This window comes from Nicotiana tabacum, chromosome 21 (genome assembly GCF_000715075.1).
Source record: "Nicotiana tabacum cultivar K326 chromosome 21, ASM71507v2, whole genome shotgun sequence".
NCBI lineage: Eukaryota > Viridiplantae > Streptophyta > Magnoliopsida > Solanales > Solanaceae > Nicotiana > Nicotiana tabacum.
This window is the reverse complement of record NC_134100.1, coordinates 86,953,336-87,025,424: the sequence shown is the minus strand read 5'-3', so window position 1 is coordinate 87,025,424 and position 72,089 is coordinate 86,953,336. Positions and strand designations below refer to the sequence as shown.

At 37.0% G+C, this 72,089-nt stretch overlaps 5 protein-coding genes across 7 annotated transcripts in view; 3 read left to right on the top strand and 2 right to left on the bottom strand.

Moving 5' to 3' along the window:
* Nucleotides 1-10,585, top strand: part of LOC107802972 (3-hydroxyisobutyryl-CoA hydrolase-like protein 5) — a gene marked incomplete at its 5' end in the record, with an annotated part of 22,230 nt that extends 11,645 nt beyond the window's left edge. The window contains 2 exons of the mRNA XM_075241929.1: nt 9,928-10,034; nt 10,139-10,585. Of these exons, the coding sequence (XP_075098030.1) occupies nt 9,928-10,034; nt 10,139-10,184 (153 nt within the window). The remainder of the gene's footprint in view (nt 1-9,927; nt 10,035-10,138) is intronic.
* Nucleotides 10,586-11,642: 1,057 nt separating this feature from the next.
* On the top strand, nt 11,643-19,208 carry LOC107793762 (DEAD-box ATP-dependent RNA helicase 53, mitochondrial-like). The gene is made up of 8 exons (XM_075242394.1): nt 11,643-12,117; nt 13,579-13,706; nt 14,390-14,801; nt 14,904-15,002; nt 15,155-15,379; nt 16,877-17,038; nt 17,749-18,188; nt 18,803-19,208. Exons 1-8 carry the CDS (start codon nt 11,719-11,721, stop codon nt 18,837-18,839), a joined length of 1,902 nt encoding a protein of 633 aa, XP_075098495.1. The 5' UTR covers nt 11,643-11,718; the 3' UTR covers nt 18,840-19,208.
* Nucleotides 19,209-19,500: 292 nt separating this feature from the next.
* LOC107806491 (uncharacterized) lies at nt 19,501-34,732 on the bottom strand. Of its 2 annotated transcripts, XM_016630650.2 has the most exons (12): nt 34,576-34,732; nt 34,156-34,287; nt 31,921-32,003; nt 31,754-31,829; nt 31,566-31,633; nt 24,721-24,805; nt 24,258-24,376; nt 24,005-24,088; nt 23,227-23,373; nt 20,896-21,004; nt 20,694-20,813; nt 19,501-19,968 (listed from the first exon to the last, which is right to left on the bottom strand). In XM_016630650.2, exons 2-12 carry the CDS (start codon nt 34,241-34,243, stop codon nt 19,895-19,897), a joined length of 1,053 nt encoding a protein of 350 aa, XP_016486136.1. In that variant the 5' UTR covers nt 34,244-34,287; nt 34,576-34,732; the 3' UTR covers nt 19,501-19,894. The 2 variants fall into 2 exon arrangements, with proteins under 2 accessions (XP_016486136.1, XP_075098345.1); XM_075242244.1 differs by lacking the exon at nt 34,576-34,732 and having other exon boundaries at nt 34,156-34,531.
* A 1,941-nt stretch (nt 34,733-36,673) lies between these two features.
* LOC107806490 (WD repeat-containing protein 26 homolog) lies at nt 36,674-46,681 on the top strand. Of its 2 annotated transcripts, none has more exons than XM_016630649.2 (5): nt 36,674-36,795; nt 39,729-40,612; nt 43,464-43,565; nt 44,986-45,615; nt 46,327-46,681. In XM_016630649.2, the coding sequence occupies exons 2-5, from the start codon at nt 39,827-39,829 to the stop codon at nt 46,546-46,548; spliced, it is 1,740 nt and encodes a 579-aa protein (XP_016486135.2). In that variant the 5' UTR covers nt 36,674-36,795; nt 39,729-39,826; the 3' UTR covers nt 46,549-46,681. The 2 variants fall into 2 exon arrangements, with proteins under 2 accessions (XP_016486135.2, XP_016486134.2); XM_016630648.2 differs by having other exon boundaries at nt 36,692-37,046.
* Nucleotides 46,682-60,414: 13,733 nt separating this feature from the next.
* LOC107798313 (polygalacturonase) lies at nt 60,415-64,713 on the bottom strand. The gene is given in 4 exon segments (NM_001329734.1): nt 60,415-60,973; nt 62,375-62,890; nt 63,603-63,902; nt 64,509-64,713. Coding segments are annotated over 4 exon segments (1,191 nt in total). The 5' UTR covers nt 64,635-64,713; the 3' UTR covers nt 60,415-60,724.
* Between the last annotated feature and the right edge of the window lie 7,376 nt (nt 64,714-72,089).

Below are 72,089 nucleotides of genomic sequence, written 5' to 3'. Positions count from 1 at the left end.
GCTACTTCAAATCCTTCTGGCTTCTCCATATAGATCCCCTCTTCCAAATCTCCGTGAAGAAATGCAGTTTTAACGTTCAACTACTCCACTTCAAGATCTAGGCTAGCTGCTAAGCTCAAGATTGTTCGAATAGAAGTCATTTTGACAACGTGTGAAAACATTTAGTCAAAATCAATACATTTCTTCTGTTCGAAGCCTTTTACCACCAATCGAGCTTTGTATCTGACCAGCTTGCCATTTCCATCTTTCTTGTGTTTAAAGACCCACTTGCATTTGAGTGGTCTTTTACCCTTTGGAAGTTCAACCAGCTTTATACGTGCCATTTTTCTGCAGAGATTTCATCTCTTCTTGTATGGCTTTCATCCACTAGTTCTTTTCTGGATGAGACAACACCTCCTTAAGACTTTTTGGCTCCCCCTCATCACTGATGAGGACATACTCTGTGGAAGGGTACCTGCATGACTCTACCATTGGCCTTTCTGATCTCCTCAGAGATTGAGGTTGTTCATCTTCCTGAGTGGGGTACTCCACTTGCTCGACATCGTCATCAAGTTTATCCCCCTGATCAATAAACTTACCAGGTTGCTCTCCCTGCTCAATAACCTCACCAGGTTGCTCCCCCTGCTCGGCAACCTTGTCGGTCCTACTTTCTACACTTGTGGGATTGTTAGAAGTAGAAGGAATAGTAACAAGGTTAGTGATCATACCGTTCTTGGCCTTCTTTGATTGATCATCTACTGCCCCAACTTCACTTTCAAATAAGATTAAATCTCTGATTCTAATGAACTTCTTCTTTATATGATCACATAATTTGTACCAGAACTCTTCATATCCATATCCAATGAATATACAGGGAACGAATTTATCATCCAGCTTTGTTCTCTGCTCCTTTGGTATATGTGCAAAAGCTCTGTAACTGAACACTTTCATATGTGAGTAGGATACCTCCTTGTTGGTCCAAATTCTCTCTGGGATGTCAAACTCCAATGGAACTGATGGACTCCTATTGATCAGGTAACAGGTTGTCTGAACTGCTTCACCCCATAATGACTTAGGCAGTTTAGCCATTCTGAGCATGCTTCTCACCTTCTCGACAATGGTGCGGTTCATTTTCTCAGCTACACTATTGTGTTGTGAGGTTCCAGGAGCTGTCTTTTCATGTCTGATCCCATGGATCGAATAATACTCTTCAAATTCCCTTGAAGTGTACTCACCTCCAATATCACTTCGAAGACGCTTTGGCTTTTGGCTTGTCTCCCTTTCCACCAAAGCATGAAACTTCTGGAAAACTTGAAACACCTGATCTTTGGTTTTCAAAATATAAACCCACAATTTTCGTGAAGCATCATCAATAAAAGTAACAAAATATTTTTTGCCACCCATCGATTCAATTTTCATTGGACCACAAACATCAGAATATACCAAATCAAATATATTCAATTTTCTTTCAGACGATGTCTGAAATTAGACTCTATGTTGCTTACCAAATAAACAGTAGTCACAAGGTTTTACCATTGTACCTTTGGCATAAGAAATGAGTGATTTCCTGGCAAGAATCTGCAATCCCTTCTCGCTCATATGACCCATTCTTTTGTGCTACAAATATGCAGAAATCTCATATTGCACCGCGTTCAATTCACCTTGGCATATTTCTGCATTTGTCTTGTAGAACATGCTACAATCAACTCCCTTTGCAATCACCAATGATCCCTTGGTAAGTCTCCACTTTTGATTTGAAAAATAGTTCTTGTATCCATCTCGGTCTAAATCAATTCCCGAGATCAAGTTCATTCGCAAATCAGGTACATGTCGCATGTCCTTTAGAACCAATATGCATCTAATATTTGTCTTGGTACAAATGTGTCATGTCCCGAACCTGGGCCTGGACGTAACACGGCACCCGGTGCCTGACTACATGCAATCGAGTGAACCAAGTGGCTGGCTAAATCAATATGTGACATCATAGCATACTGAATGCGGAAGATAAACTACACATGCCGATATAATGAAAGTCTGAATGATATAAATCAAGTGCGGAATACAATTCTAAAACATATTTGTAGCTAACATAGCTTAACATGAAAAGTATGTGACTCTATCTAACTGTTACTCTAGTCTATGAAGCCTCTAATGAAGTACTAAAAACACTGACTATCTGTAATTAGTGAAAGACTATTAAGTAATGATATTTCCCCGAAAGAATTGAGGCTCACCAAATAGCTGGTACGAGCATCCTAGCGCTCTGAATCGTCAACCTATAAATCATTACCTGTATCGTGAGATGCAGGCCCCGGGAAAAAGGGACGTCAGTACATTTGAATTACACTGGTATGCAAAGCAACTGAAAGAAAGAATAATAAATAGTGAAACTAAGCTGATAATTGAGAATTGATGATTGATAACTGAAATGATAACTATTGAAACTGAAACTGAAATTACAACTGATAACTAAAATGATAACTAATAACTGAACAGAACAAAGGAAATAAGGATATGAATACTCCATCTTCTGAATGATGAACAACTTGTTTATCTGAACAAACTACAGCCTCTGGCCCAATATATATATGTGCACAAGCTATGACCTCATTCCCAAGTATACGTATACATAACTACGGCCTCGGGCCCAAAAATGCATAAAGCATAAACTAGGGCCTCAGGCCCAAACATGCATAAAACATAAACTACGGCCTCACGCCCAAGTATGCATAAAGCATATAAACTACGGCCTCAGGCACAAATATGCATAAAGCATATAAACTACGGCCTTAGGCCCAATTACAGGTGTTCAACATTCAAGAATTTAAAATAAGGAACTGAGAATCATACTGCAATACATGATGCTGAAATATTGAATCATATTGAGTTACATGATACTGGAATTATGAATAGGACTAGACTAAGACAAGTATTCATGAACTGATTATGAGAACTAAAGCTTCAACTATTTATAACATGTTGAGTAATCTAGATTGAGACTCATGAGAATCAATCACAAGTCTATATTGATTATGCACTGAGCTCACAACGTTCAGAATGAAAGTCATGAACGAATTATGAAGCTAGAGAATAGAAGTTCTGCAACTATTCAAGGAACTAGGCTTAACTATATTTGTGAGGCAATTAGTAACGTCGTAAAAGAAACGTAGTGTAGGGAGAATTATTAACACTCCCAAACATAGAGAGTTAGCCTCACAAACCTTAACTTCCTGCTCTTGAGCGTAATACAACATTCGCCAACCCTTTCAACTTTAATATATATCAATACAAGTCAAAGGGATTCCATACTAGCAATAATACTCATGTTTTGGTCACTTAGGCATTTTCTCAAACACTTGGTGGGCATAAAGTTTCATAGCCCTTATAAATGGTATTTCTACACCCAACAACCTATTCTCTTGCTCATAGATAAATTCTAAAATCTCAATTTACTATAATCAATACCATTCTTCATCAATCATAAGATAAACAACACACTTAATAAATAATCAACAATCAACAACCCAAACTTATAATTGTTCATGTTTTTCTATCAAAACCATCAACCTATATCTCATGAACTTGTAGTCTATAATCATTAATCCAATGTTATAATCAATTAGAGGGTGAAGATATTACCTTCTTGACGTTCAATCTTCTTGAATTCGAGTTCTAGGGTTTTGTCTCTCAAAACTAATGTCCCAATCGAATATCTAATGATTTGGAGGGTTTACCTATGTTAATAAAGTGTTGGAAAATTGAGATTAACTTAGAATCACCATTGAAACTTAGCTTGGATGGTGGAGGGACCTTTGAGGACTTAGGTTCTTGAGAGCTTCCCTTTCTAGAGCAAGTTTTTATGTTTTGGGGTGTGGGGGATGAATTGGGGCTTTAAAATGACCCCTCGGGTGTGCTCCCGTGCACCTGGACGTGCATCAGGGTAGTAGCATTGCCACAAGTGCGCGGCCGTGCACGGGACCATCTGGGCACGCATTTTGCGCATTGTCCAGTACAATGCACCTAACATTTTTCTCAGAAATTCGTTCGAGTTCCATAATATATCGTTGGAAGATATTTCAAAGGGCTACAACTTTCATGTTTTAAGTTTTCCCAAATTCCTTACATAGTTTCACGATATCCCGCTAGAAGACAGACTTTTCGTAAACTTAGTCGATTTTATCGGATCTTATGCTCCTCACTCTCCGTATTGATTATAAAACAACTATTTCCACTCATACTCATCCCGATAGGACTTCACATGTCTAAAATATCAAATTAATACTCATTTAACATATCCACACCTAGTCCGAATGTACGTGGTTTACATTATCTTTCCCTTGGGATCATTCGCCCTCGAATGATTGTCCTGACTATAACTTCGGATAACTTTGGACCTTAAATGGGTTTAGTGGAAACATGAACTTTCATGAATACTTGCATACTAAACTGAATGAATACATGATTACTGAACTGCTAAGATACTGAACTGAAAGATTACTGCCTTGACTGAATACTGAGCTGATTGAATACTGAAGGACGTGGAGATTATAATATAAGGTATGAAATGAAAAGGTTAGTTACCTTCAACATTTCTCCAAAACACCTACCAGTTATCATAGTATAACACAAGCCTTACAGTGCATCATAATGCGCATAACATGAAATATATACGTGAATACTGGTCTGCCATGGATATGTGAATACTGAACTAACATGGATATATGAAGATTGAACTGGCACGAATATTTGTATGCTGAACTGACATGAATATATGAGTACTAAGCTAGCATGAATATCTGAGTACTGGACTAATATCTATCTGAGTATTGAACTGACATGAGTATCTGAGTACTGAACTGACATGAGTATCTGAGCATTGGAACTTGAATGATAACATGATACGTGAGATATTGGTTGTAAAACCGCTATTCTAGTGGCAACTCCAACTCATAAGCTATTTGTTAGATCCTTTATAGGATCATATACGGCCTGATGTATCTGGGACTGAGCTTTCCTTCCTTCCCAAATGTTATAACACCTTGCATAGGCAAAACTTTTAGAAACACTCAATCATCGACTTGAAACTCTAGGTCTCTATATCGCATGTCTGAATGGGACTTTTTGCGGCTCTGAGCCGTCTTCAAATGCTCTTGAATCAACTTGACTTTCTCCATAGTCTAATAGACCAAATTTGGTCCCAACAACTCTATTTCACCAACTTTTAACCAACCAATTGGTGATCTACACCTTCGCCCATACAGAGTCTCGCACGGTGCCATCTTGATACTAGAATGGTAGTGTTATTATTAGCAAACTCAATGAGAGGTATGTGATCATCCCAGTTACTTTTAACATCAAGGACATATCCTCAAGTGTCTGAGTAATGCGCTCTGCCTGGCCATCTTTATGAGGATGAAAAACTTGTGCCTGAAAGAACTTCTAAAAGTTCATTTTAAACTAAGCACCACAGTCTGAAATGACGGACAACGGGGTCCGATGCAATAAGACGATTTCCTGAATATACAAATTGGCATAATCTTCTGCTGAATCTATAGTCTTTATTAGCAAGAAGTGTGCTGGCTTGATAAGTTAATTTACAATCACCCAATCAAATCATGCGTTTAAAATGAGCAAGATAATCCTGTTATAAATTCCATATTTACCATCTCCATTCAAAAATATATGTATTCTATGGTAAAACAATGGGCTTTCTGTCGCTCGACTTTCACTTTCTGACAATTGGGACACTTGGCCATAAAGTTTGCGATGTTCTTTTTCATGTCGCTCCATAAATAAATCTCCTTAAGATCATGATACATATTTGTGGAACCTAAGTAAATAGAATACTTGAAATTCTGGGCTTCAGGCATAATCCGCTCTTTAAGCCCATCTATGTTTGGAACGCATAATCTGCCTTGGTACCTCAAAGTACCATCATCTCCCCCTTGTTCAAAAGTCATCATCTTATACTTGTGAATCCTCTCTTTAAGCTGTAACCAGTAGAGATCATCAATCTATTTCTCTTTGACTTCAGCTACTAAGAAGGAACAAGTCCCTTTCTGGACAACAACTCCACCATCTTCAGTGTCCGAAAGTCGAACTTCTAGCTTGGCTAAGCAGTGAACTTCTTTCACTATAGATCTATTGCCTGCCTCAATCATGAGTTGTACTTCCCATACATGATTATATTTTTAAGATACTTCTTGAAAACACTTATAGAATCATTGTGAGCTAAGTTTATACTCCGAAGATTAGAGTCTCGTGCAATGGCACTACCCTCGTGATACATAACTGTGCATGATTTTATAGTTTTTTTATATCCCATGATAATTATGCGGGTTTCAAATCTCTGACTCGACTTAGTGATGATTTTCACATCTCCCCATTAGACCAAAGGTTAAGGTCTTGTACATGCGGATCCTTCTCTTTTGTTGGGATCCTAACAACTTTTCTTATCTTCTATAATTTTTTGCACTTTACTTCAATAAAGACTCACCTTCCGGCTTACTTCTGAGCAATCCTTCTTACTAAGAAAAACTATATTACCTACATAAATGCAAAGCTAATGTATTCACAACTATCATACACATTCTTAATGATTTAACTCTACTCACACTGTCAATCTTGGGGAGACCCCTTTTCGATAATTCTTAAAGGCTATTCTTCTGTAGTTGGCTCTCTTACTACCTAGCTGATTTTTTTTTCTCAATATCACTGTACTTCGGGTTTAACTTAAACTCTTTGGGTTCTAACACGTATTCAAAATTTCAAACGGTCATCTACTCACTAGAGTTAACTTGGTTAAGTGAATCAAATCTTACCTCTACTAGCTCTGTTGAAATTGTTAATTCACTGTATCTACTCAAAACTTACTTAAGGACTTAGAATCACCATTAAAACTTATCTTGGATGGTGGAGGGACCTTTGAGGACTTAGGTTTTTGAGAGTTTCCCTTTCTAGGGTAAATTTTTGTGTTTTGGAGTGTGGGGGACGAAGTAGGGCTTTAAAAATGACCCCCGGGGGCGCTCCCACGCACCTGAACGCGCATCGGGGCAGTAGCACTATCACAAGTGTGCGGCCGTGCACGGGACTATCTGGGCGGACACCTGGGCACGCATTTTGCGCATTGTCCAGTAAAATGCACATAACCTTTTGCTCAGAAATTCGTTCGAGGTACATAATATATCGTTGGAAAGATATTTCAAAGGGATACAACTTTAATGTTTTAAGTTTTCCCAAATTCCTTACATAGTTTCACGAGATCCTGTTGGAAGACAGATTTTTCGTAAACTTAGTTGATTTTATCGGATCTTATGCTCCTTACTCTGTATCTTGATTCTAAAACAACTATTTCCACCCATACTCATCCCAATAGGACTTCATATGTCTGAAATATCAAATTAATACCCATTTAACATATCCACACCTAGTCTGAGTATTCAGGGTGTTACAAAATGTCACCGATCCCCGCAATCTTTGAGTAACTCGTGTTACCTATTCTCACAGTGCCAAAATCACTTGCTACATATCTGCAAAAAATTTCTCTTACCGGTGAGGCATAGTAAGATGTTGTATCAACCACCCATTCCGACTCTGGACCTGCCAAGTGCATGCATTCCTCTTTCTCATTTACGAAGAGAAGAGCATTATCATTGTTTTTCACCATGGCGATTGTGTTGTCGACATTCTTTTGGCCACTTCTTTCACCTTTGCCCTTTCTTATATTTGGGCAATCTCCTTTGAAGTGACCCGGTTGATCGCAATTGTAGCAATTTCTAGCTTTTGATTTGGATCGGTTTTTGGACTTCCTACGACCTCCAGATCTACCATAGTTGCTTGAACTCCTTTGGTAACTCCTGCCTCTACCTTCTGTGATAAGAGCATGTCCTTGATTTTCAGGCTTCATTCTCATATTCTCAATGAGTAGAAGAGTCGATGTGACGTCCTTCAACTCAATAGTGGTTTTACCGTGCAGGATGGTTGTTACCAAATTATCGTACGAAGATGGAAATGAGTTCAAGAGCAAGATGGCTTTATCCTCTTCCTCGATCTTTACTCCGAGGTTGGAAAGTTGCGTGATTAATCCATTAAATACATTTAAATGTGACAAAAAAATTGTAACTTCACCCATATGTAGGGCATATAACTACTTCTTCGGGTACAATTTATTTGTCAACGTTTTAGACATATATAGGCTTTCTAACCTTGTCCAAATGCCACATGACGTATCTTCATCAATGATGTTATTTACCATATTATCTAATAAATGCAACCTGATTGCACTAACAACCTTTTCATCCAAGTCAACTCAATCCTCAGCTTTCATGGTATCAGGCTTCTTGGCATCATTGTCTAATACTTTGTGTAATTCTTGTTGGATGAGCAAATCCCTCATCCTTCTTTGCCATGTTGAAAAACCGTTATCTCAGTTGAATTTTACTACCTCGTGCTTTACTCCGGATATTTTCTTCACTGAGTATAGTACTGCCGACCGTGAATATTATTTCTATGAACGAGCAGAACCTGTTGTTATGAATTACCCCTCCCCCTTCCCCACCACACAAAAATAATATTTACGATAATAACAACGGAATAATAACGTAGTAACGAGATACGGTAATCAACAAAAGAACAACAAGAACACAATGATTTAAACGTGGAAAATCCTTTTGAATAAGGAAAAAAACCACGGGCCCAATGAGAGCAAAGTAATCTACTATAATGAGGAATTTTATACACCGTATCCCCGAGTAAAGTACTCCAGGGACCACTACACACTCAAAAGAATAACCCTCTTTTGAGATTCTCACCTCACTACAATATCGCTCACACTCTCTATTTTTCCTCACAAACTACACCGCCTATGAATACCTCACACTTCTCTATATGCTCTCAGATATATTTCTCTATGAGATTGGTGTGTTCAAATGAGAAGCTGAAGGCTTCCATTTATAGGAAGAAGTGTCGTAACTCTTAACCAATCAGAAGTTGGTTTCCTGCAACTTGCGATTTGCAAATCGAGAACCAAAACCAATTTTGACCAATATTGGTTGTGACATATGTTTCCTCCTTTTTGTTTTCTTGATGGGGATGGACCCCACATGTTTCTCTTTCTCTTGAGGGGAGCCTTAGAGCGACAGTAAATTTATTTTCGTATGACATGTAGATCATGAGTTAGAATCGTTGAAGCAACCACTGATGCTTGTTTTAGGGTGGGTGTCTATATCACACCCCTTTGGGGAGTGGCCCTTCTCCGAACCCTGTGTGAATGCGGAATATTTTGTGCACCGCGCTCCCTGTCTACATCACACATCACACATCCATGCTTGTTATTATCACCAACCCAATTTAAATATATTATGCTACATCCAGTCCGCATTATCTGTATTATAAGGTTATTGCATACACTTAAGAAAGATATATAATAGCCTTAATTATAATAGTATATGAACCAGACCACCTTTTGTCTCTCTCTTAAACGTTTCACTTAATTAACACTCGTTAATTGGACCAGTAACGGGAATCCAAAAAAGAAAAATAACAAATACTTATTTTTCTAAGTCGTCAGATATTTTGAAACAAAATCAATTTGTCAAAAACAACTAATGATTGCGTGACTGGAGGAAGTATTGAGTCGTGCAGCGATTTACGAAAATAAGAAAGAACAACAAACAAATCTGGTGCAATCTCATAAGTGGGGTTTGGGGGAGGGGAGGGGGAGATTGTGTGCACGCAGACTTTACCCATACCTTGAGAAGGTAGAAATGTTGTTTCCGATAGGCTCACGGCTCAAGAAAAAATGAGAAAGAAATGACAGAAATATGCAAACTATGGTTTGATGAATTATTTACTATAGAAGTGCATTAGAATGGATTTTGTCCAATCTTTTATTTAAACCATTACAGAAGAACCTTAAACTAACTTATGTTACTACTTCACTGTTCTCAGTGGTACCCTCCAACTCTTGAGAAGGTGAAAGATGAGCAACTAAACTTGATTTTCAAGCCACTTGAAGAACATTTGGAGCTCCAAATTCCAGACAAGCAAGAGTTTAGGTTTGTAAGCATTCAAAATTGTTCTTTTACTTCTTTGCTTAAAAAATCTCTTATTTACCTTACATTATATGATTGTGTAATAATTCATATAATATGATTAACAGGTGGGATGGAAAATATGAAAATTCAGTATATTATCAGCTTAATTAACCAAGAGAAGAATCAAAAAGGAATATCTCAATCAATTGCTCTTGGAACTGGTCATATACAATCTGCATTGTGAGAGGCTTTTATTTTATTCGTACAAATATACGTTAGAAATCAATGGCAAATTAAAGACGATTTGGCAGGGGTGTCATATGATATTGCTTCGAAAAAGTTTCTTTTGTGTTTGTGTGTAAATAATATTTTTCCCAAGAAACAGTTTGCTTATATGTACAATACGTCTAATTAAGATGATAAACGTTTGTAATTGTGAAGGGAAATGGAAAGTGCCTTATTGTGGATCTACCATGTAGACACAATTGTGGCATTATATTGCTCGGTATAGTAGAGACTAGTATTTTCGTTTTAGCTAACAACTTGGTTGGATGGTTGTTACCTATCGTATTGTATCGTATTGTTATTGTAAATATAATATTTGTTTTGATTGTTACTTTAATTTTATTTTATCGTATCGTTAAATTCATCGTTATGTAATGACGAAAAATGTCACTTTATGAAATGACATATTTGGTGTGGTGTCGTCGTTTCTTTGCTTTTTTCTCCCATCTTGTCATTCTTTATTATTAAATAATCATATTTTATTCTTCCTATTTTTTTATATAATAATTCTACTTCGTATCCTATTTTTTCTTAATAATGTTGCAAGTTTATTCTTCATATTGTTAGTGCGTGACATCATGAAATGACGTCAAATGATACAATCTATCTAAATATTGTATTCATTAAACAATACAATACAATACAATATGATACATTATGAAACAATATTTAACAACAATCCAAACAAGCTGTAATGTAGTTAGGCCATACGTTATTAGACTGAACTGGCCGAAACGGACCAATATTAACTAGTCAAACAAAGAAGAAACTAGAACCCTGGAAGAACAGCTTAAGCAACAATTAATAACTTAGTTGATCGTCCAAAGAACGATCAAATAGAATCCAAGATATAAAGAAGTAAGAAGAAGATTACCTTTGAGAATATCAATTCTTCAAAACACTTAATTTGTGAGTCAAATTCAAACAAAGAGGTCCAATTCTCCAAAATAAATTTTCTAATATCTCAAAGAAATAACATAAGAATTCTAAAAAAGGTAGTAGTTTTGAAAAGGGAAGAAGTTGATGGTGGTTTACGGCCGAGAATGGTGGTAACACTAGCGATAAGTGGTGAAAGTATAAGATTCGCATAAGAGTTCAATCTAACACGTGATTTATTATGTCAGCACGAGGTATTCACAAGACACAATATTTTTAATTAGAAGTGTCTATTTGATCACTAACTAAATGAAAATGTCTAACCGAAAAATCGTGTCAAGTTTAAGGGGCTATTTAAGTATGCTATCATTTTGAAAGTATGCGATCATTTTGAATAAACTCCAAACTTAGGGGACTATTTTAATCTTTTCTCTTTAATACAGCCCCTTCCAACCGTATATAAATGTTCATTGGGGGCTTATCACTTAACACTCTCTCTATTCTCATAAACCCTACCAAAAACCTTATCACCAAAGGGAAGAAAATGGCTTCCCTCTCCACTCCTTTAAGATACAGCAAAATGAATAGTCTTTTTCTACTGAGAAACACTTCATCTTCACTAACCTCAAAAAGGGTCACCTTAAATTCAATTTCCCATATCTTTAGTACTGATAAATTCATTCCAAGAAATGCTCTTAAAGTTTCACAAATTCACAGCTTTACCACTTCTGTAACTCCATCAGCAGCAGTGTCGAATTGGGTTAATGGTAATTTTGGGTATAGTGTGAGGGCATTTAATGTGGCTGCTACTGCATTTGCAGATTTAGAAGAAGAGTGTGATGTTGATAATGGGGTTGGGCTTGAGATATCAAAGCTTGGTATTTCTGAGGAAATTGTTTCTGCTTTGGCTCAAAGGGGAATTACTTCTCTTTTTCCTATTCAGGTGTTTTTATTGAATTGTTATAATTTATTTTTATGTGATAAAAAGACAACACTTTTAGCTGCTGGTTTTGCTATATTTGTGTGTCTATTGATTGATGATATTCAAGATTCTATAGGAAAAAAACAGCATTTTTTTAATAACCGTGGTGTCCGGGCTCGGCTCATTCTATGTGTAACTGTGTCCGCCAAGGCTTGGACAAATGGTGAAGAAATCACCTAGTGTTTCTGCCTTAAAAAAAGACAGCATTTTTAGCTCCTAATTTTGCTATATTTGTCTGTTTTTCATTGATGGTATTCAAGATTCTATCTGAAAAAAGGCATCTTTAGCTCCCAATTTTGCTGTATTTGTGTGTTTTATTGATTGATGGTATTCAAGATTCTATCTGAAATGAGAAGGACAGCATTTTTAGCTCATGGTTTGCTATATTTGTGTATTCATTGATGGTATTCAAGTTTTTTGATAGAAAGAGTAGAGATTAGACTTAGATGGGTTCTCTGCACATGCGTCATTTCCGTCTGAGGAAAAAAGCATTTTTAACTCCTATTTTGATGTAAAATTGTGTGTTTATTGGTGGTGTTAAAATATCTTTGAGAGAAGAGTAATTCAGAATATGAGGCTCTCTGCACATGTGTCATTTTTTTTGGAAAAAGATAACAGCATTTGTACCTCCTAAATTTCTCTCTCTGTGAGTGTTTATATTTTATATAGAAAAGAGTAATTTAGAATTAAAGAGGGTTTTCTGCACATAGGTTTTATGCGGCTGTTCACTTCATCACAGTATTAATGCAGTTTGCACTAAAATTTGTACAAAAATCTGTCCAGGATTTCCTATGACTTCCACGAGGTTTTGTTTTTGCGTTGGACAGTCTGAAGAAAGGGAAATGACTTGATGGAGGACACTCTCTCCGCATGTGAAGTTATTTAGGACCGATAAGTTAAAGTAGGCAATGACATTAAGCCTTTAGAAGATATTGTAGTATATTCTTGTAAAGAATGTTGAGGTGTCAAGTGGGGAAGATTGTTCCTTACTTCTTATCGTTATCGTTTTTTGGCGAGCTTTCTGTTTAGTGTTTTGGTCTCCATATGCTTAGATTAATTTGGTCATATAGTGCAATGCAGGCCCTTAAACGCAGTGGCAGAGCTACCTTTAGTGAAGGGGGTTCAGTTGAATCCCCTTTGCCGAAAAATTGCACTGTGCAAAAAGGGTAAAGACAAATTTTTTTTTATACATAAACTATTGAATCCCCTTGACAAAGGTTTATATCTTAGGTGTGACATTTTTACATTTTTTTAATCCTCTTACTGAAGTTTCTGGCTCCGCTACTTTTGAACACACAAATGGGGGAAATTTAAGTTTGTCTTTCCAACATATGTATTTTCATTTGGTTTTGGTTTCTTATCAAAAGAAAATCTGCGGAACAATTTCTGATTCTAGAATCTTTTCATTTTGGGTTGTATCAGAAAGCTGTTTTGGAACCAGCAATGCAGGGGTCGGACATGATTGGCCGAGCTAGAACTGGAACTGGAAAGACACTAGCTTTTGGCATTCCTATCATGGATAAGATCATCAAATTCAACAATAAAAAAGGGTTTGTTCCATCTGTTTTTCTTTGTAGGATTTATTTTGGTACTCCCTCTGTTTCAATTTATATGAGTTAGTTTGACTCGGCACGGAGTTAAAGAAAAAAAAGAATATTTTTTAAACTTGTGGTCCTAGAAGCTTAATGGGTAAAACTTTGCGGGGCCATGAGATTTGTGTAGCTATAAATGTTCTCATTAAGGGTAGAATGGGTAAAATAAAAATTATGAAGTTAAATTGTTTCCAAATATTGAAAGGGATTGTTACACAAATAGCTGGTCAGATTTAATGTTATCTTTTTTTAGCCGGTTTCAATTTATATGATACACTTTGTTTCGGCACAAAGTTTAGGGGGGAAAAAGACTTTTGAAACTTGTGATTTTTAAAGGATAAAGGGTAAAAACGTTTTGGGACCATAAATTTTGTGGCTATAAAAGCTTCTCATCAAGGGTAAAATAGATAAAATGAAAAGTTCAAAGTTAAATTGTTTCCAAACATAGAAATGTGTAATTTTTTTTGGAACGAACTAATAAGGAAAGTGTGTCATATAAATTGAAATGGAAGGAGTAATTGTTGTCGTCAGCTTCAAAAGAGAGTATGCCCCAATTTCAGCCAATCCAAATGTTTCTAGCTCAAATGAGAATGTGAAATTCGTTACAAGTGAAATCTTTTTGGTTATTCTGAACTATACAGACGGGGAAGAAACCCTTTGGCATTGATCTTGGCTCCCACTAGAGAACTTGCACGGCAGGTGGAGAAAGAATTTTATGAGTCTGCTCCTGTTTTGGATACACTGTGTGTTTATGGTGGTGTCCCCATTCAACGCCAAATGAGTACTCTTCAAAGGGGTGCAGACATTGTTGTTGGGACACCTGGTCGGATCATTGATCTGCTGAAGAGGGGGTCCTTGAATTTATCAGAAATCCAGTTCGTTGTTCTAGATGAAGCTGATCAGATGCTTAACGTGGGCTTCGCGGAGGATGTTGAAACCATTCTTGAAAATGTTCGGCAGAAACATCAGACGATGATGTTTTCAGCCACAATGCCAAGTTGGATAATGAAAATTACCAACAAGTTCTTGAAGAAGCCAATTCACATTGATCTTGTGAGGCCGCTATTCTCACCATGTGGACAGGAACTTCTATCTTATTTTTATTTGACCCTACAGGCTTTTATGCTAAATAATTATGTGTGAATGTGTGTGCAGGTAGGGGATTCTGACCAGAAATTAGCCGATGGAATTTCCTTGTATTCAATTGCTTGTGAGATGCGTCAGAAACCGGCAGTTCTTGGACCCTTAATATCAGTATGAATCTATAACCGAAGTCTCTTTTCAGTTCTACTTCATATCTAACCTATTGATCTAGTGTCATTGCATGTTGTTGCTATCCACCTAAGGAGTAAAGTGATTTGTTTTTTGTCTAAAATTTCAAGACTGAGCATATATTTGTTCTTCAGGAGCATGCAAAAGGAGGCAAGTGTATTGTCTTTACTCAAACAAAGCGTGATGCTGATAGGTTGGCGAGTTCAATGCAAAAAACTTTGAGATGTGAAGCTTTGCATGGGGATATCACACAAAGCCAGAGGGAGAGAACTCTGTCCGGTTTTCGACAAGGTCAATTCAATGTATTGGTGGCCACTGATGTTGCTGCTCGAGGGCTTGATGTACCTAATGTTGATCTGGTTGGTCTTTCATTCTTTTACTTGCCTGATTAGTTAACTATGCTTCAATCATTTCTCATTCCTTGTCTTCCCTTCTGTGTCCACTTTCTGATAAGCAGTGCACATAGATACTTACATATTTTAGGGTGAGCTACGGGGCATTGTATCTTGAGACAAATTTCACATCACGTACAGGAGTATACAGACAAAAGCATTTTTGAACATCCTTTGAGAAACAAACCAACCATTTTTTAAGAATATAAGTAAATATTTTATCAGCAAGAGAAGTGTGCACCAAGAGAGTGCTACGATGTCTTAACAAAAGCTGCTAGTCTAGCGAGCTCGAAAGGCTGTGAAATCCTCTTGGCCGTCTACCTTTTTCAATTTTAAACCAAACGTATGAGGTTTTGTAAGCATCTACATTTTATTCTTTGGCTAATCAAAACCTAAGTTGCTCCGACATGGCAGTTTAGGTGCCGTATCCGTGTCGACACGACACTAGTATGGGTGTGGGTATGGGATCCGTACCGGATCTGGTCAAACAATTTTGGATACTTTGACCACATCAGACAGAAAAATTCGAGACGAGATACAATTTGATTCCCTTTATCAGAACTAAAACTAGGGTAAATCTAAAGAAAATAGCATACCTTATCTAGGAAATCAATACTTTACTTATCTACAACTTGAGAATAAAGAAATTCACACTTATACAAGCTAAGTATTCCACGAAATTTCTCATAATTTAGAGATATTTTTATATTTTTGAATTATTTTTAGCCGGATCCTCTCATCCGTATCCGTACTAGGATCCATATCCCCGAATTTTAGAATTTACATCTCGAAGGATCCGATCTCTAGATCCGCACCCGTGTCCGAGCAACTTAGATCAAAACCAACCCCTCGAATCATATCCAATTCCTTTCTTCCCAAATTTTCTTCTCTCAGACCGGTGAGTGGCTTACAAACAACAACAACAAGTATGCCTCAGCCCTAAACAAGTTGTGGTCGGCTATATGTATCCTCAAACCGGTGAGTGGCTTCCAGATGAAATATTAGTAGTTCTTCCTCTAAGGCATCTCTCCAATACTAGCAACTCAACTGTCGTCCGAGGCATTATCCACTCCATTCCCAGCAAAGATAGGATATTTCCACTGTTAATTAGTTATTTTACAGTGCCATAAAGCTAGTCGCTGCTTCCTCCCTTGTTTCCCACTTGAAGAATTGATTTACGTAATGATCTGCCTCATTTGAAACACCCATGTCGGATCCTCCAAAAATTCATTACTTTTCCAATTCTTCATTCAGTGATTATTCAATGAATATAAAGAAAAAAGTCTTTTTGTGCAGTTATCAAAAACCGAGAGAGAGAGAGAGAGAGAGAGAGAGAGAGAGAGAGAGAGAGAGAGAGAGAGAGAGGGGAATGTGTTCATGTCTTAAGTTTTAGAGTCTTCTTTGATTGCAGTTTGCTTTTTGTCTTTTGCTATCTGAAGTTAAAGTAGAGATTTTGGTGCTCAGGTGATACATTACGAACTTCCAAACTCTTCAGAGATCTTTGTTCATCGATCTGGTCGAACTGGACGTGCTGGGAAGAAAGGAAGTGCCATTCTCATGCATTCCTCAAAGCAGCATAGGGATGTGAAAGGTATTGAGCATGATGCCGGATGCAGATTTACTGAGGTAAGGGTGCTTATACCTTACAGTTTTTACTTTTTAATATCTTCATTAAGATTTGTTAACATTTCCGCTTATGGAAACGGGGGAGAATGCAATAGATGCATGTTGAACTGCTATAGCTGTTAGAGTAGATTGTTATACTTGTGTTCAAGGAGCCTGCTGCGGGTGTTTTTTTTTGTTTTTTCTTTCTTGTCCCTTTGTTAATAAAGAAAGAATGGAGTTTGAACTTTGAGTCTTCATAGTTTTGTGTTTTTTAATGCATAAAAAAGGAATCTCCATAGCGTTGTGGGCGTTCAACTAAAAATATTTCAATTATTAACTTGTTTTATTACTTTTTTCTTCTATCTATATCGCTGGTTATTTAAAGTTAAATTATATGTATAATCCAATCACGGGATTATCTGAATTGGAAAGAATGCTGAAAATCGAATTATTTGTCACAGGATCCACTTATATCAATGTCTAATTGAGGGGACACAAACTTCTGACTTTACACTACCTTATCAGAAACTTCCTACTTTGAACTAATCTTGCAAAGGAGTTGCAATCATATTCCTTTATCTTAGCATTGCATTTGTGATAATCTTTGGTGCTTCTAATTTTCTTGAATTGCTGAAGTCGAACATGAGCCAGTTGGAATATTCTGTATACACTGGTATATAGAATTATTATCTCATTGAACTATCTTCTCTGCATGTACTTGCTGAAAATAGCTCCCAAGTATTAAAGTAGAGGCTGGAGCAGCAGACATGTATAGTGACATGGGCAAAGGCAGCGACCGCTTTGGTTCCTATGGAGGCACCATGCGTAGTCGATCTGGTGATTTTGGTGGAGGTCGTTCTGGTGGCTATGGAAATAAAGGCAGCAGGTTTGGTGGAGAAGGCGCTTCATCTTCTCGAACAGGTGGATACAGTGGAACTGGTTCAGGAAGATCAGGGGGTGGCTATGGTGGAACTAGCTCGGGCCGCTCAGGAAAGTTTGGTGGTTCTGGAGGCTCAAAACGTTTGGGTGGTTTCCGTAATTTTGGTTCGGGCCGTTCTAGTAGATTTGGAGATTCACAGTCTGACCGCAATAACCGTTCAAGCCGTTTTGATGACTTCGGAGATGGCAAGGATAGTGGTGATCAGAGTTCAGGGAGGAACTCCATTTCAAGGCAAGTTTCATTCTCCTTTCTTGATTAATTTTAAATGGATCTGCTTAACGGTGACTTGTATACTCCGCAGAAGCATCTTCCAACACATGTAGTTACTTTAACCACTGAACACAAAATGTTGAAAAGAAGATTGAAAAAGCCAAGTCTGTAGGATGTTACACTTGTAATGGGTGGTTTATTATAGGGTCCATTACAGTAGCGTAGCCACATAGAGTGAAGGGTTTGAACACTTTTCATTCGAAAATTATACCGAGTATATTGAAAATACTATGTATATAGGTCAAAAATTACTTTTTATAAATATATAATAAATCTTGAACACCCTTTGCAAATATCCTGGCTTCGCCACATTATGCACGTATTGGAGGGAACTAACATTGGTGATATGATGCTATTAGGGCCATATGCATGTAATTGTTTTGTCTACTATGCTGTATTTCATTATACATTGGAGAGGATTAGTTAATTGGGGGTGGGGTGGGACCCGAAGAGAAAATCTGATCCATAATACCACAGTAAAAATGATGTGATAATGTCATGCTGCCTCCATCATAGGCTCCTTAGGTTTTAAATGAAGGATTAGGTTTTCATGTAATTTGCTTTGGTTGGTTCAGGAGGCGTGCCCCCTGGGACTTCTCCATTAATAGATGAAGGTGCAGCTGAACACCGGCTCTGAACTGTGTGTGTTGATTACAAAGGTGCTGTATTTAGAGTGCAGATGATACAACTTTTTACTATATTTGAAGTCCATATAAATAGCACTTCAGTATCCACTTGGTCTCAAAAGGCACCCACGCGATCTATAAAGGAATGTTCTTCGCTGTGTTTATGATTTTTTCATCTCAAGCTTGAGATGCATCAATTTTGCCAGAGTTCATGATTGGTACTAGGTAGTACTTATTGATGTTCTGTATTCAGTTTCTATAAATTATGTACTAGCCTAGCCTTTGTAAAACTAACTGTTGTATGTTGGACGTACTGAATTCTCATATCAACAGAAGAAAAGGTTCACAGTGGAAAGTTTACTTTGAGTTTTTCTATTCTATTGGAATACTGACTATTGTGCTAGATAACTTTATATTGTGAATCTTTACACACACACAACAAATTAGCTACCTACAATTTATATAGTTATCATGTCAAATTATGTTTTAAAATTTATTTTTTTCCTGGAAGCATTTGTTTTTTTTTGGCCTAACAAGTGTCTGGTGATTTTTACTTCAAAATTTGCCCAAAAAAGATTTATATTAAAATTTAGAATAAGAATGCTCATTCAGCTGGACAAACTATTCTCAGTAACCCAAAATCGCAGTTAGAAAAAAGAGGGACATCAACTTTAGGAATTGAATGTACTCTCAATGCCACGTTGAGCACAATGGCTGTAGTAAAGCACAAAAATAGGTTAACATACTCATTTATGATAGTTCTCAACCTAAGTGAACAAAAATGAGAAGAAATGTACAAAACTTTTGAGCGGCGTCCTAGATTTTTGTTACATTGACCAGTGAATGATTTTTTTCTTCTCAATCAGCCAGAATAAACTTGGGTATAGTAGGGTATTTGTTCTAGTGCTACCAAAGACGCAGGAAAGCGCACTTGTACATAAACTTGCTGTTGATCTGCTTTGTTGGCTAAAGCTCCTGTCCTAGTGCACCAGTTCTGCAATTCAGCTTGGCTGAACTATTAGTAGTGCAACGTCTCTATGTTTAGCGCAAAATAGTTCTGCCGTTTTTCTCTGTAACAGCTTCAAGAAGCTTGTACATCCATCTATCTAGCATGCCTATCACAAAATGAATACCGACATGTCAGTGTGTTTGATTATATGTAGAAGATTTCTGACTGAGGCTGACTAACAGTTAAATTTCTTCTTCAAGAAACAATTTACAGGGTAAATGCCAGTCAAGAAAAGATTTTAAGACAGACGTACACCAAAAGCATTATGAAAAAGTGACTCGTCGATTCTTAATTAGTAAACGACTTCTTAGGTTAAGTGTAAATAAAGAGAAACACTGCATTCCCAAATCCATCACTGCCATAAAATCAGCAAAAAAATCTGTATCGTACTTGATAGCAAGAATGATATATAAACCTAGTCGCCTCCAGATGCTGTGGTCTATAAAAATATCAGGCAAATGATCACAACACAAAAAGTTAAAATACAGATTCCTTGCATGAGAACTGGGAAAAAGAGATCCAAACACTAGAGACTATTGGAGAGGGATTTCCCCTAGGAGTTAGCATTCAGCTCTTGATATATGGGTGGTGAGGAAGAATCAAAATAAAACCCAAGATTCACAATTTCTCACACCAAACATTGCTAAACACTTTTTGTACACCTGAGAAAATGATATTTAACTTCTTCAAAGATATTCAAGTCAAGAGCCTTCAGTTCAACTAAAGGAGGAGCATTTCAAAAAGAAGAACAAAACAAATTCGCAGGGATTGATGCCTTATTAGTGGGGTTTCACCTTATCTAAATCTTACAGCTAAGTGTTAAAGGCAAACCTGTTAAGGCAAATGTCCCACCCAAAACTGCACAGAGCCGAGTGATTAGGTGCAGAAAACTGCGACGTTCTTCTCTGATGGTCACAGTAATTGGTGATAAATCATATAAGAAGTATACAGCTGCATATAGTCACAAAAGACATTCAGCGAACTATAAACAGAGCAAGATGAAAAGGGAGAAGGGTATCTGAGGCTCACTCACCTGGCCAGGTCCGATCAAACTCATTGATGGGAGAAAAGTACTCCGTCACGGAAAATTGATTAGTTGGTAAAACTTCTTTTGATATATACCTATACTCAGTTGGAACAACCTACATGACAAAAACAAGAGTCAAAACATGCAAGCACGAGAGCACATCCAGAAGAAAAAATCATTGTGACTCAACACTAATCTTCTGGCCAAAACATTCACAAGGAAAATCAAGCCAATCAGGATACATGCTTCAACTAATATTCCTTGTCAACACTGTTAGATTGTTTGAACTGTCTCATCCAAGTCTAAGCTTGCTAGGAAGGAGACAGTTTATTTTAAGTCTACAAACACGCTTACTGTCATGGGCTGCTTTCCATCATCGACCCATGACCCCTTGGACGCGCCCCGTGGCGTCTCGGCAAGCCTCCCAACGCCTAGCGCCACGGTCGGCCCCGTGGTCTCGGCAGCGCCAAGTGACAAGCGCACATGCGCCTCTGTCGCCCCACCGATAATCAGTGCCAGCGCCCAGCGGTTGGCGAATGCCATCAGTGCCGCGCGCACCGACAATGCTGCGCGCACAATCCATCATGTTGCCAACAGCGCCGCCCGTACAGACAGTACCCCGCGCGCAGACCCAATGCTAAGCACCAGCGCCCAGCCGCTGGCAGATCCAAATAGTGTCGCGCGCGCCAACAGCAATGCGCGCGCAGACCCTGATGCTCAAGACAAAGTTGCTGCCATCGGACTTGCTTCCATAGAAGACTAAGTCCTTTTCATTGTAATTATAGAGTAGTTTTACTTCATTCATTTTCAGTGTGCTTCTACAGCTTTCTTAGGTCAACTCATGTAATTTTGGTTTATTTTTTTTAAGTATTATTAAGGGGGACCAAAGCATTCAAACATTCAAGCATTCAAACAATTCTTTGTACTGGTGTCTCCCCCCCGACACCGCATTGCATCTTGTAATAGCTTTCATCATCATCAATACAATCATCAGCTTTCATCATCAATTGCTCATTTTTCGCTGCTCAATTGCTCACGACATTGGTTTTCCCGTACGGCACTGACAATCTAGTCTAGCGTACGGCGAGGGCCTCAGTTGGCGCATAGCAACCGCACTGACATCGGTTGCTTAGCCTTACATCGCCCTTCCAAGGAACTTCAGGAAGGCGCCGCGTAACATTACTCACGTTCAGTCTTGATTTTTTTTTCTTGACCCAACACATGGAAATATTTTTGTGGAGGAGCGGCAGTTATACTTGAAACCAAGCCCTCTCTCGATTTTGTAAATTGTCTCGTCTAAGATTTTAAGTCGCTAGAGAGGAAACACTTTATTTGTTTATCTTAGCTTTGCATCATAAAATCCCTAAATGGATTAAAGGGGGTTGGCCTACTGGAGAAGATCTTTCACCTCCAATCGTAAGGTTACTGGTCCAAGTCATCAATGCATAAAAAGTGGAAAAAATCACTGATGGCCCATGGGAAGGGAGGTTTGGGTGGGCTTTAACATTTCAAAAAGAAGTACAAAATCCACCAAATGAAAAAAATTTGGATGCTGAGGGAAGCTGGCAGCAGGAAAAAGTTCCCTAGTCATAAAACCGTGGCCTTAAACGAAAATAATAATAGACATTGTTAACAGTGACATACCCCGATGCCATAAGAATTGTCACCTTACTTTTTCAGTTGATAGTGGAATTTTTTTATTTTTTTGACGAGGTTGTGTAAAGCAGCAAAGCGGTGAATCTATGCACTAATTAGATGATCCATCGAGTATTTTTTTGCAAGGAGTATTAAAGCTAATAAACTGCTTTGGACGGCATATTTCATGCTATGTAATTAATTATACAACAAGGTGCAATATCATGATTCCTTTTCTTCTCTCATTTTGTTCTTATCAGTAAAAAAGCTATAATACAATTCATGCTATGTGATTATACAACAAGGTGCCATTTCATGATTCCTTTTCTTTTTTCTGTTTTTAGGATAGTAGGTTTGGTGCCATTTTAATCTTTAAAAGCCAAGAATTGCAGATATTTAGCCTTTGGTGGAGAACAAGGATAATTAGGTCCCTATTATAATGGAAAAGGATGCAGATTTACAGACTTAAATTCAAGTTACTCATATTCCACAACATAAACCAGACAAATAACAGAAGCATGCAACCATAAGTACAAGTTTATTCATCTCACCACTTTAAGAAAAATGGTCACGGGTCCATGCTAAAAAATAAAAAAAGAAAAGAAAGAAAGTATGTCAAGGCTATGTTTGAATGCTCTAAGAGTATTCAAACAAACACTAGATTAGATCTCCATAACTAACAATGAAGGCTATACCACAAACCTTAATGAAATATTTGAATGTGCCACTTGCTCCACGCAGAATTCGTGATGTTCCATCAAGCGGGTTATGAATACCTGGATATTTGGGCCCAAATGACAAATCATGAATGATATGGCTTACATTGACATGAGTAGACCCTTCAAAAATCTGCATTTTCAAAAGATACAAATAAGAGTGAGAACATAAACTGGAAGTAAGAAAAGAGAGAAAAAGGATCCTTTAAATGCCTCTGTAACATGCAAGCTTTGAGAAGAGCTTGATGTACTTCAGAACAGGGATTAAAATAAAAATGAAAAGATTTCTGCACTCAGACCCTTAAGAAATGTGGTATTCCTAATTTCTCTATACCTGTTTCACAAGCTATCTAGGAGCTCGTTGTACAACTAAATGATCATAGATCAAACCACAAGCAAAATCTAAAAAGTAGCTTCAGCACAATTTCCTTTTGTCATGCACCAGTACAAAATAACTAGCAAGTTTTATTGACAAAGCAGAACTTCCACTTTAGTTGAACCACCTATATAATATGATAGAACACCAACAACCGAAGTAAAAAACTCTCAAACGGAGGGTTATTGCTCCAGTTTCTTAAATGAACTCTAGCATCTTCCAACTATACCATCAAAATTTTACGGATTAAAACTTCTCACACTATTTAACCTGATAGCTGATACCTTATAATAGAACAAAGTTCAATGGAGTATGCACATTTTCCAACAGTAATCATGTGTGTCCATCAAATCTACAAGAAGAATTTTAAAATATCAACAGAGCTGACCATTTGAGCAACAAAAATGTTCAATCCGTGAACAGATATATGGAAATTCCCAGCAACTCGCTGTACATCCAAAACCCCATACACCTGCACAGAACAATGTAAGCATCAGTAAAATGCAACACCACCATCACTTAGTTGGCCGAAGTGGCAGCAGATTTTAAGGCCCAGAGAGAGAGAGAGAGAGAGAGAGATTTGGGGGGGGGGGGGTTACAAATACGAGAACAAGCATAAAACAGAACTTCCAAAAACATACCCTGCATCCTTCCCCAACAGCCATTGCTTGCTTAACCTTCTTGATCATATTTTCAGATTCTTCATCAATGCCCTGAAGATGGATCTTATCCAAATCTTCATGATGGTCTTTGTGCGCATCTGGTAGAAATTGTTTCTTAAAACAACTTAATCAATATACTGAAATGTGTTAAGCAAGTTGGAGCACAAAAATATCAACTGATATATCTCTATAAACGGAATTTCTGAAGTTATTTGTTTTTTGCAAGTTGGATCCATCTATCCACTCCCAGAAAAAGAAAATTTGATAAAAGTCATTGAGGTCTAACAAAAGAGAAATTAACATTAACATGATCAAGGGCCAAGGCCGCACTAAGCAGGTTTAAAGCATAAGCATACAAGCATACAACTTGGACTCAGATAAAGGAAAAGTGGACAGTTAAACTAGTGTTACGACCCAAATGCAGAAGAACCAAAGACATTACCATGTTTATGAGCTTCATGTTCCTTCTCAACAAGGTCTGACAAATATTCAGTGCCAATGATATGGCCATCACTGTTCAAGCGAAGCTGCAAAACGTTCAACCTTAATCGCCAGAAGAGCATGAATAAAAGGATATGCATGGACATGCATATGCTGTGGTCTGCATGTGAAAATAAATGCCAATTCGAGGAAAAAGAAAATTACAAAATCTTCTACTCCTATAATCTATGAAACAGAAGACAAATGCTAAATATTTTCATCCTCTCTTTCAGAGTTACAAAGCTTGCAAAGAAAAATTTGGTAGACTAACAGAATGAAACAGGGAAGGTGGGGAATGAAGGGGCATGTCTTCAGATTTGTAAGTTTAGGACTTCCAGAAGCTCTAGACAGCTAATACCAACTACCAAGTTAAGAAAGAATGAGAAATGTTGGGTGAATTACACTGACATTCCTAATTGTGGGGTTACAACGAGAGACCAGGTGATAGAGAATCATAATAGTTGTCCTAATATATTGTGAGGCATCACGTTTTTCTTAGGAACAGTAACTAGAGTAAAGCCTCTACCACCTCTCTCATCTCCATATCTACACTAAACCAAGAATATTGGTGTTTTGGACAAACCTCCCACCCAAAAAATTTCTAGTTAGTATTGCTAGAAGATGCTTAAATCTTTTATGAATAAACTAGCTTAAGCTATTGACAACAAATATGAATTGTTAGTGTGAAATATAAGAAAAGTAAAAAGGTAAATATTTTTAACCTATATCTCTTTTGTTACAGTATCAATACTACTTGAAGAAGCTACTAATCAATGTAACTTTAGAAGGTAGAAGGAAGATAAGTAACCTATATGTCTTTCTTTCTAGTAAAGTAAGATTGCTCTCTACATTTGCTTTTGAAATGCTCTCAGGCACTCTTTTCGAGACTCTTCTCTCTCCTCCCCTCTAGGAGGGAGAATCTCTCCTTCTCCGGTTTTCTCCCATCGGAGATACCTCTCTCTTTCTCTTTCTTCCCCTCCCTTTGTTCTCTCTTTTCAAGGAATCACCTTTTGTGGTTGTTTTCTCCATTCTTATCCCTATCCAAGGTTTTGGAACGGGCGAGAACAGGATTTACTTTAATGCCGGGTTCAAATCTTTTGATATTACTAGGTGGTCTGCTAGCAACTCAGAGTGGTACGAATGGGTTGAGAGAAGTCGCAAGATGATAAGGAGATCGACCATGAGCAAAAAGATCATGGAATGGATTTGCTTCACTCTTCAAGAGGCCTCAAAGGACCAAAATAGAGTGGTCAGGAGATGGAAAATTTCAGAGCAGGGCTCAGAGCACTTTTGCACCAGGAAATTTAACGAGCATGGGAGATACATGAGTATTCTGTCATTAAATGGTGGAGGAAGATCAATACTTATTATTCATGAACCAGTCTTTAATGCAGGTTGGAATGAGGTAGCATTTAAGATCAACAACTTCATTAAATACTCAAAAAAAGTAGCAGTAGTTGCTCCCCCAAGATTAACTGAGGCCAACTATCCTTGTAAGAAGGCTGTACAAGATAGTAAATGGCAGACTAGGAGTCTTCGAGAAGCAGAGGTGACTTGCAACAGTGGAAATATTGACATCTCTGAATTTGCTAATGCACAAGAGAATGGGCCTTTGAAGAGATGTTTAGTGGGGAGTTTCGGAGAAGAGGCGAAGGAAAAACCCACACTTGCTGACATAAGAAGGTGGTCAACTACAACTTGGAAAAATGTTTTTGGGGTGAACATCTATGAGATGTACGGGTATTTGTTCTTATTCGAATTCCCTAATAGATACATGGCTGAGAGGACCATCCAAGGGTAATGGTTCTGGAAAAAGCTCAGGTTGCAATTAGAATGGTGGAACCCCATGGCAGGGTGTATTTCAAATGCCATTGAAATCAAAGAAACCTGGATTAAAGCAGTAGGAATTCCACTTCATCTCTGGTCGCAGAGAATTTTTCAAGAAATAGGCGAATTCTGTGGAGGATGGGTGGCTACTGAAGAAGAAACAAAGCTCAAAAATCATCTGAAGTAGGCCCGAATTTTGGTAAGGAACAATGGGAGGAATCTACCAAGAGAGGTATCCATAACTTGTAAAGGAATCACTCACCACATTCCAATCTGGCCGGAAAGCAAGACAAGATATGAAGTCTCACCGGAATTAGCAGAGGGAGGCATCGGAGAAGAAGATACAGTGCAAGAACCAGGTATTGCCTTTACCCAGAGGGAAAATAGGGTTACCAACTGTGCTATAGTACAAAAATACCCGGATTTCAAAGACAGAAAATATGTGGGTGGTACTTCTTTGATAGTTGGAAGATATGTGAAAACAAATGCATGTGAGAAGCAGGTGGTAGGGTTTAATGAAGCAACTAAAATGGGCCAGCAAGCTAAGCCCATTAAGGAGGCTGCTTTTAATAATTCTTTTGGGCCAGACTTTGTAGGCCAAGTCATTTTTAATGACTTAAAAGGTCCCACTTCACAAGATTTACCCAGCGATCCCTTTATTGAAGCTCTAGAACCTTATTCCACCCAAACGTTTGTGCATGCAAAGCCTCAAAGTGCAGATTTTCAAGGAAACTGTGCAGAGATAAATGCGGCCATAACAGAGGCTGTTTTCGAGGGATCTTCTCTAGATTTAATTGGGGCAACAGAATATATGGAGGAAAAAGAAGATGAGAGCAGGGGAATGGAAGAGCAAACTATGGAATTAACACAACAAAATACAATCATAGCTATAGAAAATTGGAAAGTGGAAGAGGCTGAACCTCTTCTCATTCAGCAACAACAAGTCATTCAAGTCACAGCAAAGGAGACATCACTATGGGTCCAAAAGAATTTGATCAAGCTGGGCAAATTACTTGGGGTAGATTTCCAGGGGCATGAAGAGGAGGCCTTGGAATTGTTGTTACAAGTAGATGAGTCTGACAGTGTGTGTAAGAAGACAAGATTCAAAGGGGAATAAGAATTAAAAGGTCTAGTTAATTTCGATGTTAAATTCAAAAGCGAGAGGGAAAAGAGCAAGGGGAGGAAGATGCTTACCTTGGATCCATGCAGTTCAAAATAGTTTCATGGAATGTAAGGGGATTGAATGACAAGGATAAAAGGAGAATTGTGCAGAGTTTGGTAGTTGACTGAAGGCATATATCATATGCTTCCAAGAGACTAAACTAGAGGGGGACATTAGAGAGATTGTCAAAGAAGTGTGGGGAGGAAGATGGATCAGATTTGCTCACTTGGAGGCTAGTGGCACTAGAGAGGGTATCATGATGATGTGGGATTGTAGAAGCTGGGAGGGGGAAGTTCTGGAAACAGGTTGCTACACTTTGACTTGCAAGATTGTGGCACATTTTCAGAATTTTTCATGTCATATTGCACATAAAAGATTCAACAATATTGACCAACTGATGATACATGGAGAATTAACAGAGGAGCCATCTAGAATAGAAGAGGAAATTATTGATTATTATCAGAAGTTGTACAAAGAACAATGGAGACCTGCATGCCACTATGACAATTGCCCAGTTTTAACTGAGGAGGATAAGGAAGCTCTACAGGGTAACTTTGAAGAGAATGCAGTGCTAAGGTGCTTGAAGCTATGTACAATAGATAAAGCTCCTGGCCCAGATGGTTTTACTATGGGGTTCTTCATCAAATACTGGGAAATAGTGAAGTATGATATCATGAATGCTTTTCAAAATTTTATGACAAAGAAGTTTTTGAAAGAAGCTTCAATGCAACATTTATTGCTCTTATTCCAAAGAAGAAAGGTGCTAAGGAACTAAGGGATTTCAGGTCTATCAGCTTGATAGGTAGCATTTACAAATTGTTTTCCAAAGTTTTGGTACAGAGACTAAATAGGGTAATTTCACAATTGGTGGACTATCAACAAATGGCTTTCATTAAAGGTAGACAGATCATGGATGCTGTAATGGCAGCCAATGAAGCAGTTGATTCTAGGTTGAAACAAAAGAAGCCTGATATCTTGTGCAAACTTGATATTGAAAAGGCTTATGACCATGTCAATTGGAATTTCCTCCTGAGCCTGCTAGAAAGAATGAGTTTTGGCCAGAAATGGATAAATTGGATTAAATTCTGCATGTCAACAGCCAGATTTTCAGTTCTTATAAATGGATCCCCAACAGGTTTTTTTCAAAGCAGAAAGGGGCCTAAGGCAAGGTGATCCTTTATCACCTTTTTTGTTTGTGATTGCTATGGAAGGTCTTAACAATATGATTAAAACAGCCAATCAGTATGGGTGAATTAAAGGTTTTGATGTAGCTAGAAGGGGCAATGATAGTTTAGAAGTGACTCATTTACAATATGTTGATGATACCCTCATATTCTGTGATGCTGAAGAAGATCAACTGAAATATCTCAGGGTGATTTTTGTTCTTTTCGAAGGAATCTCTGGTTTGCATATCAACTGGAGGAAGAGTTTTCTTTACCCTATCAATGAAGTCACAAACATGGATATGTTAGCTGTTGTTCTGGGTGGTGAAGTAGGGGCTTTACCAACAATATATCTTGGAATGCCTTTGGGAGTTAAATCTAAGTCAATAGGGATTTGGAACAATGTTATAGAGAAGTCTGAAAAGAAATTGGCCAGGTGAAAAACCCAGTATCTATCTCTAGGTGGCAGAGTGACTCTAATCAACTCAGTTCTTAATGTACTTCCAACATATATGATGTCCTTGTTCCCCATTCCAGCAGGGGTCATCAATAGGTTGGATAGCATCAGGAGGAATTTTTTATGGAATGGGAACAAAGAAAGGAAGGGCTACCACTTGGTGAAATGGAAAGCACTCACGTTTGGCAAGAACCTCGGAGGGTTAGGGATCAAGAACTTGAAGATTCATAGTAAAGCTCTTAGAATGAAATGGTTGTGGAGGCTCAACAAGGAGAATCAACTCCTTTGGGGAAACATTATTAAAGTAAAATATGGACAGGAAGACAAATGGATGACTAAGGAGGTCACTACACCATATGGGGTTAGTCTATGGAGATCCATTAGATCACTGTGGAGTGAGTTGAGGGATGATTCCAAGATCAAAGTGTATAATGGGAATAAGACTAGCTTTTGGAAGGACAATTGGCATGAAGTTGGCAGATTGGATGTGGCTTTTCCAGAAGTCTTCAGTTTAGCTCTACATTAGCATAGGACTATAACAGAGATGTGGACACCTCAAGGATGGAACATCATTTTTAGAAGACATATCAACGATTGGGAAGCACAAAGAGTGGTTGAATTCTTGTGTGCACTAGAGCAGATTAGTGGATTACAAGCAGGTGAAGATGTACTAGGGTGGCAAGGCAGCGCTAAGGGTTTATTCAAAGTTAATGCAGCTTACAAGAGGATGAATTACTCCAATCAGCAGATAGCCAATTGGCCTTGGAAACACATCTGGAAAATAAAAATTCCTCACAAAGTTGCTTGTTTTGTGTGGCTACTGGCTAAGGAAGCAGTCCTTACACAAAATAATTTGATGAAAAGAGGTTTCAGTTTATGTTCTAGATGCTTTTTGTGTAGGGAAACAGCAGAGACAATTAACCATCTCTTCCTTCACTATATGATAACATCTCATCTATGGAGAATTATTCTTAACCTTAAAGGCATTTCCTGGACCATGCTTGGGAAGGTTATAGATACTCTTAAAAGTTGGGAGGAAACAGGACTACATGCAAAGGACAGGACCAGATGGAGAATTATACCTGCTTGCATTTGATGGACAATTTGGAAAGAGAGAAACTCCAGATGTTTTGAGAACGTGGAGAATGGGGTGCAGAAGATCAAGTTAAACTTTATTTAGCTGTTGTGTTTTTGGTGTAATCAGATCTACACAAATGATACTGACACCATTATTGATATTTTACAATCAATATAGAGAGTGATAGTGATAGTTAGAGACTCTTGTATATATGGTTTCAGTACTACCTACGTACTGTTTTGCTACATATGAAATGTAGAAAAGTTACCAGTTTCAAAAAAAAAAGTTAAGTAATTATGACAAACTAATGGACATCAAAGTATTTTACCCATAATCAAAAGCTTGGCACAGTCAATGCTACAAGTTAAACCATCAAGACATTTCGCATTCATTAACTAATTCACTAGATTGCCCTTTTCTGGATAAAGATAAAACCCGCCTCCAAAAACCTCCCCCTTTCACCCCCAAACCAATGAATAGATAGCGGTAAATTTACAAACATGTCTTTGAAGAAAACAGAAACAATAACAAAAGGTGAAATCCAAAAATACAGTAAAACAGAACAATTCTTTTCATCTTCCATTCCCCCAACCCCGTACAAAACTAAGAAAAATAAGAAAAAGAATTGCTACATGACAAACCAAAAACAAGTTAATAATACTTTTGACTGGAAATGCACCAGAATAATCTATGTTGACTACTGTAGCTCCAATAACAAGATAACAAATTTATTCATCCCATAAAATTTAGTCCATCTATGCAGTGGCGAAGCTAGTAATTTCATCTAAGGTGTTCAAACCTGAAAGAAGTAAAAACAATTCCCGATAAAGGGTGTTCAATATATGTTATATACCACTAAAATCTAATATTACCTATATACAGTGTAATTTTTTACCACCCTTGGGGCTATGTAGCTTCTCCCCTGCATCTATGGTTTAAAAGTTTCTCTATTAGAATCCCTAACTACCTATGATCCTAATCTTTCTTTGAAACAGTAAGAACACAATATAATAATACTAAAAACTAAAGGTGTTATGCATTACCCGGTAGTGCAAAACATGGTCATATTGTTTTCAGTTTGATGGGCAGCAAAAGTTTTTCATCAATCTAGACCAATTACCTTCCATATGTTTGTATCAAGATCTACTTCATGCTTCCCCGACATATCAATAGCATCCACACTTAGAACTACCAAAAAGAAAAAATTGATCAACCGCCGAAACATTACGAGCAAAATATTAACTGAGAAAAGCGAAACTCGAATTAGAATAAACAAACATGGACAGCAAGTAGAAAATATTGTCTTACCATCACAAGGTAAAGAGGGGAATGTCATATTTATGTGAATGGGAAGAGTTTCTCCACGTCTCAAGTCAACAGCCATCTGCACAGACGAAGTCGAAGCACAAACTTACTTCAGATGAGCTAGACTAAGCTAAACCTGAAGAAATTACACTAAAAAAGACGTAAAATACCTGATGAACCGTATCTATATTAAGATAGTAACTCAGTTCATGCAAGAATAATGTTGCCATGATAACTAGCCCCACAACGGAAACTGGTAATGAAAAGGAGGAAAGAGTAAAGTTATTAAAAGAATCAAACCCAAGTAAAATACGGACAAAATAACCAAGAAATCTTCTAGTTGTTCATTCAAAAGTAATGCTAATCAATGAAAAGTTAGAGAGAATTGTTCATGATATCTCATGGTAAAGCTGGGCTATTAGGTAAACAGATAACTCAGAAATATTTAGTGGTTAGCACCAGTCAGGTAAAGATTAAGTTCCAGTTTTCTCCTACAAAAACTTTGTAGCATGCACCATAGACAGGCTGCATTCTCATAATCTTTTACTTACGATATACTCTCCCTTTCCCAATTTATGTGGCACTGTTTGATTAGGCACAGAGTTTAAGAAAGAAAGGAAGACTTGATATTTATGTAGCTATAAATCATCTCATTAAGCGTAAACGGGGAACTTTAAAGTTCAATTATTTTCAAATATAGGAAGGTGACATTCTTTTTGGGACAGACTAAAAAGGAAAGAGTACCACATAAATTGGGATGGAGGGAGTAGTTATCTTTTTCTTTTATTTAACAGTCACATCATCACGATACAACAACAACAACAACCCAGTGAAATTCCACAAGTGGGGTTTGGGGAGGGTAGTGTGTACGCAGACCTTACCCCTACTCCGAGGGAGTAGAGAGGTTGTTTCCGATAGACCCTCGGCTCAAGAAGACGAAAAGAGAAAATATATCAGTACCAACAACAGAAACCAGAGAAATAATAGCAGCATCGTAAGAATCAGAAAATAGACGGAAAAGCAATAACAATAACCAGTAAATACGGCCCAGCACTATGAAACGGAAGAAAAGGAATACTAACCACTAGCAGTTTAAGACAAAAGTCTAAGACAAAACACCACCAGACTATCCTCGCACCCAACACAAATTAGTAAAATGCATAACTACCTCCAAACCTACAACCCTAATACTCGACCTGCACGCCTTACTATCAAGGGTCATGTACTCTTAACCCTCACGGGTTGGCCTGGTGGCAATTGACTTGAGCCTTGGGGTTTGCTCCCTTTCAAGGTCTCAAGTTCGAAACCCACTGGGTGCAAACAATTTCTGAGGGCCATCGGACTGGGTAAAACTTGAATTAACCGTGGTGCACTTGCGGGAAACTCCTTGCCGAGGGCCTATGCACCCCGGGATTAGTTGGGGCTCAAAGAGACTCGGACACCCGGTGCAAATCAAAAAAAAAAAAAAAGGGTCATGTACTCGGAAATCTGACATGATCACCTCCCCCAATACTTCTTACGCCACCCTGTACCTCTCCTCGTACCCGCCAAAGCCAACCGCTCACACCTCCTTATCGCGACATCTAGGCTTCTCCTCCGCACGTGCCCTCACGATAATCGAAAGAAAAACAAATGCGGAGGGTGGCAGAAAAATCTATGCTAAAATAAACAACAACAACAACAACAACAAAAAAAATCCAATGAGTTCCCATAAATGGGGTCTGGGGAGCGTAATGTGTACGCAGACCTTACCCCTACCCGGGAGGGTAGAGAAGCTGTTTCCGATAGACCATCGGCTAGAGAGTAGATGATCTGTGCTAAAATAAATCTACCTAAAATCAGATGAAAGCTCTCCAATATCTAACTGTTTTCTCATCTTTTTGGGATTAGCTCCCTCGGGTATCAAAAATATAAAAACAATTAAGAATGAATACAAAGAATCAATCTACTATACCTCAATGAACTATACCTCATTCTCAGGTTAGTTAAGGTTGGCTATAAGAATCCTAATTGTATCCATTCCACTCACTACAGGCTCATTTTATACCCCAAAGAAGAGCAAAGAAATAAAAAATGATTTAAGTTATATACACCGATAGTGGTAAGTTCAATTTAACCGACCACAGGGATCCCCTCCTGTTTACCCACCCACCATAAACGATTACTAACGGACTCGGAATACGAATGAGATGAAAAAAGGCCATCATTGGGGCAAATGATACAATAGCTTCGGTTATGGCATAACCCATTAATTGTTTTGCCAATGATGGATTTCGCATCACCTAATGAATCGGGGAACTAAGGACGTTTTCGAAGAAATTTTACCTGTTATTGTGAATCAACTTAACCAATGTAACAAAACTATACACTGACAATGCGCAAAACTAAAGGTTAAGAACGAATACCGAGGGCGCCAGACTTGGTTTTCTGCAACAAATGATCTTCAGCACGTGGAAATGCATCAATAGCTCTTAATGCTTGCTTCACTCCCATCTTCTTCTTTTTTCTCTCCTTTTTGTTCCCAATATTTGATAATGCTGTTCAAATTAATCAAGCAATCAATTAACAATTGAACTATACGAAAACATTTTGGTCTAATCAAGCTCAATTCGTTACAACCCCTAGCTTTACTTGTAAATAACTACGTCATTTCAAATTAAAACTAATTTAGGAAATAAAATGAAGCTAAAATTCCATCATTTTATAAGAAATTGAAATTAATTAATTTGCAATAGCCAATGGACCAAACTCCGTTGAATTTTACACACACACAGAGAGAGAGAGAGAGAGAGAGAGAGAGAGAGAGAGAGAGAGAGAGAGCGCACCTGTAAGAGTGAGAGAGACGGAGAGAGAATGGGGGCCCGGGAAACAGAGTCCGATCTCCGACGGGAAATTCTGAAAAACGACGAAGACAGAGAGATTCGAAAAAGACTTTTTACTTTACTGGGCCCCTTTAGTGGCCACAGTTTTGGGAAAAAAGATATTTTATATTATATTCATTCTCAAAATAATAATCAAAAAATATATATTTTATATATATATATATATATATACATTTTTGTGTTACATATAAAAATTATATAAATTTTATATATTTTTGCGACTTTCGAATATAAATAATTTATATCGCCCGTAAGCCCAATTGAAATGTTGTGTGTTTGTATGATCATTTCTCACCTAAAGTTGGAATATCTAGAGACTCCCTAAACTTGATACATTTTATCTAATGCATTCCTGAATTAATTTTTATCCTTATTTTACCACGAACTTGGCCATTTGATATAATGATGCCTACCAAAGTAAATGGTACATTCTATAGAATATTTATAAGACCAATAATGTTATATGTGATAAATATTAGACCGTTAAAGTTTAATTTATCCACCGGATGAATGTTGCAGTAATACGAATACTAAGATGAATATGTTCATATAAGATTAGATGAGATTATAAATGACCGTATTCATCAAGTGCAAATAAAGTGATAGAAGATCATTTGAGATGGTATGAAGATCTTGTGTTCAATCGCCAAATGCATTGATTAGTCAATGTGAAGGACAAGATAATTAGATAAACATAAAATCCCATTGAAGGAATTTGTGGAATGACCCCTAAATTATAGGGATCCATTCATACTTAGAGACCGTTTGGATTGGCTGATTGTAAATAGTTGATAAGCTTGTAGTGTTGAATTTTTTTTTAAGTGCTGAAACTGATTTTTAAAATAAGCATTTACGTGTTTGGATAGAAGTGCTGAAACTGATAATAAACAGTTTATGTGTTTGATTAAAAAGTGCTGATAAGCTATTTTTTGTTAAAATGACTAAAATACCCTTGAATGTTTTTCAAAAAATTATAAATTATAAATTTCTTTGTAAAAAAAAGAATTAATAACGAATATGGAATGAAGAGAAAGTCAAGAAATTTATTTTAGAACAAGTATTTTGTGAATTAGAAAATATTATTAAGGATAAACTAGTAAAAGTGTTGGTCAAACTAAAAGTGCTTATAAGCTGAAAAGCCATAAGTTGGAGGTGACCAGCTTATGACTTATGGCTGATTTTAGCTTATAAGCACTTTGAGTGTTTACCAAACGCGTAGATAAGCCAAAATGTGCTTATAAGCCAGTTTGACCAGCTTATAAGCTTAGCCAAACACCCTCTTAGTGAAAGAGGGACTTAATGAAAGAAGAATGTATATGTATAAAATACCTATTAGTTGGAAATATATTTTAGACATCTTAGCAATTTTATTGTATGTCCTATGATTTTTAGGAGTGGTTTAGTCTTTCATATAATATAGAGAATTTCTCATACTCACTATTTGTATTTGCATAATAATATTGAGATAAGTTTTAATAGAGTAATATGGTCAGAGAAAAATTATATAAACGAGTCCAGCTTTTTTATAATTACAATTAGAAGAAATGCCTATTCAATTATCGTATAGAGTAAAACCAAAGAAAATTATCCCTCGTGACCACTTACTATTTTAATAAAAAAAATATAATCTTATAAAGTTATTTTGTATCTCGTTCATCGTTCTTCTTACAATTTTTTATTGATCTCCGATGAAAAATGATATATAACTAAAATAATATTTGTAACGTGTCATAAAATTGATTACCCCTTAAATTATAATTCGAAAAATTAAGGAGAGGAGGGGAATTATCCAACGGTAAAATCAATATTTCTTAGCACCAAAACTTGCATCTTTGTGATATTTATAGAAGTTTTTCACATAATTGACGTTAGTTCAATTCTTACAATTTCTTCTTAGATGTGTAATATAGATATCTTCTGTTCAAAGCAAACAAATAAGAATACCTTCCCTCTGGAGGTGGTTTATTGAACCACGCAAACAGTAATTGTAACAGTAATACTTTTTCCATTTTAATACTTACAAATAACATATTAAATACTAGATTAATATTATACTACTACTATAATATAATACAAAATAAAAACCAACCCACCTTCTCCACCATTTCTCTTTACATCTGCCCCTCAAACCGAAACCGCCATTAACACACACAGCTCCCAACAGTCAGTCATATTTCTCTTTACCCTTTTTTTCTTTTTTCTTTTTATTGCCCTATTCAAAATCCTTAGCTTTGTTTACTCACCTAATCTACTATAGTATTATTAACGTGCCTACAAATAAGGGGAAAAATTAATATTCTATTTTTTTGTTTCATTTTGGGTTTATTACAAATTCAGTGACTTTTATATAATTTTGTAACCCCATTTTGATCTGAAACCTCAAATCATTTCTGGGTGTTGGAGATTTCATTGTGGTAAATTTTTTTTTTTTTTTTTTTTGCGTTTTATTTAATTATTGATTATCAATATTAAGCGTGTTTTTGGATAACTAAGTATTTATTTGTTGGATTTATTTAGTGGTATTTGGATTATTTGTAGTTATGTCTCTTTCCCAATTTGGATTATGGACTGATTACTGTAATCTGCTTATTAACTTAGTAAGATTATACTTTTGAAGAACTTAAATAGTTGTTTATGCTAATTTGGAACTTTAGGATTCGGCCCGGTGCTTTGGTTTAGGGGTAAGAGCGCATCATGAGATGTGTGAGTTAGGCCATGTCACTGGTTTGAACCATGCCATACACAAAAAGCCCGGTATTTTAGTGGAGAAGGATAGAGCGATGGGCCCATTATCCATCGAGTTTCCAACTGTGCGCCATTTGGCCCTATATTTATTGGTTAAAAATATATTTGGAACTTTAGGAGTCTGCATACAGATGGATGTAAAGGATTCATATAGCCGATCCATACTACTCTATTTGTCCTAATTTATGTGATATACTTTCTCTTTTAGTCTGTATAAAAAAAGAATGATACGTTTATGTATTTAGAAATAATTTAACTTAAACTTACCATTTTACTCTAAATGAGATGATTCATAGACTTCTCTGCGTCCACTGAAGCAACATTATATAAAATGGGATGGAGGGAGTAGTTTTGGGTTGAGGGGTAATTGAGCGATAGTCAATTAAGGTCCCTAGCAGTTGCTTTACCTTAATGAACTAGAATCTACAAGGTGTTGCCTTTTTCTGAATATAGCACTAAGTTTAATGAAGTGAACACTTTAGTCTGTTGTTGGATTGTTTGGTTAGCTCCTCATTAATATCTACAGTCTGATCACTAGCCGTTGTAGTTGCTGGAGTGGATTATGATTGACCTTCAAGCGGGGTGAAAATAAAGTTATTTAGCAAGTGACACTAGATGCAACTGGAAATTAGAGAAGTATGTTTAACGAGAATTTATTCATTGTTGATATTGTTTCAAACATAAATAGATACATAAGGAAGTCCTGTCTCTAATAATTTTAAGCTTTTAAAGAGGCGGTACACATGATTCAATAGTTCAGAGCAAGCTAAGGTACTGGGTTGGAGTCTGACTGCCACTAATAAATAAAAACTAATCGTTAGGTGCTTGGTCTAAGAAAAAGAATCAAATCTACAAGTGAGTGGCCATGTTGCAGGCCTAATTGAAAAAAAATAAAAATGTCCTCTCTCTAACAGGTTAAGCTTCTAGATGAGGCGGTACACACAATTCAACATTCACAAAGCAACAAAGTTGCTTAAGACTAAATGCAGTTATTGTCATATGTTGCTGGAAGATGACTCAACTTTTTCTGCTAAAAGCTTGTTCAACAGAATTTTATGTGGAATGTGGGGTATGGCTTTGCATGTGCAGCATTTGGGGAAATTGTCTGTGTTGTGCAGCCAAATATTGTAAAGCTCTGCACTTTAGATGTGTGTTTGTGCGCGCGCACGCACACTGCACACTTTCGAAATATGCCTTATTTTATGTATTCCCTTTAGGGGGAGGAATTGATGTTCTTTATTTTCATCTAGTTTCTTATTCTGGCTAGGGAAACGACAATAGTTGGGAATGCCACCTGTTTGGAGGCTGATAGTCCAAAGACTGATTATGCATACAATGCAAAGAGCGGAGAATTATGTATGAGAACTTGTTCAATAGATGAAGAAAAGAAAATGTAAGAATATAACTTTAACCAATAAAAAAGAAAAAAGAATCTATGTCTGAGAACTTATTAAAATAAAATAAAAGAAAAAAAGTGTCGAGAGTGGGCCTTTCATATTATGTGGACTTTGTGGAAGGAAAGAAACATGCAGGTTGTTAACGGTTCCATATTTATATTTAGATAATAGTCTCTAATAATGAAATCTTATAAAATAAATAAATCTAATCGTTTGAATTAGGCTATTTGTTGGTTAAGCATTTAATTCAGTCTCCTTCACCCTCTTTCTTTCTCCCCCATCACGCCCTCACAGGTGTGAATGCGATACTTAATAACCTTGTTTATGGATCTATTTCTCTTGTTATTGCTTTGTACACAAGTGTCACGTTCTTGGCATTCAATTTTAGCTTAAGCAAGCTGGTACCTCAGATCAAGCGGTCAAGAGAATTTTGTTTGGTTTTGTAACGGCATTTTATTTAGTAAATCTCCTTAATTGCAATTTTGTCTTCGTGAGGGTAGGGGTTGGTGGGGAGGCTCTTTGCCATTCTGAACTGGTAGAAATATTGGATTGTAGTGAGAGTGTATTTGACCGAAATGTAATATATATATATATATATATATATATATATATATATATATATATATATATGAGAGAGAGAGAGAGAGAGAGAGAGAGAGAGAGAGAGAGAGAGAGAGAGTTATTTTAATAATCGTGGTGTCAGGGCCAGCTTGCGTAAAAGTGTTTAGTATAAAGTAGATGAGATTATGTGAATATAAGATTGTTTTTAATCTATGCTGTTGTTAAACGCAGTTTGTGTCTTTCGCCTCTCTTTCTCCATCTCTGGCTCCAGCTTTATTTCATTTTTCATATCTTGGATTCTTTAAAGCAAGTGATCCTATGCTTTGCTTTTTTCTCCTTCTGCTCTTTCCAACTTCGTTGATTTTATGTTCTTTCCTTTCTGATGTTATGCAGGTACAGTCGCGTTTTGTCCATTGAAGGATTGAGATTGGGATCTCATCTTCTCAGATCCATTTATCAACCTGTTATATATGGGCTGAGATATACATTTCATGGGAGGCGCAAAGGATGATGAACCACCCTCAAAACGTGTGAAAGTATCATTTGGAGAATCAGCTGATCGTTCGAACGGCACATTTCTTAAGGATCCTGCAAGTTGCTCGTTGAGTGAGTCGATGGCTCGTCCTCTAGCTGTTCAAGGGGACGATGAGATTGTTGGTACAAAAGGAGTAGTCAAGAAAGTTGAATTTGTTCGAATCATAGCCGATGCATTATATTCTCTTGGCTATAAGAAGACAGGAGCGCTTCTAGAGGAAGAGTCGGGGATACCTTTGCACTCCTCTCAAGTACATTTGTTCATGCAGAAAATCCTTGATGGGAGATGGGATGAAAGTGTAGCCACATTACATAAAATCGGTCTCGTGGATGAAAAAATCGTGAAGTTAGCGTCTTTTGTGATACTGGAGCAGAAGTTCTTTGAACTGTTAGACAGAGAAGAAGTCATGGATGCTTTGAAGACATTGAGGACTGAGATTGCGCCTCTTTGTGTAAACAGCGATAGAGTCCGTGAGCTTTCGTTGTGCATTATATCACCTTCTGGTGTATCATCAGGTCAAGATATAGTGAAAATGAAGCCAAGGACAAAGCTACTAGAGGAATTACAAAGACTGCTTCCCCCAACAGTCATGATTCCTGAAAAAAGATTGATCCATCTTGTTGAACAGGCGCTTGAATTGCAAGTAGAGGCTTGTCTATTTCACAATTCATTAGTCAGTGAAATGTCATTGCTCACTGATCACCATTGTGGAAGAGATCAACTTCCGTCTCAAACTTTGCAGGTTAATAAATCCCCTAATAATTAATTCCTTCTGCATTTGAGTTTATATTGGTGATAGATGTGATGTGATGTGTGCTGATCAAGTTCCAACTTTGTGCTCTCTATTGTTTAATATTTTGGTTATTCCATTTCTAATTATGCTGTCATTGTGTCAGTAATGTTTTTCCTGTTTGTCTACTTCTGCAAGTACAAGTATGTGTATAAGGCTAATAAAATCACTGTGGCGCTCCAATTCAAGCATAAAAGGCCAGCCCGGTACACAAAGCATCTCGCGTTCACGCATGGTCCGGGGAAGGCCGCACCCCAAGGGGTGTGATGTAGACAGCCTACCCTAATGCAAGCATTAGTGGCTGTTTCCCAGTGTTGTCAAAGGCGCGCTATAAGCGCGCTTAAGCCCTGAAGTGAGGCTCAAAACACGTTTAGCGCTTCTCCTCGCTTTGTGTGCGCTTTAGTGTCGCATCAAAGCTCTAAGGCACACTTTTTCTTGCCAATGAGTGTAATCCTGAAAAGGCGACCTTAAACAATTAATATTTCACTTTATCGTGATTTTTATTTTCAATTTCTTTGTCCATATATTTGTTATTCATGCTTATAATGATTAGTCTTGGACTACATGCATATTTTTACTTTTTCTCCCGTTGCGCCTTTCTTCATTAAAACCCACGCTTTATTTGCGCTTAGCGCTTAAAGCCCCAACGGACCTTAGAGCTTTTTTGCGCTTTTCACCTTTGATAACACTGTTGTTTCCACGGCTCGAATCCGTGACCTATAGGTCATCCGTGACCAGTTTAAGCGTGTATTACTATTGTAAAATTTTTACTATAATGAGGAATAAGAAAAATTATACTGTCTCAATTCTAATTTATGTGGCACTCTTTCCTTTTTAGTCAGTCCCAGAAAGAATGTTACATTTACTTATTTAGAAACAATTTATTTTTTAGAATTCCTACTTTACCGTAAGTGAATTGATTTACACACACAAATATCTATGATTTGTTTTAGACACAAGTTTCAAATTTTTTTATTTCTTTCTTAAAACTCCGTGCCGAATCAAACAACGCCTCATAAATTGGGACGGAGGGAGTATGAAGTTTTTACTACTCTAGATCTCTTTTTGGTGGCTGTCATAGAAGTCTAGACATATTACTACCTTCCCTATGATAATCCTATATTTCTTATTTAATAATGTAATATCCCTTCCTTGCCTTTGCTTGAATTTGTGCGTTTTTTTTTCTTTTGGTGGGGGGGGGGGGAGGGGGATGTGAAATCCTAAGATTCTAATAGTAAACAAGAAATGTATGTGTACGCCGTCTATGGATGAAAACTATTTAATAGCTTGTTTTGTGTTACAGAATAAAAGCTAGTCAATTTCTATTAAATACTCTCAAAATCATGAGCATAAGGTTTCGAGGTCCTCAAATTTTATCTTGATATAGTGCTTTCTTTAGGATTGAGATCGTTGTAACAGTTTGGGGTAGTAAGGTTTTAGGATCGTGGGAATTGAATTGAAAAAGTACACGCTTCTTCCTCTTATTCCTTCTCGCTTGTCTCTTTTTGTCATTAAGATTTTGTTGTCCTCTACCTAGGCGTGTTATTCATTTTACATTTTCTTACACTTATTTTGCTCATTTTTGACCATCTATTAGAAGTTCTAAATTTACAAGACTTGCCAAAGTGGATTATCGATTCTTCCGTTAATATCAAAAGAAAGTTGTATGCACATGTATTTCCTCCATCTTTGAAATGATGCAGAAAATTTCTTCACGTGTGACAACTTGGTTTGAGTTTTTCTAGTAGTGTCCTTGTCAGCAGCGGAGCCAGGATTATCACTAAAGGGTGTCAAAATTTTAAAAAGTTAATACACGAAGAAGTCAAGAGTATTCAACACATAGTATGTATACATAAAAATTACTTTTACCTATCAGAACAGTGAGTTTTCGGCGAAGTAGTGTCGATTGACACCCCTTAAAGCCATGTGGCTCCGCCGCTGGTCATTGTACTTGATTGCATATATTTTTCATATACAGAAATGAGATATGATTAGGAACGAAGATATTCAGGACACGATGGGAGTGGACTCCGTGATTGACAAGATAGGGAAGCGAGGCTGAGATAGTTCATGCATGTGAAGAGGAGATGCACAGATGCTCCAGTGAGTAGGTATGAGAGGTTGGCTATTGTGGGTCTGTGGAGAGGTAGAGGTAGGCCGAAAAAGTATTGTGGAGAAGTGATTAGACATGACATATATTCAACTTACCGAGGACATAACCCTAGATAGAAGGATATGGAGGTCGATGATTAGAGTAGAAAGCTAATAGGTAATCGAGTTTGGGACACCGTATCTGTTCTGTGTTTTTCATATCAGTATTATTATTATTATCATTCTCGTTTATCTTAGCCTTCGATTTCTATTACTACCCGTTGTTTCTCCTGTGTCGGTTTTCTTTGTGCTTTGTTATTTTGCCGTTGTTATTGTTCTTTTCTTCATTATTTTCAATATGGCTTCTTCACTATTATCTTTCTTTTTCAAACTTGCTAAGAATTGCTTTTCTTGAGCCGAGAGTTTATCGGAAACAACCTCTCTACCTCCACAACGTAAGGGTAAGGTTTGTGTACACATTACCTCCCCAGACCCCACAGACCCCACACTGTGAAAATTCCCACATACTGGGTATGTTGTTGTTGGTATGTAGGGTTTTCCTTCTTTTAACAATGGATATCCAAATTGACTTGACTATGATTGGTAGAAGGGTTTGAATGAATTGTTAAATAATAAAAGAAAAAAGAAAAAGAGAAGGCTTTGTCGATTACGTTGTGCTCTAATCTTTTATCTGTTGCTCGTAATACACCAGATATTACAAGAACACAAAGATGAAGTCTGGTTTTTGCAGTTTTCTCATAATGGGAAGTACTTAGCCTCATCATCTGCTGATTGTTCGGTGATTATATGGGAGGTAAGTTTAAGTGCTCTGAAATATTTCTCAATCTATTATTGCTTCGTTAAAGGTCTTCTTGATTATTGCTTGTTTAATCCTCTATTAATTTTCGTTTAATATCACTTCTTTCCGTTGAATTACTTCTCTCTTTTTGCATTTGACGCCGTCATTCTCTTGCATGACCTTTCTCTTTTTTGCTTTATCTACTAATTTAGGAGGAAAGCAGCACTGTTTTTGCTTCATTGTCCGATGTAGTGCCACGAATGAGGAATCTTTGTAGTTTCCCCTTACATATCTTTAGTACGATAGTAAAGTGTCCTTTAGTTTTTATAACTGATAAACAAATATAGAAAGTAGCTCCTCCTTGTGGGACTCCACTGGGTGTATTGTTGTTGTTGTTGTTGTTGTCGCTCCTCCTCCTATCTGGAATTCAGATAGTGCCATCTTCTTTCCTTTTCATCGTCGCACTTGCTATCTTTCCTAATTCCTTTCTGAATCAATGGTGGAAGCTATGTCTTGCACTGGACAGCTTGTGCTCTGAAGCTAGCTAGCTTCAGATAGCTCTAGTATTTTATGTTGTAGGTGGTGGAGACGGAGCAACTATATAAATAAACAAAATTTCTAGTTATGGAGGATTTGTTTTGAGTTGAAGCCTTGTAAGGGATTTAAAGAACTATTTTCATCCCAGAAATAGTTTCCAAATGGGATAGGCTTTCCAATTAGGGAGGCTTGATATGGTATACAATGTGCAAACCTTTAGAATTCTATTATAGGTGCATATGATGTTTGGTAAAAGATCTAAAACAGATGGGTTTTCTGGTTCTTTTCCCGGGGGAAGGTTAAGTTGCTACGACTCGGGTGCAGGTGTCCAATACGGGTGCAGATCTAGAGGTCGCAAGATTCACGATTTAAATTTTAAGCTTTGGGGGTATGGATCCATGTACGGATACAAGTGCGGGGATCCGGCAAAAAATAATTCAAATATCTAAAAATAGAGTTATAATAATAAGTCTAAATTATGAGACATTATGTGGAAAACTTACAATCTATTCCGAGAAGGAGAAAATATTGACCAAGAGGATATTCGAGAAGGAGATAAAAGGAAAAGGACTGACGTAGAAATTTCTCTATACAAGATATTCCATTTTCTTTGATTTTGCTCTAGCTTTTATTTTGATTTCAGAAATCATTGTATCTGCCCGAATTTCTCCGTCGATTTTGGTCGAAGTACCCAAAATCAGTTGATCAGATCCGGTACGACCACCCACACCCACACCCACACCCACGTCAATGTCGACACGGGTGTGGCACCAAAAGTGAAAAGTCTGAGAACCTGAATGGGGGGATAGAGAGCTGTTGAAACTGAAATTCTGAATTTTTATGATAGAATTATAATGAAGATTTAAGTTCCACCTCTCAATTGTTTGCCTTTATGCAGGTGAAGTTGGACGGGAATTTCTGCCTGAAGCACCGGTTTTATGGTCACCACAAACCTGTGTCCTATATGTCGTGGGGCCCCGATGACCGTCAGCTTCTCACTTGTGGAGTAGAGGAGTTTGTTAGACGGTGGGATGTCGACTCCGGCGAATGTATACGTATTTACCGGAAAAACGGTGTTGGTTTGGTCTCATGTGGATGGGCTCCTGATGGCAAAAGGATATTTTGCGGTTTTACTGACAAAAGCATTAGCATGTGGGATCTTGAAGGGAAAGAGCTGGAGTGTTGGAAAGGCCATCGGATTAGTAGGATAGCAGATTTGGGGATTACTAGTGACGGGAAACACATGGTCTCTGTTTGTAAAGACAATATGATACTATTATTTGAATTGGAATCAAAAGCAGAGCGAATAATTCAGGAGGATCAAACAATAACATCATTTGAATTGTCCGCAGACAATAGATATGTATTGGTAAGTCTTTGGAACCAAGAAATTCATCTTTGGTATATAGAGGGAAGTGTAAAGCTCGTAGCCAAATATAAGGGGCATAAACGTTCTCGCTTCGTTGTACGGTCTTGCTTTGGTGGATTAGATCAATCTTTCATTGCCAGTGGGAGTGAGGATTCACAGGTACCTCTCTTGTTGATTTAGAAGCTGAATCTTTTTTTTTATTTTTTTATTATGATTTTCATGCCTATTTTCACATTCAAGCATTTCGACAATTCTACTATCAACAGAATTGTCTGTCTGTACGATTATCATGAACATAAGAGAAATGTCTTCATACTTAAGTTATTGTGAAATCAGAAATCCTTGCGTGTGTGCGAAGCTTCATCCATAGGCTATACTGGTAAAAAGAAATCTGAATTTTGTGATGAATTTCTCAGCTATAGCTTGGAGTACGAAGCACTCTTAATTACTTGCCACCAGTTAAAATGCTGCGGCCCTAAGTTACTCTTATTTTTGTGGATATATAGATTCAAGTTTGTGCATTAGAACGCAACTGTCAATAACAGTTGAGACAGGTACTCCTATAAATATAAATCGCTGATTTGGAGAATCCAAGCTCATATTTTTAGAATTCTAAGTTTGAAGAAAAAACGGAGTGTAATGGGAACTATTATTTGTTGTGCTTGTAATGTAATATTTGTGGAATCCATTGTTCCTTTAAAATTTACGATAGGATATGTAAACATGTACCAGTAAAAAGGTTCTTTTTGTCCGTTCCCAATTACTGGGCAAAGAACCCAGAAATACTTTGCGATATACTGGATCTTGTTCTAATACAATTTCAGGTATATCCGTGAGAGAGTTTGATCTTGATCTAATACCCTAATTCAGGTATATATATGGCACAAATGCTCACAAGCACTCCTCGCAACGTTGGCTGGACATTCTGGTACTGTCAACTGTGTTAGTTGGAACCCGGCAAATCCTCATATGCTAGCATCAGCAAGTGATGATCGGACTATTCGCATATGGGGCTTGAATCAAGCAAACATGAAGCACAATGTTAATGGCGCTATTAGTAATGGTGTGCACTACTGCAACGGCGGAACTTGAAAACATCTCAAGATTTCTTTCCTTGACCATTTGCTTGTTCTGTACATTCTTTTACATCATCAAGCTATAACATTTGTGGTAAACAAGAAATTGCAATTTGCATTCAGTCCAGCAATAAAGTTCCATTTCTAGCTTTTTGCTTTTTGTTGATTTCTGGTATGTTTTTCTGTTTGGTTTACTGGTGTTGTTGCTTGCTATTACTCCTTCCTCTCTATCTTTCCTGAGCCGAGGGTTTTCCGGAAACAACCTTTCTACCTTCTTAAGGTAGGGGAAAGGTCTGTGTATACTCTACCCTTCCCAGACTCCACTAGTGGATTGCACTGGTTTTGTTTTTGTTTTTGTTGTTGATTTCTGGTGTGTTACGGTTGTTTGCTAGTTAACTGAGCAGGAAAGCCGAAAGTAGACATTGGTTTGAGCAAATTGGATCGATGGTGCTAACTTGTGACAGGGTCGTTTGGTTACTGGGATTAGGATACTAATATCGGTATAATTTTTACCAAAATTGTGGCATTAGCTATCTCATATTGATGTGGGATTATATCCCAGGATTATAATGTTCCAAACCAAATGACAAGTAATCGCTAGTCTCTTTTGGCTGCTAAGAAAAAGGGAGGAGATGATGAGCTTTTCAGGTGAAAAAACTTAGCGACACTTGGTGTTTACACCAAATCAATGAAATACATAATATGTTTTTTACCTACAGTTCTATCATTTAACCATTGCTAAGTAATGTGTATCTTTACTTCAATATATCATTTAATTGTGATTAACTAATGTGATACAGTGCATAGTGTGATTTTTTTTCCTTTCAATTATTGACAAGCATGTTTCTGCTTAAGACCTTCCCTATGTGTTTCTTTGTCTCCTCGTTACCTGTAATTGTCTTTTAGATGATCTAATTATACTTCAAAAAACTTTTGTATCAAAGCTTGCTTATGAATTAGCTTAAACTCGTTGTGTCTAGTCTAGATCCGCCAACGATGAAAATGCATAATTTTACACTTGACAACGCTGAGATTGAAAGAGAGATAATTATATAATTGACTTCAATTCAATGCTTAGGAGCTAGCTATGTCATGATCATAAATTCATAATTATGCATCACCATCTCATTTCGTGAAGGGTATTAACAAGGGTTTTTACGTTGTAGAGCACTAATTAAGAATTTATTTAATAAATAAAAATGCTTTTGATTTGTTTTAAAAATAGCAGATTTAATAACAATTGTAGCACAAGATGCGCACGTGCAATAGTTATCAGGTTCCGAACAAGACTTAAATTCTCAAAACGACCGGCCGGATCGTTACAAAATTCTTATCAATTTATTCCCCGTCCTCTTTCATGATAACTCTATCACTTTTAGTATTTAGATTGATTAACATAAGAAAATCTGCATTTTTTCTAAATAAACTGCACAAATAAACACAAATGAATATACATTATTTCATTATTATATCATTTACATTTTTATATACTTTAGATATAACAATAATATTATACTCTATGAAATTATATGAACTTATACAACTATCATGTACTCTGAATATACGATATTCATAAAATAAATATATGATACATTTTGAGTAATACAATTTAAAATACTCCGAATATATATCTTATATATTCATGGCATTGATAAAATAATTATGTATATGTATATCCAAATATCATAATATTATATAAAATAATATTTAAATATACTTCATAATATACTTATTAAATAATTATTTATTATACCAGTTATATATAACGTATATAATAGGAGTAGTTATTTATTAGTTATTTATCCAAGTATGCATTATTATCCAAACATTCCCGTTTATCAATAAAAAAAATCATTTATACAAATGATAAAATGTGTATAACCACCATAATAGGTAGAGAGGGAAAGTACCAATAAAATTATCATTTATGACAAACTCATTTTAGAAGAAAAAGATAAAAATCATCTGTTGAGTATTAAATTAGCAATAAAAGGCTATTAAATGCGTAAGGAAACGTGTGACTTCCTTCAATTGAATTATGTTATATGTGCAAATATATAAATGGCAAAAATGTTAATTAAGTAATTATGCTAAGATCCTGTAAAAGTTTTCAAAATACTGCCCAGTTATGTACTTTTCCCTATTAACAACTCTTATAGCCTGTTCGGCCAAGCTTCTTAAATTAGCTTATTTTAAGAAGTGTTTTTCTCAAAAGTACTTTTCAAAAAAGTGTTTTTAGTGAAAAACAGTTTGTGTTTGGCTAATTAATTTGAAAAGCACTTTTGAGCATTAATTAGTATTTGGCCAAGCTTTTGAAAAATGCTTTGAAGCATATTTTTTTCATAAGTGGTTCTCAAAAAAGTGCTTTTTGAGAGAAGCTACTTTTTTCTGCTTCTCAAAAACTGCTTATGCTTCTCCTCAAAAGCACTTTTTTTCAATCTAAAAACTTGCCAAACACCTCAATTTTTGGCCAAAAGCACTTTTGGCCAAAAAGAAAGAGGGTATTAACCTTGTCAATTCCCATATAGAGTTTAATTCTTATAATTTGGGGTAATTTGACAAATGTTCTTCCGATTTTTATTTTATTGCACCAAAGTCATAAGCTAACTTTCGTAATGGAAAAAATAATTCGACTTTGCCTATATCCATAGAAAATATAGAATGCCAGAAAATGCTAAATTCGATCCTAAAGAGCATAAATAAGCAGCCATATGTGCAAAATTGCACGTAGTATAGAAACGACGGTAACTCACCTTACATGATATACACATGATATCCATTTAAAAAAACGAAAAAATCTATCTCCCGACCCGCTTAAAAAATAAAACTTCACGAAGTGCCATATGGTGAAGACTTTGGATATTTAGATATGTGAGCACCTAATTTTTGATCGTGCTTGAATATTTCCCGCTTTCCAGGTGTGTCTCCACTCAATTTTTCTTTGTCCCCCCCATACTTGTCCCCCATGCTATCTCCACTTTCATACTTGTCCCCCATGCTTGTCCCCCCACACTTTGCTCCCTACTCTCTCCATTATTCCCCACTCCTTGTCCCCCATGCTTGTCTCCTATCACAAACCCCATACCCCATTTTCAGCTATTAAAACACACACATAACACACAAAAAAATGAAGAGGAGAGATCTGAAAAAGAAAGAAAAACGAGTTGCCTTCCTCTTCTTCTTCCTCACCACACATTCATCTTCCTCCTAAAAAAATTATCACAGTCCAGCCCTCAAACCCAGCAAAGAATAGCCCAAAAATGAGCTCAAATTCCTCACCAAAACGCAACAAAAAAATCCGAAAAGCCAGCTTCTAACATCACTAAAAGAGCTGCAACTTCAGTTCCATTTTCAGCCCATGAACTCCAAGTTTTAACCACTAAAAACGAGCAGAAATAACCCCAAATTCCAACTCTAAAAGAATACCCCAAAATCCAACCCAAATCAGCCCTAAAACAGCTCCAAAAGCAGCTGAAAAACACATTATTTTCCAGCAAAATTAGCTGCGAAAATAGCCAAAGCAAAGTGACGAAAATCAGCAAGAAAAAAACCCTTTTCCCAGCCAAAGAATCAGTCCAAAACCAGCCAAAAACTCCATTGAAAGCACCTTAAAACAATCCATTTTTTTTACATAATGCAGCAGTATTTTTCAAGTTTGAGTTTTGTCGAAGTCGTCGGTGTAGCTTCGTGGTCGAATTAGCGAGGTCGTGTGGTAAAGCTCCAGTCAACGTCCTGCCCGCTTTCAAGCTTGTAGGCATTTATTTTTTCATTCTAATATGATGTTGAAGATTCATTAGTAACATGAAAGAAAATTTCTCCGTTGAGGTTCATCCTTCTACTCTTGTTTAAAGTTTTGATTGCTACATATGTGAATATATCGTTTGAAGCATGAAATTTATGAAGATTATTCAATGTGATGTAGATTTTTGTCACTTGATTATCTTGTTAGCTGGTTTTGTCGAATATTTTGATTTTGTTTTACTGGCGTAGTTCTTGAATATCTGATCATAGTTAGTTTTTTTTTTACTTGTAGTTAAAGCTTAAAAATTGCATGATAATTAGATAATGTGTGAGTAGTATTTTAAAAGCAGGAGTTTTCAGACCATTTATTGAGTAGCTACATTATACACGCTAGGCTTTGGGCCACAATAATATTTGTCAGGCCCAATTTAATAAGAACAAAAGCTGAACCATTTTTCTCGATTATTCCATAACTCTTTGCTTCACAATACATCTCAAATATAGTTTAGGAAATAATTTATAAATGCGTTAGAATGTTTTAGGCGTGTATTAATAAATAAATTATCGTTATTATGTATATATCCGCGTGACATAATTACGATTTCAAAAAGGCAAGGTATGCATTCACGCAACTTTGACAAAATAATCTTAATAATTAATAAAGTGTTATTAGTTGTGTACACGTACTCGTGAGATGATTTTGGCACAATAAATAAAACGAATTCACACACGCGATTTGTTTCAAAGATAATTTTAGATTTTAATAATAAAAGCGGACATAGATAAAACATGAAAACCAATAAATCACAGTTTGTCCAAAATTAATTCAAGCCAATTTTAATCAATAAAACGACCGTGCTAGAACCACGGGACTCGGGGAAAGCCTTACACCTTCTCCCCGGTCAACAGAATTCCTTACCCGGACTTTGTTTTACAGACCAATAATAAAAGAGTCAAATCTTCCTTTGACTAGGGATTCAAACAAAAGGTGACTTGGAACACCCAAAAAATCAATTCCAAGTGGCGACTCTGTAAATAAAATAATCCCTATTCAAGTTTGTCACTTTAATTGGAGAAACTCTTTAACCCACCATCCACAATCAATAACTCAAATATCTTTTGGGGGTAGAAAAGGGGTGTGACAGCTCTGGCGACTTTGCTGGAGATTGGTGTAATTCGAGCTTGTACATTGGCTTTATTTGGCTTTATTAATTTTTGTATATATTGTGATTTATTTGGGCCTAATGTGTTACTTGTCGAGTTTTTACCGTTTTGATATTGTTGAACTGTACATATAAATTGTATCTTCTCTCGCATCCCTCTGAGTCTTCTGATAATTAGTTAAGTTGTGTTTGCCTACCAGCATCACAAATTTTCTGTCTTGAGATAAAGCCAGTTAGCCTACCAACTTCTGGTGAAAGATTTAGTCACACGTGTTTAGGCGGGAGAGCCGTTAGCTAGCCAGTGCTGTTCTACTACTGGTGACGCTTGACGCTCCTCAGCTCGGGTTGTCCGCGCGGGTAAGCCAGGTCTAGTTACTATCTCCTTTAGGATTTACAAACTTATAAGAACAAGCCACAAGCAATGAATATCCCTAGTAGGCTACGCTTTATTTGCATCATGTGCATTTGACTTAGCAGCGCTCGACACAGAGGTCGAGTTCTGTTTTAGGACAGGCTTTGTTGAGACCATTATGTCATGTTACGTGCTACTTGTTGCATTATTTGGGAGGCTTGCATGTTGACTGGCTTTAGCATATATCAGTTGAACGAAGAGAGAAAAAAAAATGATGTGGTTTTGTGCATATGGTTTTTAAAGATTAATTTTCATAAAAAAAGAAGAAGAACATAGTCTCATCCACCGAACTACGCGGGTCTGATTCTCACCGAATGTGAGATACGTAGGCAAACCTCATCGGTTCCGGCCCCCAATTTTTAAAAATCCAAAAAGATATTTTCCTTTAATTGCTTTTTTAGAAGTTTCATTTTTTTTGATATTTTCCTTTAATTCCTAAAAGTCTTTCTCCCAAAATCCAAAAAATATTTTTTTCTTTTGAAATTTAAAAAAAAAAATCAAAAATCAAAAATATTTTTTTTTTCTTTTTTAGAAGTTTTTCTTTAACCAATTCCGAAACAAAACAAAAAAAATTGAAAAAAAATTTGAATATATTTTCTTTGCTAAGAGATTTTGTCGGATTAATTGTATATGAAAAACAAAAAGAGTTAGTTTATCTATTTTATTTCTGATCCACCGAACTACGCGGGTCTGATTCTCACCGAATATGAGATATGTAGGCAAACCTCATCGGTTCCGGCTCCAATTTAGAAAAAAAAAATTCAAAAATAGTTTCCCTTTCCTTGATTCCCTCTCTAGAATTCTTTCCTTAGGAAATCCAAAACAAAATTAAATCCAAAAATATTTTCCTTCTTTTACGAAGCCTTTCATTCGAAAAAAATAAAAAACAAAAAGAATCTTCAAATCAAAATCCAAAATATTTTCTTCCTTCTTTAGAATTCCTTTTTAAAAAAAAAAAAAAAAATCAAAATTCCATAAAAAGAAACAAAAAAAAACTCAAAAAATATATTTAAGTCTTTATAAATAAAAAAAAAATAAAAAATGGGCCAATCTATTCCCAATCTTCCTGAACTACGCATGATCTGATTCATGCGACGTCATGATACGTAGGCAATCCTCATCAGATTCGATCGTTGCATCAAATAAACTAGAAAAAAAAAGAGAGAAGAAAAAAAAAATGACAAAAAATAACAAAGAAAACAAAAAAAAGAAGAAGAAAAGAATAGAAAAAAAAGGAAGAAAACAAGAGTAAAAATCCAAAAAAAAAGAACTCTGTGTCCAGTTTGACAAAGAAAAAAACAGAAAGTTTTCGTAAATATGCCGTCAAATGGCGCGAGCAAGTCGCCATGGTAAAGCCTCCAATGGACGAAGCAGAAATGAATATGGTCTTCCTACAGGTCCAAAAGGCGGACTACTTCCAAAACATGATGTCCATTATGGGTAATCCGTTCACCGAGGCTATCAAAATTGGGGAGATGGTCGAAAATGATTTAAAAACGGGCCGAATCTTGAGTCATGCTGCTTTTAAGGCCACATCACAGACCGTTCAAAATGGTTCATAGAAGAAGGAGGGAAGAGGGAGCTATGATGGCTTCGAGCTCGAGGGGAGCCCGCGGGTCATTCAACCAATCATATATGCTTCCTACGGTCCCACAACACTATTATCCCCATCAAGATGATGCTTATGTCGTGGCACCGCCTCCCTATGCGGTGATGAACATGCAACCTTACACGCGGCTAGAGCATTATACACAAAACAGAGCTCCATATCCCAGAAATGCCCGTCCCTACCAAACTTCATATAATCCCTAACCAAATGTTCCCCAATACAATCCTCGCCCAAGAGAGCCCCTCAGAAGAAATCAGTTCACCCATATTGGTGAATCATATTCAAATTTGTTTCAAAAGCTAATCGGGCTAGGTCTATTGCAGTCAATAGTCCTGAACCGGCCAAACCCCGAGTCCCCCTCACACCGGACTAATGCTAGATGTGAATACCATTCTAGAGCAGAGAGATTAGCTGGTGAAAACCAGCAAAGGGCACTACTGATCGAAAAGAGGATCTTCACAACCATTGGTATTGACAGTCCTGGGCATTGTTTCTCGGTTTCGAGGCAAAAGTTTTGATAAATTTCTGAGAGTCAGACAGTTTACACAGATCACGCATCCAGTCCAAAAAGTATGTCATGTTCATTGAAATCTGCATGTACTCCAGATAAGTCCTTCTTTCCTTTCCCCGAAAGGGATACCTCTTGTCTAAATTCATTCTATATTCTACTGTTTGTTTTTCCTTGAATCCCTTTTGGTTTAACTCTGTTTTGAAACTAAGGCAAAGAAGGGATAGCAAGACTGATTTACAGGACTCCGGTTTGATACAAGCTATTATGCAAAAAAGACACCCAGACTCGGCAGGGGCATCAAGTCAACCCCGACTGGACTTTGTGGTTGATGCTTTGAAATCAAAAACTCTCGAAAGGAATAAATCAAATTGAAAGTGCCTACAAGGGCAAAATAAAGTTGAAAAGGTCCCAAGTGGATAACCGTTTTTGCAAAGTTTGAAAAGCTAAAGGTTCCCCAATGCTCTGAAATTGAAAGTGTTGGAGGAAAGAAGTCGAAAGTGAAATGCCACAAAAGCAAAACAAAGTTGAACAGGTTAAGTCCCACATGACCAACCGTCATGTAAAAGTTTGAAAAGTCAAAGGCTCTCTGGGGCCAGACATACTAGTGGTATTCAGTAAACATCTAGTGGCAGGTTGAAATCATCATCAAAAAAAGATGGACACAAAGCCAAGCTTCCAAAGACACCAAGGCCATAAACTAACCACTACTTTCAAAACTCACAATTTTTCTTTGTTTGCAGCATGAATAGTGCAGAATGGTGATTTCTGAAGGACGAATGTCACCAAAGGTAAGTTTTCTCAAAATCTCCACTTTCCTTTATTTTTAGCATGCATCACTATTGTTCATACCTCTCATTTTCGTAGCTTAACCCAGGTAGAACCTTTTCGCCTAGGGGATTCAACTCATAGTTCCGGGTAGAAGCACTCTTCGCCCAGGCTATTTTAGGTAGCTTAACCCAGGTAGAACCTTTTTCGCCTAGGGGGATCCAGCTCATAGTTTTCGGGTAGAAGCACTCTTCGCCTAGGCTTGTTTTTCGTAGCTTAACCCAGGTAGAACTTTTTTGCCTAGGGGGATCCAGCTCATAGTTCCGGGTAGAAGTACTTTTCGCCCAGGCTGTTTTTTGTAGCTTAACCTAGGTAGAACCTTTTTGCCTAGGGGGATCCAGCTCATAGTTTCCGGGTAGAAGTACTATTCGCCCAGGATTGGTTTTTGTAGCTTAACCCAGGTAGAACCTTTTTCGCCTAGGGGAATGCAACTCATAGTTCCAGGTAGAAGTACTATTCGCCCAAGATTGGTTTTTGTAGCTTAACCCAGGTAGAACCTTTTCGCCTAGGGGGATCCAGCTCATAGTTCCGGATAGAAGTACTTTTCGCCCAGGCTGTCTTAGGTAGCTTAACCCAGGTAGAACATTTTCGCCTAGGAAGATCCATCTCATAGTTCCGGGTAGAAGTACTTTTTGCCCAGGTTGTTTTAGGTAGCTTAACCCAGGTAGAACATTTTTTCCTAGGGGGATCCAGCTCATAGTTCCGGGTAGAAGTACTCTTCGCTCAGGTTGGTTTTTGTAGATTAACCCAGGTAGAACCTTTTCGCCTAGGGGGATCCAGCTCATAGTTCCGGGTAGAAGTACTTTTCGCCCAGGCTGTCTTAGGTAGCTTAACCCAGGTAGAACATTTTCACCTAGAGGGATCCAGCTCATAGTTCCGGGTAGAAGTACTTTTCGCCCAGGTTGTTTTAGGTAGCTTAACCCAGGTAGAACATTTTCTCCTAGGGGGATCTAGCTCATAGTTCTGGGTAGAAGTACTCTTCGCTCAGGTTGGTTTTTGTAGCTTAACCCAGGTAGAACCTTTTCGCCTAGGGGGATTCAGCTCATAGTTCCGGGTAGAAGCACTCTTCGCCCAGGCTATTTTAGGTAGCTTAACCCAGGTAGAACCTTTTTCGTCTAGGGGGATCCAGCTCATAGTTTCCGGGTAGAAGTACTCTTCGCCTAGGCTTGTCTTCTGTAGCTTAACCCAGGTAGAACCTTTTCACCTAGGGGGATCCAGCTCATAATTTCGGGTAGAAGCACTCTTCGCCCAGGCTTGTTTTTCGTAGCTTAACCCAGGTAGAACTTTTTCGCCTAGGGATATCTAGCTCATAGTTCCGGGTAGAAGTATTTTCGCTCAGGATGTTTTATGTAGCTTAACCCTGGTAGAACCTTTTCGCTTAGGGGGATCCAGCTCATATTTCCGGGTAGAAGTACTCTTCGCCCAGGTTATTTTTCGTAGCTTAACCCAGCTAGAACTTTTTCTCCTAGGGGGATCCAGCTCATATTTCTGGCTAGAAGTACTCTTCGCTCAGGTTTTTATACATAGCTTAACCCAGGTAGAATCATTTTGCCTAGAGGGATCCATCTCATATTCGCGGGTAGAAGTACTCTTCGCTCAGCTTTTTAATCATAGCTTAACCCAGGCAGAACCTTTTCACCTAGGGGGCTCCAGCTCATAGTTCCGGTTAGAAGTACTCTTTGCTCAGGTTGTTTTACGTAGCTTAACCCAGGTAGATATTTTCGCCTAGGGGGATCCAGCTCATAGTTTCGGGTAGAAGTACTCTTCGCTCAGGTTGTTTTACGTAGCTTAACCCAGGTAGATCTTTTCGCCTAGGGGGATCCAGCTCATAGTTCCAAGTAGAAGTACTCTTCGCCCAGGCTGTTTTACGCACTTTAAAAACTCACAAATTTTCTTTGTTTGAAGCAGGAACAAAGCAGTGCAGAATGGCGGTTCTCAAAGGACGAATGTCACCAAATGTAAGCTCCTTAAAATCTTCAGCATGCATCACTACTGTCCATACCTCTCATTTTCGTAGCTTAACCCAGGTAGAACATTTTCGCCTAGGGGGATCCAGCTCATAGTTCCGGGTAGAAGTACTCTTCGCCCAGGCTGTTTTACGTAGCTTAACCCAGGTAGAACATTTTCACCTAGGGGATCCAGCTCATAGTTTCCGGGTAGAAGTACTATTCGCCCAGGATTGGTTTTTGTAGCCTAACCCAGGTAGAACCTTTTCGCCTAGGGGGATCCAGCTCATATTTTGAGTAGAAGTACTCTTCGCCCAGGTTTGCTTTTCGCAGTTTAACCCAGGTAGACCCTTTTCGCCCCGGGGATTCAGCATTTGTTTTTTCTTTTTTAGTAATATAGGGCGCCAACCCCTGGTTACATTTGATTTTCAGTAATACAGGGCGCCAACCCCTGGTTACATTTCCTTCTCAGTACTACAGGGCACCAACCCCTGGTTATATTTCCTTTTCAGTAATACATGGCACCAACCCCTGGTTATATTTTCTTTTCAGTATAGAGTACGCCAATCCCCGATCTCCTTACCAGTATAGGCTACACCAATCCCTAGTTGTGTTATCCAACATAGAATACTTCATTCCCTAGTTGATTTGAGCTTAAATGCATGGTACACCACTCCCTGATATCATTGCCAATATAGGGTATCTCATTATCTTGCCACATTTTTCCAACATAAGGTACACCAATACTTAGTTGAGACATTCTTTTGGGATCATGACCTTTTGAGAATACACCATTCCCGTTTTTTTTATTGCTTTCAATAAACAAGTAGTTTAGAATTTTGTTACAATAACTCACGAAATTTTTCTAGTGAAAACTGGGGCAGAAAAATTTCGTTTATTTGTTTGTTGTGATGTCTGAGCAGGTTTTACCTCGAGGCACAGTGTTCGAGATGAACAAAAGAAAAAGTCTCAATCCAAAATAAAGAAAAGAAAAGGAAAAGAAAGTGAATCCAAATACAGAAGCAGATGGAAAGGATACGGACTATTCAAGACATGACTGAAGTTACGAGCTTCACATTTCCCGTTTTGCTCAAAAGAAGTCGTAGAAGAATGAACTAGCACTTACAACTAGCAAGCATCAAGGTTCAGATCAGAGTCTGCATGAACAACCAGTCAAGACTCAAGATCAAGGTTCAGAAGACTTATAAATAGGAATCTTGTAACTTATAGCTGATAGGCTTGTTTAGTTCCTTTAGATTTTGATGTAATAACAGGGCCACAGACTGGAGCCTCGACGGAACCTAGCTCGACTTTCGAACTCATCACTCCATCATTCTTCTTGAACTACACGCGACCTGATTCCCTTATAACCCGGGATATGTAAGATATCCAAAACCAGGACTCGGTTGTACCTTTTTCTTTTATTTTCTTCCTCTTTTGAATAACGATATGGTCAAAACTTAGTCACACGGCTCACTTTATCTTTGCTTGAAAAATTTAAATTATTCATAGCAAAGAGGGGCATGCTGTGAGCACCTAATTTTTGACCGTGCTTGAATATTTCCCGCTTCCCAGGCGTGTCCCCACTCAACTTTTCTTTGTCCCCCCATTCTTTGTCCCCCATGCTTATCCCCCCACACTTTGCTCCCTACTCTCTCCATTGTTCCCCACTCCTTGTCCCCCATGCTTGTCTCTTATCACAAACCCCATACCCTATTTTCAGCTATTAAAACACACACATAACACACAAAAAAGTGAAGAGGAGAGATCTGAAAAAGAAAGAAAAACGAGTTGCCTTCCTCTTCTTCTTCCTCACCACACATTCATCTTCCTCCTAAAAAAACTATCACAGTCCAGCCCTCAAACCCAGCAAAGAATAGCCCAAAAATGAGCTCAAATTCCTCACCAAAACGCAACAAAGAAATCCGAAAAGCCAGCTTCTAACATCACTAAAAGAGCTGCAACTTTAGTTCCATTTTCAGCCCATGAACTCCAAGTTTTAACCACTAAAAACGAGCAGAAATAACCCCAAATTCCAACTCTAAAACACCCCCAAGAATACCCCAAAACCCAACCCAAATCAGCCCCAAAACAGCTCCAAAAGCAGCTGAAAAACACATTATTTTCCAGCAAAATCAGCTGCGAAAGTAGCCAAAGCAAAGTGACGAAAATCAGCAAGAAAAAAACCCTTTTCCCAGCCAAAGAATCAGTCCAAAACCAGCCAAAAACTCCATTGAAAGCACCTTAAAACAGTCCATTTTTTTACATAACGCAGCAGCATTTTTCAAGTTTGAGTTTTGTCGAAGTCGTCGGTGTAGCTTCGTGGTCGAATTAGCGAGGTCGTGTGGTAAAGCTCCAGTCAACGTCCGGCCCACTTTCAAGCTTGTAGGCGTTTGTTTTTTCATTCTAATATGACGTTGAAGATTCATTAGTAACATAAAAGAAAATTTCTCCGTTGAAGTTCATCCTTATACTCTCGTTTAAAGTTTTGATTACTACATATGTGAATATATCGTTTGAAGCATGAAATTTGTGAAGATTATTCAATGTGATGTAGATCTTTGTCACTTGATTATCTTGTTAGCTGGTTTTGTCGAATATCTTGATTTTGTTTTACTGGCGTAGTTCTTGAATATCTGATCATAGTTAGTTTTTTTTTACTTGTAGTTAAAGCTTAAAAATTGCATGATAATTAGATAATGTGTGAGTAGTATTTTAAAAGCAGGAGTTTTCAGACCATTTATTGAGTAGCTACATTATACACGCTAGGCTTTGGGCCACAATAATATTTGTCAGGCCCAATTTAATAAGAACAAAAGCTGAATCATTTTCCTCGATTATTCCATAACTCTTTGCTTCACAATACATCTCAAATGTAGTTTAGGAAATAATTTATAAATGCGTTAGAATGTTTTAGGCGTGTATTAATAAATAAATTATCGTTATTATGTATACATCCGCGTGACATAATTACGATTTCAAAAAGGCAAGGTATGCATTCACGCAACTTTGACAAAATAATCTTAATAATTAATAAAGTGTTATTAGTTGTGTACACGTACTCGTGACATGATTTTGGTACAATAAATAAAATAAATTCACACACGCGATTTATTTCAAAGATAATTTTAGATTTTAATAATAAAAGCGGACATAGATAAAACATGAAAACCAATAAATCACAGTTTGTCCAAAATTAATTCAAGCCAATTTTAATCAATAAAACGACCGTGCTAGAACCACGGGACTCGGGGAAAGCCTTACACCTTCTCCCCGGTCAACAAATTCCTTACCCGGACTTTATTTTGCAGACCAATAATAAAAGAGTCAAATCTTCCTTTGACTAGGGATTCAAACAAAAGGTGACTTGGAACACCCAAAAATCAATTCCAAGTGGCGACTCTGTAAATAAAATAATCTCTATTCAAGTTTGTCACTTTAATTGGAGAAACTCTTTAACCCACCATCCACAATCAATAACTCAAATATCTTTTGGGGGTAGAAAAGGGGTGTGACAAGATGTCTTTGAAATGAATATTTTTAAGTAGTGCCATGTGGATATTATATAAGATGAGTTACTGAAATGACAACCTATGTCCTTGATTTGAAGAAAACAGGGATGTTAGGTTGCAAGGCCGCAATTAGCCCATTAGAAGAAAATCCTAAGCTTCAAGATTCTGGATGGTAACTCTGTTTATAATAAGAACTCAACAATTACATGTTCAACAAATTGTAGTCCAATCATCAATCTACCTAACAAATAGCCAACAAAAAGAAGAAAAATGTCCTACAAAAATTAATCCATTTGTTAAGCCCTCTCGCTTTTCTTATTCAATTATAATTTTTTTTTTCACTTTATTTTTCAAGTTCATTTCGTAAACCTTAGAAGTACACATCCTATTTTATGGACAAGTACAAAAAAAGTGGGAGAACAAAATGAACAAAAATAGTAAATTACACTCTAATTAGAATGAATAAAGCTTAATTAAGAAGAGGAAGCAGCAGAGGCAGTACAAACAGGTGGATTTTGTTTGCCTTTTAAACTTGGCTTAATATTCTCACAACTTGATTTTGCTGGCCCTTCTTTTCCACTGTAAGTTATATCAATGTCTCCAACTTCAATACCCTCACAAGGTACACCTTTACTGCAGAGAAGTGACACTGCATCTTGAGTTCTTGATGTTCCCTTTATGTTTTGGAAACTCACTTTACTGATCTTCACTTGTGATGGCAACTGCAAATAAATAAAGAGTAGTGGTTAGTTTTGCAAAAAAAAGAAGGAGGAATTATGGTTAGGTTTGCAAACATTTCAATTTTCTTCAATTTTGGGTGATCCAAAGTTGTTTTGCTGGCTATAATAATAGATCCAATTATGTCAAGTAAACTAGGTATGGAAGATTTCCACAACTTTTTTTGGCCTATGATGGTTTATTTGCACATTATGGCATTTTTTCAGGCCACCTTTAAATTCTATCCCCCGTTAGATCACCGGGCTAAAATTTGTTTTTAAAAATGGGCGAGATTTAAAAATAGCCAGATTTACAAGTAATTGAAAAATAGTCACAGTTTCAAAAGTAATCGAAATTTAGCCACTTTTCATGTAATGATAAATCTGAACGAAAACATTGTTCAAAATTCGAAAAATATTCCAGCATAATATACTGGAGTTCCAACATAATATACTGGTCTAGCATAATATGCTGGAAGTTCATACACAGGTGCTCCAATCTCCAGTATATTATGCTGGAACTTTCCGTGTGTTTGAGTTCCAGCATAATATGCTGGAAGTTCATACACAGGTGCACCAATCTCCAGTATATTATGCTGGAACTTTCCGTGTTGCAGCAAAATAGTAGCTATTTTTAATGACTTTACTGACTATTTTTTAATTACCAGTCCAACAACTAGCTAGCCCGTGCTATTTTCACTTTAAAAATGGTTGGATGAATTTTCTGTTTTGCAGACAAATTTAGCTCAGTACATAAACAAAGAACAAAATTTAAATAGTAGCCTCAGGTCATTTGTGCAAATACCCTGCCTATGAGTCTATGACTAGCTTGACTGGTTTCTAAAATTGCTCCTAGTAAGATTCAAACTTTTAGTTTCATCAACTAAGTTTTAAACCTACGAGGCTACGAACTCTAAAAACCTATTCAACTATGACTTAGTTTTTTTTTCTTTCTCAATTCTTGGAAGATAAACAATTATTTTTCTGTAGACATCCGATATTCGTAACTCATTTATCTGATCAATAAAATTTTGTGTCTAAAGATCCATTAAGAGGAGTAACACATTCTCTATCAAGAATTTTTTCATTCTTAAGACTCGAATCAAGATATTACTTATATCATATGACCACTTTTGTGGCCTTGTATTTAGTAATTAACCATATTTTCTTTTAAAATTAGACCAACAGATAGGGGGCCACTAACAAACTTCAGTGCTCCACTAGTCATATTTTGAAAAAGTGGTCAAATTCTAAATACTACCACAAAAGAGGCTATTTGTGCAAATCAGTTTGTCCCGAGACATTTGATTAAGGGAGAATGGATCCAATCACACCCCTTGGTTATAACTTAGAAGAAAACCAAAAAAAGAAACAGAAATAAAAGCAACAAAAGTGTGGGATACTTACATCTTTGTTGCATTTGTTGAATGGGCAATAAACTTGATCAATGACAACAGGATTGCTAACATTTTGCACAATAATATCCTCAAAATGAACATCATTAACAACACCAGGATGTGAAGCAGGCCATGTCTTAATTCTAACACCATTATCAGTGTTAGTAAAAGTGCAATTCCTAACAAAAACTCCAACCACTGGTTTTTCATCTGGATTTCCACCTAGACTTCCAACACTAATACCATGTCCAGGTCCACATGTAACTCTAGTAATATAAAGTTGTTCTGTTTCATCACCAACTGAAATACAATCATCTCCTGTAGAAAAATTTGAATCTGTAATATTCACAGAGCTCGATCTCGAGACATGAATTCCATCTGTGTTTGGGCTGTTGGCTGGTGCACTGACGTTGAATCGAATGAATGTTAGATTCTTGCATTGGTTAACGTTGACATGGAATGATTTGCTGTCCAGTGTTGTTATGTCCTTGATTGTGGAATTTGTGAGGGAGTTGAAACTCAAATTCTACACACATGGAAAAGTTAGAGGAAAAAAAAAAAAACTCAAAAGACTTAGTATAATTATTCAAAGGATTTTGCTTATGGAACAATTATTCAGTTTGCCCAAACTTTTGAGAGAAAAAATAAATATTTTTGAATAGTAGTAGAAGCCGTTTTTTGTTGTTGTGAGGAAAATGATGAAACAAGTAGCTTCTCTTTAGTAGAATCAGAAGCAGTTTTTATAATACATAAATTACACTTTCAAGAAAAATTTATATATATATATATATATATATATATATATATATATATATATATATATATATATGTTATATATAAAAAATATACAAATTTTATATAGTTTTGTGACTACCGGATGCAAATAGTTACTGTATTTCGTACATGTTAGTTAATAAAATTTAAAAAGCTTAATTAAAATCTCATATAAGAAATATTTCAAAAAAGTTAATTTAGTGAAAAAATACTAATTATTTTACTTAACATGTAGTGCCTTTTTTGGTCATTTGACAATCAAAATCACTTTTGGAAAGATTGACACCAAACATAGAATGCTTCTCAAGCATAATTTTTCAGCCAAACACAAACTGTTCGAACATACTTTTTTTTAGAACTTCGTTTGAAACCTTTTCAAGATAATCAAATTATAAAAGCTTGACCATACAGGCTAAACATCTCAATTAAAGATTATATGCAAGCATTGCAAATATTGGACTTACATTGGGAAGTTTATTGCATTTTTTGGATTGTTTGCATTCCCAAGCAGCTGCAGCTTGACCATCAAGAATTCCACCACCAGACATGGTAAACTGATCAAGTTTATTTACAGTTAACCATTCACCAACCTTAAGTTGGCTAGGATCTGAAGGAGCTTTCAAAGTGGCTTGGATTTGAAGTTCAAGTGGGGATTTGCATGGACCTTCTAGTTTTACTTGATTCATTGTAAATGTTCCCTTTGGGATCACAATTGTGCTTGGGCTTGTTGATTGACATGCTTCTTTAAAAGCATTCAACAATGCCTAAACAATGTAAAAAAAATTTCATCACAAAAATAGATATGAGAAAAGATTTTAAAGCACCAAAAAAGAAAAAGAAATAATAAAGAATTACAGTTACTTTTGAAGATATGCAAGGTGGTTTTTTGATTATGTTGGGATTTAAATGTAATCCTGGTGTCCTATGAATATTTTCACTCACTTCATTTGCCGCTAAGCTCAACGACAAAGTCATGAATTTGAACAAGGAGATTAAAAAAGGAATTCATAGGGAATTCAAAAAAAAAAACTAGAAATTCAGATTTGAAATAATTTTGAACTCCCTTTGTTACTATACTAGAATCTTTCCTTATTTCAATAGCATTCAACAGTTTATATATAATTACAATTAATTATTTTTGCTTTATCCTATTTACGCAATATAATTTTCAGAGTAAAGAGATTCAATTGAATCGCTAACCCTAGCTCCACTAGGCCACTCACTTCGATGCAATAAAGTGCTTATATTATAAGATATTTTTTCACACAAAATTGTGTATTATTTTATTATTTTTTTTGGTGAAAGTAGGTATAGTAGTAAGTTACACAACGCGAATCAACCAAATAATGAGAAAGGAATGCATGACTTACCTCACTAATATCTGCATTGCTATTAGCACCATATTTAGTTATATCAAAAACTCCAGTTTGAGATTCCCCAAAGTGTGCTAGAAACAGCAACACCAATGCAAAATGTACCTTGAATTTCAAATCCATCTTTTTATGCCCCTCCAACCTCCTTTTTTTTTCAAATTTTTTTTTTTGAAGTTTTTTGGGGTAGTATTTCAAAGTTTTCTGAAATGTAAACTGAATACATTGAAGCCCTTTTATAGTGTCATCACGAAAAATTTGGTACTATACAACAACTTTGTACCTGTTCTATACCACAGATTAAGTTGCGGAGAAGACGTTGGAAATTAGTTACTTTGTTTTACTAATTAAGAGTTTCTCTAAGTAAAACCACGGGGAAAGGAAATTCCATAACAATCTGTACCACAGTTTTGGATCAACATTTTTGTAATATCGACTCTCGAGTTGAAGAATTTTTAGTAAAGATTTGTTTTCTTTAATCTAGTTTCAAAATATAACACGTATGGCTTTTTAGATCTTTTTATTACATATATAGGAGACTAGGAATAAAAAAGATGGAAGAGTATTATACTCGATCTTCTTCACCTATTCTATTATCAAATATTAAAAACCTCATATATTTTTTAAACAAATTTTGCCAAAACGACTAATATTTAAGACTAGAGAAAGTACAAAATTAATAGCCTAATAAAACACTGAGGGTCATTTGGTTGTAAAACAAGTTATTCTATGATTAATTATTTCGGGATTAGTTATCCCACTCTCCCATAAAAATAAAAAAAATACTACAGTCTGGGATAACTAATTCCGAAATTAGTTATACCATAATTTTATCCCAACAAATACATCTCAATTTAGTGGTCTTCAGTGTTTTCACTATATGGCAAATGTATGTAGTAAGAGAAGTATGATACTCAAATCACTCCCAGTTCCACAACTAAAAGGTCGACACCGGCCTTATCCACGTACATAAATATATCTAATCAAATCATATGATACTCAATTTGCTTTAGAATTAGGCAACGACTTCAAAATTGAGACAACACCAGCCCTTTGACTCGGTCATTTAGGACTGGAATTACATAATCTAAGAAAATATACCCAATAATTTACAAGTGGGAGTGGAAAGTTTGTTAGTAATAGAGAGGTTTAAATGAGCTATGTATGCATCATCAACAAGAACAACTTTAATAGAAAAACTGATATGCTAGTAACATTTCTAACTTGGTATTTATTCTGAGATCAAATGAGAGGATTAAGCATGCTAGCAGCAAACAGTAGTATATTTGGTGTATATGTAGAAGGAAATACATGGAGAAACGACGCCCATCCACAAATCGTTTAATGGGCTTATTTCCTTTTCAACCCATTGATTCGACACCTCATCAGCCTAAACCCTGCCCTGCCCCATTTAAAATATCATTCATTTAATTTTTTAATTTCTTCTTTATTATGTAGATTCTATTCAATTTGTTTAAATTTTTTGACTTTTTTAATGAAGATAAAACTCCTGACCTATCCCTGCGTCATTTAAAATTGTCTAAAAATGTGTTTTGACCCGCCCTGCCCTGTCACGTCCCGTTTAATTTAAGTATTAAGCATTAATGCCCTGCCCTGCCCTACTATTGCCCTCCCCCATTGCTATCCCTAAGGTTCACTGAGCTTCAAGGCTTAAGCGTGCTTTAAGCTAAGCCTTAAACAACACTGTAGCAATCCACAAGAACCAAAAAAACGAGCGTACTCTTTTTAATTTATTATTATTGTCTGGAATAGGAAGATTTTCTAATGAAATTATTACTTCTGGTGTCTTAGTTCAGAATCCATTCACCTCATCACCTCACAAGTCCTACTCTACCGAACTACCTTATCAATCAATGGAATTATAATTGTGGTTCAAAAAATCTAACCTTGTTGAGAAAATCAACAGGAAAAGAAGCAGTCTTGTAAGCAATTGATAATTTATGTAGATTTATATTGAGATGCTCATTATAGTATTATCAATCGATATCATTTTATACAAGTTCTCATTAAATTGCAATTTCAACTGGAATACTTTATAAAATTAGAAAAAAAGAAACATTTAAGAATAAAATATAGTTTCAAGCAGAGGCGGATGCAGTGTACTGACTACGGGTTCAACTGAACCCATAACTTTCGACGCGGAGTAACATTTGTATGTAAAAATTCATTAAAATTGCAAAAATAGTAGATATGAACCCATAACTTTAAAAATATAATAGGTTCAATGTTAAAAACCTTAAAATTGAACCCATAGGATTTAAATCCTGGATCCGCCTCTGGTTTCAAGTCCCTTTTTATTAAAGAATATTGAAATTTGTTCAAATTGTATAGAAAAGGATTCCCTCTTGAAAACACGATTTGAGAAAAATCTAAACTAGAAATTAAGACAATTAATTTGGGGCACATTTTTTCCTTTTAATTTTTTTTAAGGTATCCACTAAAAAAGAAACTAATTCAATAGAAAACATGATATATTCTAAATCAATAAGCAAACAAATAAAAGTGAAAACATGTATGTGACTAAATACAGTTCTGGAAGTATTATTTCATGTTTTAGATCTTGAGGAGGCCAAATGTTCTATGATGATTTCTCACATATCATGCGCACATGATACTCTTATTAGGTGCAATGAAAACACAGGACAACGATTATATATAAAGACGATGTTTTCATAAGTATATTTAGAGACAAATTTATTGCTTTTTGAAAAAGTATAAGGTTATCCAAGACCACCAACCTATATTTTTTCTTGAAACGCTAACTGGTTAACCCCCACTCTTAAATCTTATTGGGTGAGAAACACTCTTTTTAAATATGTGTTAGCTACAACTAAATCATAAGCTAGAGATAAATTTCAGACAACCTAATGCCTTCATAATTCCTAATGCCTTAACCATATTCCTTGTGTACTTGGCGAAAAACGTCACTATATATCTTTGCCTACATGAAGATAAGCTGGTCGCAAACATTTAGTTTAAGCTTATGCATCTAATCTAATTTGTGGAGCATAGGCAACTAATAACATTGATTGTCTCATTTCCTATACAAGAGTTCATGACATAATCCTATTCCCAACTTGCTTTACCTTAACAACCTTATCCTTAAGTCTTGATTCTACAATAATTCCCACCACATTCTTGTTTTTATTAAATCCTCTACAATAATCTATAGAGCCTATGTTTTAGCTAGCTACCCAAATCCGTCTCTCGTGGACTAGCTTTTTTACCCTCATCCATCCACAATCCGAGAACCTTTTCTTATTCTACACTATATTCGGGCGCTGACAGAGTCGAAATATGTTCGTGACAGAACGCTTTGTATAATTTAAAATTCGAAGAAAAGTAAAACAGAAAAAAAAAAAAAAACTCAACAGAAAATAAGATTCTAAATCAATAAGGAAACAAATAAAAGTAAGAACATGTATGTGTTTGTGTGTCTGTCTATCCAAATAGGACCTATGAAAGAAAAAAAATAGAGTTCTGACATGAATTTATTAATTAACAAATAAAAGTAAGAACATGTTTTCAAGAGTTTATTGAAAACAACCTCTCTACCTTTTTAGGGTAGGGGTAAGGCTGCGTACATCTCACCCTCCCCATAACTTCACTTGTGAGAAATTACTGAGTTTGTTGTTGTTGTTGTTTGAATATACAGACACACAAACATATACATCTTTTTACTTTTATTTGTTTGCTTATTGATTTAGAATCTTATTTTCTGTTTTGCTTTTCTTTGAATTTTAATCCTCTCTCTCTACGACTACCTTTCCTTCATCATTTCTATTAAGATAACCATATTCCCCGTGTACTTGTCCAAAAGTGTCACTATCTTTCTCTAGATGAGGACCCCCTCACCCCCACCCCCACCCCCATCCCCACCCCCAAAAAGCCCTAATAAAGACAAGTTGGTCTATAACATTTAGTGTTAGCTTCTACATCTAATCCCATTTGTGAACTAATAACATTGATTGTCTCATTCCCTATTGTATTCAGTCGAAATAGATTTCGGCCTTCATACGATCGATCGAGGTCAAAACGTAATAGATCGGAGTAAGACTTCGAGATGGGTTCCGAAAATGGTACAAACAAGCTTCGAGCCCGAGGGACCGATCAATGTCGAGTTCGATATCATTATCAAGCTCGAATCCAAATCGAACTATGATGCAAAGTAAAGTTATTGAGCTTATGATTCAGAGACCGACCAACACTGACCCGAATCAATGCAAGGATCCGAGTCAGAATCAAGCTCAAGTCAAGATCGAGAGCTTGAGTCAAGACTGAAAACTCGAGTCAATATAGAGCTCATAGACAAGAGCCGTTACAATCCCACTAGAGGAGAGAATCCTGGCAGGAATTATGGAAAAGTTGATTTATCATGGGTCTCCCACTATGTATTTTTAATTATATCTAAAGTAAGATCCCTCTACTATAAAGGGGATGGTTATTTATGTAAAGACCAAGTTTTTGCTTACATTGTAATTCAAGCACTATATTCTCCTACAGTGAAGAGTTGTTCTTTTAAGCTTCATAAATTGATTCAACCTGTTCAGTCCTAAAATCTTCTTCTTTACAACCTTGTTTACTTTGTACTCTTTGCAATCCATATTTGATATTTCTATTTATCCCTAAGGTTTGTATTAAGCTATATCAAATATCCTTAGAACAACGTACAAATTTAGCTCTATCCGTTTTCGGGTAAACAGTTTGGCGCCCACTGTGGGGATAAGGATAACAGTGTTTGTTTGATACAAATTTGCAACACACACCAGCTTACGCTCGTCTTTTGAGGGTGTGTCTGACTTCGAACTAGCAATGGCAAACCCTCTATTAATGGCTTTACCTACCGACAACGAAGCTGACCTTCAAGACAAAACCTATAACTTGATGCCCAGGGCCGGAAGGTCACTTATCGATGTCATTGACGCTCGAGTCAAAGTACCTGAAGCTCGAGCCGAAGTACCGCTAGATGTCAACTCGCATGTGGCCTTTGAGGCTAACCAACGTTCCGAGCCTGAAAATAACATTTATAGCGGTACTCGATCTGCAGCTTGAGACTCCCAAACGTGGAGGAGAATGGAGTCAGCTTGCGTATGATCTTTGAAATGTTGCAAGCCCAACAGGTAGCGATAGCTCAGTTGCAGAGCCAAACCCAGCTACCAAGCAGACCGGAACCCAGTCCACCTCGAGAAATTGCCCACCGAACGGAGCCAGCCGTAGTAAGGTCGAACGAGCAAGAATTGGGGACTACTCTCAAAATTGCTAAAATACTTGAGGAGCTCACAAAGCGAATCGAAGCCAACGATAAGAAAGTAGAAACATATAATTCCAGAGTCGATCAAATCCCAGGGGCTCCGCCCATGATAAAAGGGTTGGATTTCAAGAAATTCGTACAAAAGCCTTTTCCCTCGAGTGCAGCCCCAAAACCAATCCCCAAAAAGTTTCGTACGCCCGAAATCCCCAAATATAACGGTACGACCGATCCCAACGAACACGTCACCTCTTACATGTGTGCAATCAAGGGTAACGATTTGGAAGACAATGAAATCGAATCCGTGTTGTTGAAAAAATTCGGAGAGACCCTCTCGAAGGGGGCAATGATTTGATAGCATAACCTGCCACCAAATTCCATCGATTTATTTGCCATGTTAGCGAATTCATTTGTAAAGGCACACACCGGTGCCATAAAGGTTGCAACGAGGAAATCAGACCTTTTGAAAATAAAACAAAGGGATAATGAAATACTGAGGGAGTTCGTGTCCCGATTTCAAATAGAACGCATGGAATTGCCAACGGTCACAGATGATTGAGCCGTCCAAGCTTTTACTCAAGGGTTGAACGAGCGAAGTTCGATGGCATCATGTCGGCTGAAACAAAATTTGATCGAGTACCTGGCAATAACTTGGGCAGACGTGCACAATCAATATCAATCAAAGATCAGGGTCGAAGATGACCAATTAGGAACTCCTTCCGGATCCGCACATCCAAACAGATCGGCTTTTAAAAACCAGAGGGACATCGATAGAGAACCGAGGTCGAACAGAGACCGATATCAACCATACGTAACAGATCGAATGAATAACGGCTCGATACACAATGCCCCCCTCCCCCCGCCGAAAAGGAAAATTGACGGTCGAAGAGCTGGAACAGGTTATATTGATCGAACATCTGCCAGAAAGAAAGGTATACATAGGAACGGGATTAACCCTCGAACTCAGGAAAAAACTTATTCAATTTCTTATTGATATCATAGATTGCTTTGCTTGGTCCCATGTAGGCATGACAGGAATCCCACCGTCGATAACAATGCACCGGCTGAGCTTAGACCCTAGGTTCAGACTTGTGAAGCAAAAAAGAAAACCTCAATCCGAGTTAAAGCACGCGTTCGTGAAGGACGAGGTAAGTAAACTTCCCAAAATAGGGTCAATTCAGGAAGTAAAATATCCTGAATGATTAGCTAATGTAGCTGTAGTCCCTAAAAAAGGGAACAAACTCAGAATGTGTGTAGACTATAAAGATCTAAACAAAGCATGCCCCAAAGATTCGTTTCCACTGCCTAACATCGATTGGATGATCGATGCCATAGCCGGGCATGGGATACTTACTTTTCTCTATGCCTATTCCAAGTACAATCAAATTCTAATGAACCCGGAGGACCAAGAAAAAACTTCGTTTATCACCAAGTATGGAACATATTGTTAAAATGTAATGCCCTTCGGGCTAAAAAATGCAGGAGCTACTTATCAATGCCTAGTGAATAAAATGTTCGAAAAACAAATAGGTGAGTCGATGGAAGTTTATATTGATGACATGCTAGTCAAGTCCCTGTGCGCAGAGGACCATTTAACTCATTTGTAGGAGACATTCGAGATTTTAAGGAAATACAACATGAAGCTCAACCCCGAGAAATGTGCTTTTGGGGTCGGCTCGGGCAAATTCCTTGGCTTTATGGTATCAAATCGGGGAATCGAGATCAATCCCGATAAAATCAAGTCCATCGAAGACATCACCATCGTGGATAGTGTGAAAGCAGTGCAAAAGCTAACTAGACGGATAGCTGCCCTATGCCGATTCATTTCGAGGTCATCGGATTGAAGCCACAGATTTTTCTCTTTACTCAAAAAGAAGAACGACTTCGCTTGGACCCCTAAATGCCAACAAGATTTAGAATAATTGAAGCAATACCTGTCGAGCCCGCCTCTACTTCACACTCCGAAGACAAATGAAAGACTTTACTTATACTTGGCCATATCAGAAATCACGGTAAGTGGCATCCTAGTTCGAGAAGAGCAAGGTACATAATTTCCTATTTATTACGTAAGTCGGACCTTAGGAGAAGCAGAGACTAGATATCCACACTTAGAGAAATTAGCGCTCACACTAATAAGTGCTTCTAGGAAATTAAGACCATACTTTCAATGTCACCCTATATGCATATTGACAACTTACCCACTTCGTAATATTTTACGCAAGCCCGAACTATCGGGCCGATTGGCCAAATGGGCCGTCGAGCTCAGCGGGTACGATATCAAATATCAACCCCGTACGGCCATCAAGTCTCAA

Coding starts and splice junctions, on each gene's coding strand:
- LOC107806490 (XM_016630649.2), top strand. CDS start 39,827: ATGGGAGGCGCAAAGGATGATGAACCACCCTCAAAACGTGTGAAAGTA. Junction 40,613..43,463: donor TTCCGTCTCAAACTTTGCAG/GTTAATAAATCC, acceptor GTAATACACCAG/ATATTACAAGAACACAAAGA. Junction 45,616..46,326: donor GTGGGAGTGAGGATTCACAG/GTACCTCTCTTG, acceptor ACCCTAATTCAG/GTATATATATGGCACAAATG.
- LOC107793762 (XM_075242394.1), top strand. CDS start 11,719: ATGGCTTCCCTCTCCACTCCTTTAAGATACAGCAAAATGAATAGTCTT. Junction 15,003..15,154: donor TTCTTGGACCCTTAATATCA/GTATGAATCTAT, acceptor TTTGTTCTTCAG/GAGCATGCAAAAGGAGGCAA. Junction 18,189..18,802: donor GGGAGGAACTCCATTTCAAG/GCAAGTTTCATT, acceptor TGGTTGGTTCAG/GAGGCGTGCCCCCTGGGACT.
- LOC107806491 (XM_016630650.2), bottom strand. CDS start 34,243: ATGGGAGTGAAGCAAGCATTAAGAGCTATTGATGCATTTCCACGTGCT. Junction 31,830..31,920: donor ATATAGATACGGTTCATCAG/GTATTTTACGTC, acceptor TCGTCTGTGCAG/ATGGCTGTTGACTTGAGACG. Junction 23,374..24,004: donor ACATTTTTGTTGCTCAAATG/GTCAGCTCTGTT, acceptor TTGAAAATGCAG/ATTTTTGAAGGGTCTACTCA.